This window comes from Watersipora subatra, chromosome 11 (genome assembly GCF_963576615.1).
Source record: "Watersipora subatra chromosome 11, tzWatSuba1.1, whole genome shotgun sequence".
Classification (NCBI taxonomy): Eukaryota; Metazoa; Bryozoa; class Gymnolaemata; order Cheilostomatida; family Watersiporidae; genus Watersipora; species Watersipora subatra.
Window position 1 is genome coordinate 4,440,528 of NC_088718.1, and position 72,089 is coordinate 4,512,616.

Here is a 72,089-nt window from a genome sequence, read left to right on the forward strand (position 1 = left end):
CTAGATAAAACATGCTTATCTGGTTTTCCTTTTATAATAAAATCAGCATTTTGAACATTTGAACATTTAAGTATCATATACATACTATTCAGCCTGTTAACTTATTACAGATAGCGGATAGACCTGAGGAGAGAGGCTTCTTTGCCTCTGGTAATTACATGGTGAGACGCCGTTATACAGATGAATGCTTCCAAATTCCTTATAGTGATAAAACAAGGTAATTAAACATTATTTTAATTGGTTCCAATGGATTGACACCGTAGTTTTTTCACTGTCTAACATTGAAATCATATATGAATAGAAAGATTAACACATTAACACAGTGATGTAATACAATGGAACCACTACTTATGAAAGACTCTGCTTGCGAAATTTTCAAGTTACGAAACATCTTTTCATAGCAAGATTTCTTCGACTTTCGAAAGGTTTGTAGATAACGAAAGACCAAAAAGTTTTTCATAGCTTGACCTGTTTACTTGGTTTGTTTGAAAAGCCAAATAAACAATAAATTTCATTGTTATTGTGTGTGTTCATTTTGAAGTTACTATGTATATTTTGTTAGTAAATGTGTTCATTTTGTACAGTGTTTTCGTGATGGCTGCGATTACCTGTTCATTTTGGAGCTTTTGAGAGCTTTTTATCACGTTTCCACACATGTTGCACCTACATCACAGCAGAGTAACATGGGGAACCTTTTGCAAAAACTAACTTTTTAAGTGTTTTGTACAGTTGAAATAAATCAAGAAACAAAATAAAACAACTGTGAAGGTGTTTAAATGTAGATGTGAAATAATTGGCAACTGATTGCTAAATAAGGTATGTTTTGCTATGATTACAATAAAGGATGATTTGGTGGTATACAATGATATAATTTTAATTCGTTGCAGTGTTGGCATCGAAAGGCGAGAACGCCGTATAGTGGTATAGAAACCCGCAGTAAATATTTAATGCAAACAAACCCTTGTAAAAATCATAAAAATTTTATATACTTATTGTACGTACTAAAAATTAGTAACAATTAGTTAACCTTAGTAACGATAGTTACCAACAGTAATTTTAGTGTATTTAGGGGTTATGATCTGCAATAAAATGTAACATTCCAATGTACTACGTGCAGTACGTACCGTGGGGAATTCTTACCTGTGAGACAGACGTATAACATAAATGTTGAATTTAGCTTGCTAAACATATACTCAAAGCTAAGTTTTAGTATGTATTTTACTAAACTTCAACAGTCTAAAATCTTGTCACGTATCTGTTTTTGGTTTCGTTTTTACTATAACTTACAACTAATAACTCTGAACTGAGATAGCGAGCATCGCATCTCTGTCAGGCGCTGTGGGAGGGATGTCAGTGATTAGCATATTGAAATTTTTATTATTTCTTCGTAATCGGTACACCCACTGCCAAGTTTTAATTTCGAGAGAATTTTTCATGATATTATACGGCGGAAGATACGTCAAAAAAATTTTGTCTTGTCTTTGGCGAGGACGAAAAACCTCATGTTCCATACAGTAAGGCAAAAAATCTTACAGCATGATAACTCAAGGGCACACTGTATTAACTAATTAATAATAAAAAGTGCACATTTAGCGTGTGCAATCGCAAAAAGAATATATAGTATAAAATAAGATGAAAACAGCTTAGCCTTGTGGTTACACGCGGTAGTTAGTATAGACTTACGATTTGATCGTGGCAAGCTCAACTTCAGTACGAAGGCGATTTTTCATTTCTAAAATTTTATTGCTATAGCAGGACAGACAAATGACAGACTGAAAAACACCGAGATTTCTATAAATAGATTATGTCCGAGTTTTGTGGGGGCTTGGAATGGATTAGGGCATTTATGTAGTAAAATGCTCTTTGCTGTTTCAGGAGTTGTCTAACTTTTGTTGCTAATCTAAACAATTTCCCCGACTTGGAAGTTTTTTGTCTTCAATGCTAAATGTTGTAAAGTACATGTATATACAGTATATTATAGTGAACAGTAATTAGCGCAATTTATATGGGCTATCTTGATGTGATTTTACTTGTATACAGTGTACGCTCCTACAGCATAAATACGCTATAGGATTGCCTACGATCCTGCAGCGTAATCCGTTCTGAGTGTGTTTACATTATACGAACGGTAAAATACATGTAAATTGCCTGATCCATTCCAAGATCTTTCCGAATCCACCCCTACGGCCCTTAAAAAATAAACTTAACTTTTAAATTTAATGACGACAGTAACTGTGGTATTAGTGGTTTGTGTCTACATCCTTTCTTTTTTTATCACTGTCACTTGATTTAGGGTTCATAATTACGGTAATTCTATGATAAGTTAAGCGGAGCCCACACCTTCAATGTTAATTTAAATTGATTTTTTTTCATTTTTGCTACACTTCAAGATCTATGCTGCTAAGAAAAAATTGTAAATGTCCAAAATACAACAATCAAACAGTCACAGCTCTCTAGTTAAGTGGACTCCACCGTTATTTTACATTAATGAAAAGATGAGACATGTTTGTCTTACATGTTTATAGTTTTGTGTCGTGATTGAGACAAGTGTTTTGGTTTAGTAGACTTCACCTTCACTGCACATGAATGGAAAGATGATTTGATTTTGATTTTTGATTTTTTTCATCAACAATGTAGTAATTAAACAAAAGAAAAAAAGCTGGAGGAGTGATGAAGCCCATAATACACATTAGCATAGCTATTCTTGGCGTCTGGCTTGTCATCATCGTGTAATCAAGATCAATTTTTATGAGTAATTAGGTTTTATTCACTTGTTAAAACTATCTTTTTGAAATGCACAACATCACGTACTTACAATAACTAGGAGTCGTCTTCTTATAAAAACTGCTAATCTCAAGGATTAATTTAAAGGTTGACTTGCAACAAAATTCATATTACAGTTATTTGGTACCAAAAGATTACTTACTCTACTGTGTTGTAGGTGCAAAATATGTGGAAATGTGATTACAAGCTCTCAAAAGCTAAAAAACGAACAGTTAATCGCTGCCATCACGAAACTGTCGTAGATTAGAATCTCTTTCCAAAACGGCTCAAATGAGACATAGTTGAACACGATGGCTTCTGTTTACACTTTCGTGCAACCTCATTCGTCGAAATATTTTCACAAATATACTTCACGCATTCAATAAAACCATGTTTATTGTCTTTACGCATCTATCTATTGCATCATCATTGTAATGCTGTCACTTTGAGCACTGACATCTCAAATCCTATCTTAAAAATTCGTTTAATTTTTTAACCTAACCTCGAAGGAGTGCATATCATCCTCTGATAAACATGACGAGCCTGTTAGTCACCTGTGATTGTCGAAAAATGCTGCAGAAATTATCCGCACTGTTTGGCAGGAAGTATGGGTCAAATGATCAGATTACGACTAGACGATTAGACTAGTGCTGCACGATAACACGATATAATTCGATATGACGATATATTTCAGTGGATGATTTTATATTTGGTCAGTTTTCGAGTCGATATTAATATCAAAGCCGATATTTTATCAAAATATCGACTGATTTTATTTTGCAAAAATGGAGTTGTCTATTCTCTTTATTGTAACGAGGTAACAACTCCTGTTTTTCAACCTATATTAGCCAATATCCTCTCATATCGTTCATGTTAAAGCCTAACACAATATATTGAAAGAAGACAACTCCAATGTTCGATATTTTTAGATATTCGATATATTTTGAGACCAAATAATCGAATGTACATGCAAAGATATCGTGCAGCACTAGATTAGACCAAGCCGAAACAAGATGTAAAGTCGTGAGCATCTATATTTGATACAGACCCTTCGGTAGAACCTGAAGTGTTTGTCATAAACTAGTGCTATGAGACGTTTTATATTGAGCCTTTTATTGGCCTTTAATTTCATGTGATAACATCGCATGTGAAAACAATAACCAAAATGTTTGAGAACATCGTCAAAATAAAGAGATTCCTTACTATGGCGTTTTCGTGATGGCTGCGGTTACCTGTTCATTTTTGAGCTTTTAAAAGCTTGTAATCACATTTCCACATATTTTGCACCTACCACACAGCAGAGTAAGACATAGTGAATCATTTGATACCAAATACCTGTGACGTGAATTTTGTTGCAAGCAAACTTTTAAAAGATGTAATTTATGTTTTTTTCTTGAAACTGGCCACCTTCTCTGTTTTTATAGTATTAGGGAGTTGTTTCCAAAATATCTCCTTTTGGTAATCCACAATGCGATGGCCTGCACGGGAAGAAGATTGTGGGAGATTTAGACAAAACTTTGTGAATGGTTCTTATCATGCGCTTTTGAAGATAAAAACCAAGAATGGGTGGGAGGCGCACTGCCCCATGTTTCAATGCAATATGAAAGTTTGGAATTAACCATAGAATTGTATAATAAAAGCAGAGGTTTGTGGGGTAAACATTCAGATGTGCGATAAAGTAAGATGAGATGATAAGACAAGTCTGTTTCACAAGTTTATAGTTTTGTGTTGCGATTGTAGCCAGTGTGGCACAAACATGTTGACTTGTTTGTTTCAGGATAGACAATATTCCACATCCTATTACAAAAACTGTTGAAGATTATATAAACTTTTGTAAAACCTCATCACCATTTCGAAGGATGGAAGAGGCAGAGCCTGATTTGACTAAACAGTGGATGGAGGGTGCTACATTCAGGTTACTATGGTTTTATATTCCGAATCGGCGTCCATTGAAAATTTTTTATTTAGTTTAATTTCGAGTGATCTTTCAATCAGCAAGCATAAAAAGCAACAATACGATTCTTTCCTGTTGTACTGCCATTCATGTCGAAGGTCAGATTGTTTGGCTGAAGAAACATGTTTGGGAACAAAAGGGAACATGTTTGGCTGGTCATACTGCACTCACAACTGTCCATTTCTGCATGATTAACATAAATCATTTTACAAGCCCGTGAACAATCATTACGTAGTTTTTATATTATTTTTTATGATTGTTTTATTTTTGGAGTGGTTTTAACTGATTCAAAAGCTTCATACATGAATTCAGCAAAGTTTGGGAACCTGGGGTTCTCAACCGTAGCTTGGTAGCTAAATTTGCCATTAGCTGTCAGGCTTCACAAATTGATTTCATAGAGGCTTACTCAAATGATCTACATATATGTAAAAGGAAATTTTCAAATTTTGGAAAGAGTGTGTGTTGTGATGTTATGGAGTTCCTTATTTTCCATATTCCATGCTTCATATGATTTATTTAGCATTATGACAGTTTATGAGAAGTCAGCTAGGTGCATGATAATGGTGGTTGGAAAAGGTCATAGTTCAAAGTCAAAGGATAACAGCTCCAAAATACGGGCTGTGTCTGTAAAAACATCCAAATGAAATTTTGTTTCTTATTAAGGCTATTAATCTTGGCAGTTTTATTAGTTGCGGTATAAGATCTGGCTGCATGTAAACTCGAAATTTATAGCCCTTTACACGAAATAAAATTTATTTTTTCACTGAGCTTTTACCGAAAGAAGTGTACATGACACCTTCAAGTGTTGACTCGCACAAAGGTCAAACATGTTTTCTTCTTTGTGCATATCTTTTGCTGTATATAATAAGTTAGGGAAATCCATTTTATATTAGTATACGCTGGATGGTGTTTTGTATAAATTTATACTCAGAATTGGATTGAAATGTAAAAGCATTACCAGAATAAACTGATTATGTGTCTCTTGAAAGCTCTACAGTGATGTTTTGATATCGTTGCAGATTGTTGAATGCACTGGAAACCACTGACATGTCCAGCGAATTTACCTTTTATCTTCAAGTGCACATGTTACTCGGCCATAAGCCACACCAACCCAAGTGAATGGAACATTCTTGCAAGAATTAAATTCATCTGCATGAACTATGCTAATGTTGACAATATATTTTATACAATATATTGTTTGTTTTTATATTCTGTCTAATCAGAGAATTGTGCAATCCATACATAAATCCATGACAACCCACAGTACTCATGTTTAGTGGATAATCTTCCCTTGAAAGAATTTTGTAACTGAACTAGTAATAGAAAGAGTGGTAATGAAATCATTGATTTTATGATAAATAGTGACATTTGTGTGCCATGTAGATCTGGGTATGTTTACACTTAATGTGCTAATGTTGAAAATGATTCTTTATGTAAAATATACCTTTTTATTCTTTGTATTTGGAGAAGTTTACAAGCTGTTCATATATCAGCCTGTGACAACACAACACAGGTACTCATATTTAGTAGATAATATTAACTATCCAGGAAACTAGATCATAAATTATTCAATAATAAAAGCTGAGATATTGGTTCAGTGGTTAGTGCGCTAGCATACAATCAGTAGGTCGGTGGTTCAAATCACAAGACCATTGGTGGTGCTAGGAAGGGCATCCAGTCACAAGTGCTTCAGTGTCAAATCTCATGTGCAAATGGGAGCAATATATTCCATTCCAGGATATGCCAGTTGCAGTGGTGTACCTTAAATGGGAAAGCCGAAAGAAGAAGAAACTGAGATATGGGAATCATTAATTCATAAACAGGTACAGTCATACTTCGACTTACAAGCTTAATGCGTTCCGAAACTGAGCTCGTATGTTAATTTACTCGCATGTTGGTGCAAATAATTTATATATAGAATTTATACATTATAATTTATAAATATATAATATTAAATATATTATATTAAATATTATAATATATATATATTATAATATAATATATTAAATATATTATATTAAATATTACAATTATATATATAGAATTTATATAACCATTAAATATATATTGATTGGTTTCCATACTCTAAAAAATGCGAATAAAACACTCAAAACAAGATATTGTAACAGAAAGAACATGTTGGTTATTGTCCTAATTTACCACATGCTTTCAAAAAGCAACAATTCAAAAATAATGCAAGGAAATGTGATTAATTGAAATGTAAAATTAAATACATACAATAGCAGCTACCGCTAGCATTTGCCAGGAAGGGAGATATAAGTTATCCTTCATTACAACAGTTGACTTTGATAAATTTGGATTTTATCAATGTCTTAAAAGACAAACTTAGAGGCAAACCTAAAAGCAAACTTTTATTTTTAACTTAACGTAATTAAAATTTCTTTGGCATTCGTGGTTTGAAGTTTCTCGCTGGTTAGCTAATTTTTCCTTTATTTCGCTTTCGCGACTAGCCGGCCATTTTAAGATAAACCTATCTAAGAACGTTTGCCTTTCTCGCTCTTTCAAAATGTTGCGATTAGGACGAACACAGGTGTCGTCACAAAAAATTAATGCACGACCACTAGCCAACTTGTCCGAATGTCTATTTTTATAGTTTTGATAGATCGCACCGGCCTTTTCGCATAGCATCGTTTGAGTTACGCTGTCACCGGCCAATTGTTTATCTTTTATCCAATGCCTGAGCAGTCTCTCCATCAGCGGTCGTGAAGATCGCTGCTGTTGTATAATCGGGTTGGTGGACCACTGGGCTACGCCAATGTCCGAGGTCATGGTAGTTACAGGTAGTTGCGAGAGGTTATGAGAAGTTACGAGTGGTCAAGGACGCGGTAGTCTCAAGGCAAGTATATAACCGTGGAGAAAATGAGACAGGGCCTTCTTTGCTTCAATCACACGTAAGTGTCATATTTATATAACATGGCGCAGTTGACGAAGCTCTGATTTTTTTTCTTTTGCGTTATCATTAGCGATAATTTTTCTGGTTAGGGGTTAAGTTTAAATGGTTGATTAGACCTTTTCACGGGCATGCAGGTGAGGTGATGTGAGGTAGGGTGGTGTTGGTGAGGTGTTGTAGCGGTGAAGCATCGGTGTTGGTGAGGTGTAAATATTTATTAAGTGTTCGGAGGTGAGAATTACATTAAATTTATACGAGTGGGGTAGAGTAAATTCGTGGCGAGAGATATATTGTGTTGGGATGGAGAGTGATTTTCCGAAACTGGTGTTCGGTGAGCACGGTGATGGCTTGTGGGAAAGATTTATAGAAGAAATGAATTTATGTCTTGAGAGTGCTGTTGAGAGGAGAAGTTACGAAAGTGAATGTGGCAATAGACGCCCTATTATGAGAGGTAGAGCTAACTTAGTGCCACTATTGAGAGCTATTGGGCACAGTGGTAGAGAGGTATTGAGGAGTGCAGGGTTTAACGTAGATAAGGTAAATTCTACTTATGAAGAGGCAGTGGAGGTTTTGCAGGGTTATTATGGTAGACAAGAGAGTATGTTCGTAAAGGGGCATAAGTTTCTTACGGCTAGGCAGGCACTTGGAGAAAGTGATAGAGAATATTTACAACGGGTAGAGAGTTTTAGCGGATATGAAGAGGTGGCTAATAATAATGATAGGGTAAGGTTTGCCCTTATAGTAGTGGTTAACGGGTTGAGAGATGGAGAAGTAATCAGAGATTTGATGAGGAACGCCAATCTTACTTGAGAGTCATTACATGAGGCATTGAGGGCTCGTGAAATGGCCAACAACTCGGATAGATTTTTGAGAACTGAGGGTAGAAGTACCGGTTTAAAAAGCGAGGTTAAGATGGAAGTAGCAAAGGTATCAGAGTTTGATAGCCAAGCGCAGTACCGGAGTAATGATAGAGATAGAAGCTATGATTTAGCGGGTAGATCTTCTCCTAGAGGTAGCTCGAAGAGTAGTAGAAGGTATTATAGTAGTGAGGAGCATGATACTAGGAGATATGGGACAAGAGGCCGGGAGTATAACAAGGACAGTGACACTAGGAAGTATAGAGACGATAGCAGGGAGAGGCATGTATCTAGATATAGAGCAAAATATTAATAGTAAAGAAGGTAGTGAAGATAGAGTATGCTACAATTGCAAACGTAGTGGCCATGAGATGAGGAGTTGTCCCTCCATTAAATGTTTTTCTTGAGGAAGGCGAGGAAATGTATCCCGTTATTGTAGGGATAAGGGAGGAGATGTAGGTTACGACAGACGGGGTAGCAGCAGGAAGTCAGGAGGTAGTCGTGATAGTAGCTATGAGCGATATGGTAGCAGGGATAGTAGTAGGGAGAGGTACAGGGGCCGAGAAAGCCGCCGTGAGATGAGAGACAAATTGAGTAGGTACAGGGACAACAGTATGGATAGGTTTGAGAGGGAGAAGTATAAGGAGAGGCGCGAGACGAGCCGGTATGATGAAGGGTACCGGGATAATAGTAAGGGCAGAAGTGTTAGATTCTCTGGTTATAGAAATAAATATGATGAAGATCAATGACTAGGCCAGGGAATTGTGCAGTATTTAGAAGTTAATGGAGTAACTGTAGAGTTTACGTTTTATACTGGGGCTGAGGTGTCTATAGTAACCGAGGCAACAGCCAATAAGTTGAACCTACGGTTAAAGAAACCGTCGACAGTTTTAGAAACTGCTGATGGTAGTGAGTTAAAAGTGGTTGGAAGTGTAATAGTTCATTTGGAAAGTAAAGACAGGCATATGGATGCTGAAGTTCATGTGGTGAAAGGATTGAGAACGAACTTCTTGGGCATAACTGAGTTGAAGCAGCTTAAATTATTTGCTGTTGTAAACGCGTTATGCGAAGGTAAGTTTGAGCCTGTTAAGGAGTGTAGAAGTATTAAGCCAGTTAAGCCCTTTTTTGTCGAGAACCATTATCGCTGGGTCAAGTTATGTTTCAGATAATGTCGAGTTGCAAAACCTGACAAATAAGTCTGACAGAGAGCACGATATTAAGAAAGGCCACACAGGTCAAGATTGGTGGACTTGTGAAACCAAGAGAGTAAAGAGTAGCGGATACGCAGAAATTGGTAGTCGAGGGGGGAGAGCCCAAAGCACTAGAGAGGTGCAAGTGTCTATGGGGTATGATGGAAAACACAGTCATGATGAGGTAAGTGATGGTGCTAAGAAAGTAGCTGAACCAGTATCTGTAATGGAAAAGGTCTGCTCTTTTTTAGCTGAGGTATCCAGCAATGGAATACTATACAGAGATGGTCATGAGAGAAAGGTAGCAGAGATTGAAAGAGAGGAAAAGGAGGTGCGGAGGAAGTCGAAGGAGAAATTGGCTAGGCTAAAAGCCATACGAGAGGCAGCAGTCATGGAGTTGGAAAATGTCAAGGCATTCAGAGTAGTTGTGCAGAAGTTAGCCGAGGTTCAGAGGAGAGTTGCTGGTAGCAGACCTGCACTGGTGGCAGGTGAGATCGAGCTAGATAGGTGTGGGCCTATGCCAACTCCCAGCTCTGTGGTGCCATCCCATGAGCAGCCGGTTACGGCCCAGGTGGAGACCTCCCACAGGAGGCCTGTCAAGCCTGCCTCTTATTGGGGAGAGCAAGGTAAAGACGGAAGGAACGGAATCTGAGGTTGAGGAGTCGTTACTGACCCAACCACCAGTTTCCGAGCCAGTTGAGAGTAGTGGTTGTAGTGGTGGAGGCAGTGTTGTTGGTGACAGAGGTCACGGTGATAGTGACAGAGGTCACCGCGGTAGTGACAGAGGTCATGGTGGTAGTGAAGGAGGTGGAGAGGATCAGGAGAGTGAAGAGAGTGGTGCCGCCAAGTACGACGGCAGCTCCGGGTTGCTCGAGAGCGATGGTACACCGGATGAGTTGATGGACCAGGAGTAAAAAGTAAGGTAAACTCCACCAGCAAGGTGAGTCACTGAATGAGTTCAAGTGTTTTTTCTGGAAGGTTAGTGGCCCATAAAGGAAAAAAGAAAAAGGGCATGTTGTATAATCGGGTAGGTGGGCCGCGGGGCTACGCTAATGTCCGAGGTCATGGTAGTTACAGGTAGTTGCGAGAGGTTACAAAAAGTTATGACTGGTCAAGGGCGTGGTAGTCTCAAGGCGAGTATATAACCGTGGGAGAATGAGACGGGGACTTCTTCGCTTCAATCACACGTAAGTGTCATATTTATATAACAGCTGCGCTGTTTAGAAACTATGGTTTGTCCTTTTGCGAACTAAATGCCCTGAATATAATCCTTTGATAATCCTGTTTGATAATTGTGGATGTATTTCTGTCATATTGCTGAGCTAGCTCAATCACGCATACATTTTTCGCATATTTTTCAATAATTTTCATTTTAATATCAACTGTTATCATTCGCTTTTTCTTTGCATTATCTTTCATTTTACTAGCAAACTTTTGGTCAACGCAGAGTACTTTTAATTTACATAATTCTGCACTGAAAACCCCACACAAAAACACGGTACAAAAGTATAACCTGAGCAGTTGAAAAATACAGAGTGATGCTGTTCTCATAAAACACCCCCGGCATACTTGGCAACTGACTCACGTGCTCGTATCTCAAACATGGCTCGTATGTTAATGTTAAAACTTGCTTAAAAGCTGGCTCGTATCTCAAGTTTCTCGTACGTTGGAGCACTCGTAAGTTGAAGTATTACTGTATAGAGGTTTTGTTGGCCAAGTCAAGGAGTTGCCAATCAATTTAAGTCTGCTTCACTGTTACGAGTTTTGTCTTTAGTACCACTTGTAATATGTAGAAACCTTCAAGGTTAGCCAAATTCTGCAGCTCCATTATTATTTCAAATTTAGCCCGAGGGAACTCCTAGCCATCCAACAAGTGATAAGCATAGGTTATTACTGGTACATCTCAAAATTGACAGGGTAAGTCATTGGGGCAGCAACTGTAATATGAACCTGCGTGTGCTGACTCATGCACCAGTCAGCCACATGGCTGTGCTAACAGGGCAATATTACAACTATATAGTATATTAATATTTAATCTATATAACTCTCAGAGTTTGTCTGTCCAGATATAGCGATAAAGTCTTAGCTACAAAAATCACCTTCGTACTAGATTTGATCTCGCGACATTCAAATCGCAAGTTTACTAACAAGCGCCTAACCACATGGCTAAGCCGTTCTTATAATTTCCATTGCTATATTATAATCTATTTAGAGCCTAGGGTGACGATGAAACCCAATATACCTATTTTTACATTTCAGGTCTGCCATGAATATGCCACCATTTCAATCTAACCTTAACGTACTATGCCAATATTTTTAGCTATCTCACCTTTCATTTCCATAGAATTACTTTATTGCTGATGTTTTTAATGATGGTCAAAGAGACCTGATTTTTGCAACAGAAACCCAAATAAACTTTTAAAACAATGCAAAACGTGGTATTTGGATGGGACTTTCAAGGCATTAAAAGATCTGTTTCACCAGTTTTTCATGATCCACAGACTTGCACAAAAAGGAGATGTGATGAAGTAAATTCCGTCACTGTTCACAGCTGTGTCGCGCAGAAAAACTGCAGACTACATTAGGGTACGTATAGTCTAAAATATCCAAGTTTGTATCGCTGCTAGCTAAACACCAAGTTTTATTTGCTAGGCACTCTTATTCTAAAAACCTTGAGCACATCCTTCAACATATCACAACTTAATATGTTTGTTTGACTATTCTTCTTAACCCAATAACAAAAAGAAACTATTCACAACAATCCAAAGCTCTAGAAGTTTTCCATTAATAAAAACAGTAGAAAAGTTGATTTTATCAAAATGAAAACCAAATGCGATCAATTAACGTATTTTCATATGGACAAAAGGATGCCAGCAGATGGTATGCATTGCATGACCATAAATTGTTCGAAAAACTTTCAAGTAGTGCTAGTATTAGCAGAGCGCTGGTAGAGCAGAGATTATTATTTAAATGTCAAATTAGGATTAGGTAGTATTAGGCAGTAGTGCTCAGAATAAAAAGGAGTTGAACGAAAGATGGCTTTTCCTTCTTCAACGTTACATGAGTTCTATCATTTATACAACGACAATTCTGTGCCGTCCTGAGGGAAGCGACCAAACAGATAGCTGCCATTACGGATAGTTTAGACTGGAGTCTTTAATGTGTACTACGCCCGTTGCTACAAAAGCGCCTTTTGCAGCGCCTTTTGTACCTGTGGTTGTAGTCTATAGATTTCGAGCTAGTTTGGTTAGCAAATGGGTCATGATCTCAGAAAGTGGGGTTAAGTAGGAAATTATTAAAATTTAGATTATTGCTCAACTAAACAGAGAAAAATCTACAAATTTCTTTGCAAAAGGTTTGTTCCTATGTTAATTATAACACATTTTATGGTCAAAAGTCTACATACATTTTTTTAAATGGCTGAAAAGCAAAACCGAAAAAATTGCGTTTAAAGTTTTCGGTGACTTAATTATTTGTTTACAGTTTAAATCACGATAACAACCACCACTAAATTTAACCCTAATTCCACAAATATATAGGTTCTAGGACAGAATTTTATGCTGAATCTAATTAGAAAGTTCTAATTCTTCTATGCCTATGAATAATATTAGCTACAAGTTGATAACCAAATTTATTGGTTACTAAAAATTTGATTTGTTATTGCACAATAATATGCTAACATGTAACATAAAAATGCCTTTCACTTTATGCTGTAGGTAATCCAATAGAACTTAATTTTAAATCTAAATGGTTTGAATGGAAATGTTTTCATTGAAAATGATTCATATTTAATAACAAGTTAAAATTAAAGGATAAAATGTGTTGGTAGTTGTGACTGCTTCACCGTTGCTTTTTCCTCTGATATGTAGATGGACACTCGACCATAATAATTGCATCAGAAGTGTTGGCAAGGCTTTTTGGTATTTCCGCAGTAGTACAATTATTATTGTTATTAATTATTACTAATTTATGGCAAAGCTCCTTGCAAAATTATCGTATATTGCTGTACAGATAATGCTGTCGATCAACTGGCAATCCAAATGGCATCAGCTGATCAGGCAGAAAGTTTTCGATTGGTTTTATACTGAAGGGCTGAATAGCACAGAGGGTTAAGTGGCTGAAATGTCTAATTGCTACATTTTCTGGTGATTTACTATCAAATACAAACTGATGTGCTGATTTGATTTCTGGAATTATTCTGTAGTAGTCAGGTATGAGCTCTAGTCATATGTAGGCACAAGGACTTTTCCATACTGTGAGTCAACAACTCCCAAATTAAGAGTAGAAGATCTATCAATACATTCTTTGAGTTCATTCAATGAAGAAACAAACTCATTCCGATATTTTCTTTTGAAAATTTCAAAAATGATATCATGCCCAAACTTTGTGTCTCTCACTATCATAAAATTTACCTCAACCATTTGATGAAAACCTTTAGCCTCTCTCCAAGCCAACTGCATTAGTATGTAATTATTTGTATATTATTTTGCGCATTCATCTGCATGTATGATCAGTGAATTTTTAAATTTGGCAGACTGGTTTGTCTCCAAGTAGTGATGCAGACACGATATCACACTGTCGCACCCTTTGCCTATGCTACGTTGTTAGTCTGACGCGATAAGGATTCATCTGTGACTCCAAATATTGTGCACTTTTTGGTGTCTTGTAGTATACAGGTCCTATCTGTAATGAGTTTGATGAAAAATGCGCCATACCAAATGAAATGTGCATGCATTTTTCTGATTTAAATATGGCTACTATATTTCTGTAATATAATCTAGCCTGTAGATGTACATCTACAGTGATTATATCAAACCTTTAACACCAAAAAATTAATATGAAAATAATTTATTATTAAATCTAACTAAACCAATCATTAAATTATTGAATAGAAAAATACTAAAGATTTTTGTATGAGGATAATTCAAGATTTTGGCTACATCAACCATTACCATATACTAGCAAACAGTCGTATACTTACTGGTAGATAATGTTGTTGTTCCGCTGACAAATTCAGCTAAAGTCTGACTTGGGTTTATAACAGTTTACTCCAGGGAACAGCAACTTCCAAAGTCGTTTAAAACTAGAGATGCTGACTTTCAAAGATTCGGCATTAGACCTTGCCTCACAATATTGGCTGTAGACGTATTATTTAGTCATGTGTGAAGCCAACACTATGTAGCTTCTCTGGATATTTCATTCAGTCTACTAGGTAAGCACTAAACTGTGCTGCTGAAGACAATTCTTTATGATTATTTGAAAGCATACGTACTATTCATATGTGAACTTCCTTGGAATAATTGACTAGACTGAATTGTAGTCATTTACAATTTTATCCAACGTGTTGACACATATAGTGCGCATGTATGCAAACATCAGTCTGCATACTGGCTTACCATGATGTTTATACTCAGGGCTATCTTTTTGTAGAAACAGTATGCTTACTAATAGACTTAATATGACCTATATACACTGTTTCTACAAATACATGTATATATATATACATATATATACATGTATGTATATATATATATATTTACATATATAACAAATTGTTTTCTCACCCCGGTTAACCCGTATGGGTGGTAGTTTCTGCTCTAACTCGGGTCTCCCACCAGAGACCTGGAGGTTTGAGCACTCGCCTCAAGATCTTAGCTGTCCCCTATAGCGCATTTTTCTGCAACTCACCTGAGTTGATTGCTGTTGGTATTTGGGCAAGCCACATTTTATGCGCCGGTGTTATTGCGCCCAGTGCCCCAATGACTACTGGGATTACAGTTGTTCTTACATCCCAGCATTCTTCAATCTCTTCTCCAAGAGGGAGATATTTCTCTACCTTTTCTTTTTCTTTGCTGGCTATGTTGTAGTTATTGGGCACTGCTATATCTATTATAGTAGCTCTCTTGTTCTTCTTGTCCGCCACCACTATATGGGTTTGGGTATATATATATATATATATATATAAATTGGAAAGTCAAATAGTTTACTTATCTTTCAGCTACTGTCAGTTTCCTGCTGGCGCATTCTTCAGGCTGTAAGCTTCAACGTTGAAGCTTACAGCCTGAAGAATGCGCCAGCAGGAAACTGACAGTAGCTGAAAGATAAGTAAACTATTTGACTTTCCAATTTATACTGCTCCATCCTATGTTGAGCACTCTGATTTTAGTTTCAAGTAGGATACATTTGAATATATATATATATATATATATATATATATATATATATATATATATATATATATATATACAGTGAAACATGGATAACTCGCCCTCGGATATAGCGAACACATGGTTAACTCGACTGGATTTGCTTGGTCCGTTCCCACGCAATGATAAATGGCTCTATATAACTCGAACTCAACACTGTTATAACGAACTGTTTTTTGCCCAACGGCTACCGAAACGGTTGCTATCGCTTTAGAAAATCACTTTATTCCAAGCCATAGAGGTAAACCTCAACTTTTCGTAATTCATAAGCGTCGTTACTACCTCCATCGGCAAAATATTTTTGTCAACGACTGTTCTAAAGGTTTGGTGAAATTTGATTTATACTGTTATACGATGAATAGCACGGGCTAGCCGGGTCACGGGCGCAAGGATTTTCGCCACGCACATACAAAACAAAAACAGCATGTTGTTTTTGTTTTGTATGTGCGTGGCGAAAATCCTTGAGTGCGTGACCCGGCTAGCCCGTGATGAATAGTTTTCCGACGTGGATTCCGTGTTGAATCAACGTCGGAATGTTGAATGTTTAAAACGTTTTAAAAATTGTGGTAATTAAACGTATACAGTACGTTGTCTTAGCTAAAAAACTATTCATCGTTTGACCTAAACACAGAATACGTGTGTACATTCAATAAGTATCCATTCAAAAAACGTTTGTGATATACAATGTACCGTAAAACCTCGTAAAACTTTTAATTGAACTGCCTCGGAGTGTTGCTCTTAACGAATGCCAGGTAAAGTAAGTTAATCTTTGCATAAACTTCAAGAAAAATCAGCAAAATTGATCGTGGGTAAAACGCTCAAAAGAAAAAGATGTCTTTTCTTTTGAGCATTTCAGCAACAATCAAGTTTTGCCAATGTCAATCTAAAAAACGTCCTGGCAATAACATCACCTCAAACAACAAACCAATCTCAAGTGATAGAAAAATCTCTATACTTTTTGATAAAAACGTTTTAAACTTTACATTAGAAGCATTTAATTTGAAACAAGCCATTTGTGCTTTTGATTTATATTATAGTTTGCATATGTTCATGTATCTACTAATAAATAAGTAAATACATGGACTTGTGACAGTGCTCTGATAACTTGAACACTCTGATAATTCGAACACTTTTGCTCGGTCCCTTGAAGTTCGAGTTATCCGAGTTTCACTGTATATATATATATATATATATATATATACATATATAGGTTACCTATATATATACCTATATATATATAGGTATATATATAGGTATATGTATATATATACATATGTTTATGTATATATACATAAACATATGTATATGTATATATACATATGAGGATATATATATATATATGTTTATATATATATAGGTATATGTATATATATAGACCTAATATGCTTACATCGACTAACTTAAAATGTTGCGTCAGTTTTTTAAAGTCATGAAATGCTGCTCTCCTCACTTCCAATCCCATCAAGCAAACAACAATCTACTACTACAGGCCTGCAAAGAAAAAAACCATGGTTATGCTTGATCTGGTGAAAAGAGTTTTGTAATTTCATCATTTCAGTATTGTACATTTGCTTTGTTTATGTCTGTGTTTAAATATTGTAGATTCGCTATATTTGCCTTAGTAATTACCGTAAATACCCGCGTATAGGACACACATTTTTTAAAGAAGTTGCCCTAAAAACCCAGGTGCGTCTCATCCATAGATACTTATATTATAAAAATTATGCATTTATCATAATATTAAAAATGTATTATAAAAATTTCAATATTACAGTATTTATTCTCATGGTCATCATTGGCAGATTATAAGCATGTTGACTTTCTTCATGTTGCTGTGCTTTGTGAAAGTACGCTCACCATTAATCATCCATTCGGCCCATATCTGTTTTAATACTGCTTCAAATGGCTTATTCACAACGGCATCCATCGGTTGCAGAATACTGGTCACGCTGCCGAGGATGAAGACGAGGTCTGTATTGTCCCGCTTTAATTTTGATTCAATATTGTTGGTTGTATGGCATCGGAAGGCGTCTAACATCAGCACCGATCGCTGTCACCAATCATTCCACATGACGAATGTCGAATGGTTTCACAAAAACTTATATGAAACACCACCATTTCCATAAAAATTAATAAAAGTTTAGGATTAAAATTAGGATGCGTCCTATACATAGTTACAGTTTTTCCATCGTTTTTGGGGTCAAATACCCACTGCGCCCTATACATGGTATCAGCTTATACGCAGGTATTTACTGTAGAATGTTACCTTTTTTTATTATTTTCTGTAACTTCATGCATATTTTGTTTGTATTTTCTAGATAATTATGCGTCTGTATCTGAAAACTGAGTTTTTGGTTTTACTGCTAAATATGCAAAATATTTGTAAACTGGATAAATCATATTTTTTGTAACGTGTAATACTTGTACACTATATCATAAATTTGATAGATGTACCACCAGCACTAAAAGTCCCATAGTCAAATAAGTAGAAGATGTTTCGATTTTTTCTATCATACTGTTAAAATTGTGAAATTAACATTTTAATTTATCAATTATTAAAATAATATCTTGGTTGCTATTTCTGCTGCAAATCTGTCAGCGTAGCCCAAGCAAAAAGTTGGGGATATCTACAACTTTTAAGCTCAAAGTAATTCTCAAAATGTTTGCAATTTATTTATTCGAAAAACTAATTTTACCAATTACATGTACATGTATTTGATAGACTATTTTGGTGTTATCCTTGTAAACATCTAGGAAAGGAACACTCTCAATATATGGGAGTCACCAACAAAGTAAAGAATGGAGAAGTGGAATTGTTGTGGTTAAGTAACCCTAGCTACTTGTTGAAGTGGATTTTTAGAGGGTGAAAGTTAGTGTCTCAGTAATATGTTATCAATTGGAAGTATAGCATTTTCGTCGAAACGGTTAATTAGCTATGACGTTATTGTCTAAACGCTCATAAACGTAAACTCAGACCCAGTGTCCTTTAGGGAGAGTTATTTTCGAGAGTTCCAAACAAACTCACTTACTAACTTGGCTATATAAAGTTCCTTTGAAAATTAAGGTATCGAATCAGAAATACGACTTATACACAGACGAAAACACCATTTTCTTAGCCTTTTTCTATACCACAAAGATCGTCAGGATTTTGTGATTTTTTTCATGTACAGTATAGCACGAGCATCTTATCCGTGGTTAGCATACCTGCCAACTCTCACGCATTGGGCATGAGACTCACGCAATCACCCCAAAGAAAAAATGAAAATGCGTGAGATTTTTGCCCAATTTCCACAATTTTATATATATTATCATTGATACATCAATTGCCCCAAAACCAAATCTCACGCATTGCCCCACTCTTGGGTTGGCAGGTCTGGTGGTTAGTTAGATTTACACCAGGCTAAAAGCGAACTACTGTTTATCTGACAGCGTGACATTAAAGGAATTATTTCAATCTTTGGGTCAACCCTTTTCCCCTTTATTTTTTATAATTTCAAATTTAATAGTAATTTAAACAGCTTATTCATCATAATGGTTAATTGTTGGGCTGTGGGATGCTCAGGCAGATCAGAGTTAAGTCTACAGGTGTTTCAGTTTTCAAGAGATCCTGAAAGAATTCACTGTCACTCCTACTCACGACGAGGGAAGAATCAATGTGCACATCCACTTCTCTTCAAGACTCAACTGGCGAATCAGAGATAATGTTTTACTCAGTGGCCAATGAAAACACTTGATACAAACAAATTTAAACGAGAAATCGTTGACTAGCTATGGAGACTCAAACAAAAACAAAACAAGAAAGTTATTCAACCCTTCACAAAAGCCACAGTACTTGAAGATTTGGGAAAAAACAGATTTGCTTGGGTAAAAGGGGCAATTGTGTGACAGTTGGCAGGCCTGTACGTATATGTATATCGGTTTTTAAACCATATTGATATACTTATTGTCATTGCAATTATTGCTGCTAGTTGTTAGAATACATTTTATAATTATAATAGATGCTGTTTATAAGTTTAGTTGTCTGTATAATACCACTATTGTTTTTTATCATGTTTTATTATTATTACCAAAGTTTTCTTATCTGTTGTTTTGCTTTGCATTTGTGTTATTATTGAGGTTGATAAAAATAGCATATAGTACGTTGCATTCATCAATAGATAACTGGTTAAAATTATTGGAAAAACTTGTATAGCCATCCAAGAATAGGTTGAATAGTAATAGTAGTAGCCCTGTTAGTAGGCTTAATAGTAGTAGTAGTAGTATTCATATTACTGTTTCCTTTACTGACCTCTCCTCTTTTTTGTTTACTTATAGAGACATTTTAAAAAAAATTGTTTCACACTGACTAAAACGGAAAAACTTCGACTGACAAGTGATGCCATTCCTACTCTGTTCGCTCACAGGCCACCACCCGTCTCTGAAAGAAAAACTGCTTTTAAAAATACTATAATCACAAGCTGCAGCTCTTCTGCATCTCCCAGCACAAGCCGAAATATGGGTGAGAAAACTTTTGTCATTAATTTTCTATAACCTATGTAGATTTCTCGTTTATTGCTTATGATATATCAAACTGTCCAACAGATTTTTGCAAAAGTAATTTTATGTTACAATCAGTTTCAGTTATTAATTTACATGTATCTTTTAACAGGTAACTGCAAAGAGATATGGGAACTAAATTGCTGTGTGATTGCTAATTGTAGTCTTCATACATGTTGCTTTCTTACACACTCTAACTTTCCTATCTGACACTCACTTCTATAACATGTTTCCTGTCAGCTCGTACAGCAATTATCTTATCAGTTGTTGTGGCCAGTAGAACTTAGGGGCTGAGGTATAAGTGATATGTATGATTTAAATACAGTGAAACTTGGCTGACTCGAGGAAGTGTTCGAGTTATCAGAGCGTTCAAGTTATGAGAACACTGTCACAAGTGCATGAATTTATCAGTACATATACAAACTATATATAAATCAAAAGCATTGATTGCTTGTTGCAAGTTAAGGGGCCTCTCATGTAATGTTTTAACAATTTTCATCAGAAAGTATAAATATTTTCCTATTACTTGAGATTTGTTTGTTTATTTTAGGTGATGTGACTGCCAGGACGTTTTCAGATTAAAATAGGCAAAACCTGATCGCGGTTGAAACGCTAAAAAAAAGACATATTTTTCTTTTGAGCGTTTTAACAAAAACCAGTTTTGTCAATTTTTCTTTAAGTTTATCGGAAGGTTACTTTGCTTCTCCTTGCTTACGGAGGGCTATCCCCAAGCGGATGTTTGGTAAAATTTGATTTTTTGCAAACCTTTAGAAAAGTCGTTAACGAAAATATTTTGCCGATAGTGTTAATAATGACGCCTAAGAACTGCTAAAAGTTGATGTTTATCTCTATGGCTTGAAATAAAGTAATATTCTAAAGCGATAACAACCGTCTCGGTAGCCGTTGGGCAAAAAACTGTTCGAGCTAACGAAGTTGAGGTCGAGTTTTCTAAAGCAATTTATCATTGTGTGGGAATGAACCAAACAAATCCGTTCGAGTTAGCCATGTGTTCGAGCTATCGGAGGGCGAGTTATCCGAGTTTCACAGGCAAACGTTTCTCACATTCTGTTCATATTGATTTGCAAGTTTATGCGCTGTTCAGAGAGTGAACAGTACTCCCCATTTGCTGATGCTTAAATCTTAAAAGTGACTATAATTGTCATTATTTTAATATGGTATATTTGGATTTTTAGAAATTGATTCACCAAATGTCTTAGAATCAGAACTAGCCACAAGTAAACTTACAACTTTGATCACATCCGAAATCGAGATCATAGAACAAATGTTACGGAAGAAGCTTAAGAAAGTATGTTATTAGTGAAAATTATCGAAAACTATAACTTAGTATAGATCATTTTTAAAATATAAGCTGATTTACGCTATTATGCATTGACGTAAGAGCAGTTCAGACCCATATTGGTATAGGACAGTTTTATGCGAGTAATTTTGAGGAAATTTAAGTTCTCTGAAGCCGTAACATATATATAGGCTATATGCTTGTTGAAAATTGTGATCGATTTCACATTGATAACATGCAGATCTATAATGTTGCTAGTGTTTATATTAATATCAACTTGCGTAGTCGAGTTTTCAATAGGGTCAGTAGTGGAAATCAAGAACATTCTCAACAATGTAGCCGTTTGTTCATTTTTTTGCAGGTTCAACAAGAATATAAGGCTACCTTAGAAAAACTCCAAACCCATGAAATGGCTTTTAAAAAGTTGTTTAATAGGGATCAACTCGTTGCTTTTCAGAAACATTCTACTAGAGGATTGCAGTGGCAACTCGATGCAATAAAGAAAGGGCTGAAGTTGCGGTTTGCTTGTTGGTCCACAGGTTACAACCATCTCCTGGATTCAGGAAAGCCTCTTCCGTCTGTTAGGACACTGCAAAGACGACTTCAAACTATCTGCTTTGAGCCAGGAGTTCTCACGACTGTTTTTCAATAAATGAAGGAAAAGGTGAGCTTGTGTAATAAAGAGTTATCTGGTGCCTAATTACATAGCGTGTTTATTTTTAATTTTATGTTTCTCAGATTTGTTTTGCTAATTGCTCTTTTTATATTCTGATGTCTTTGCGTATTATCCTGCATTTACGAGCTTCTTTGATTTAGGCTGCGAGTATGGCTGAGAGGGATTGACAGTATTGCCTTGTGTTGGATGAAATGGAGATTACTGAAGCCCTTGAGTATGATGCTAACAACCGCTCTGCAATAGGAGAAGTGACGTTACCTGGCCATAGTGGCCTTGCTAGTCATGGTTTAGTGGTTATGCTTAGAGGTTGGTGAGGTTTATTTCTTGTTTATTTCATTTTTCACTTTCCTCTTTGTGTCTGCAGTTTTAAAACTAATACTACTTCAAATTCAAGTGTTGACTGTATCTTAGCAGGAATTATTGAAAGATGGAAAGTAGTATAGTGAGAGCAGATCTACACACACTAGGCGGAGCTTAGGGAGCAGGAAGTGACATCACATCAGGATCTGTTTGATTGACAGTTGGGGGGCGGAGCTAGGCGGTGTTGAGTCATGGTGTGAGTCATGGCGAGCTGTGTGATTCGTGGTGCGAGTAATGGTGTGAGTTGGTTGGTGACGTCGCGGTGGTGGTGTCGGTGGCCGAGTGGTGAGTCGGGCCGCGAGACGATTCGCGGTTGTATTTGGGATTATCGGATTTCGTTGGTGTCCGGTAGAGGTCGCTCTTCCATGCCGTTTCGGGGATTGACGGAGAGCTCGGTGGCGACGGGTTGACGGACGGTGGCGGATGGATTTCGAGATCGTCGGAGCTTGTATGTATTTTCTTTTTTCCGATCCCGAATGAGAATGATGTGTCTGCGAACGAATATTCATTTTGATTGTAAACTTCATAAATTCTGAAATTATCCATCGCCTCTAAGTCTTCATCAGGATTAAAACTTTTCAGAATTGACGGAGCATGCAATCTGAAGGAATTCAGAGAGAAATTAAAACAAAGATTATAAACTCTGTATATCAAGACAGTAATGAGTTAAGGAAATGATATTATGATTAAATTTTATATAGTTTATTTGATGATATATCATAGGGATTTAAACTTACTATCAATGGATATGTTATTGAATAAAAGTTTTGTATATAAAAATGCTAAAACATAATATAAAAAAGACTATTGAATTTCATTCAATCCCAATTTTCTTCTTCTTCTTTCATTGTCGAATGAGAATGAACTGTCTACAATCAAAACATACATTATTTTTAGTGAGATATAGTAAAAGTAAGACATACAATCAGATTAGATCATTCATTCAAACTAAAAATCAAATATAATGTAATACTTACTGAAGAAGAAGAAGATCCATCCTTTTTCTGAATGGAATCTTCCTGTTGAGATACGGGAGCCTGCAATTGCAATGATTACAGTCAGGATGGTTTACTATAACCTTGCTGAGATAGTAGACTCTACATTCACAATGGACTCCAACTTAAATTGTAAATTTCAATTGCATTAGTCATCGAATCATAGAATGATATGCAAGATGTAATGCAGACAGAATAGGATATGCAATCAGCTAGAGTAGGACATACAGACAATAAGAAAAACAAATATGTTACATCACATAGTCAGACTAGGACACACAGACAGAGGAGGATATTCAGTTAAAATAATCTGTTTTAATCTGAGTAGGGATATAACATACACTTTGCTAAGATATTGGAGTTTGCAATTGCAATGAATACAATCAGCCTAGAACACATAGTTACTACTCAGAAGAGAAGATTCATTGTATCATTCCTACATAACATCTAGATTGAATTTGTAGTACTTACTGTAAACCGCAATCTTTCGTTGAGATCTTGATAGAACTTTTCACGTAAGAGAAATCGACAAGCTTTTCGCTTCCGATCGCTTATTTCCATTCCATGAGAGCAGTAACCCCATCGCTTCACACATTTATCTACACATTGTAATCGTTCTTGAAATTTCCTTTTTCTGTTGTCTCTGGTACTCATTGTGAAGTTATGAACTGAATTGAAAAGGCATATTCGCTCGAAGGTTTTATAACAAGTAGAAGTGTTGTCGTGGTTCAATAATTTTGTGATCTAATGATATATATAAACAGTTTTCGCGAAATTCAATTTCGCGAAAATTGACTATATAATATATATAATGTGTAATTTTGCGAAATTCACTTTCGCGAAATTCAATTTCGCGAAAGTTGACTATATAATATATATAATGTGTAATTTCGCGAAATTCACTTTCGCGAAAGTTGACTATATAATATATATAATGTGTAATTTCGCGAAATTCAATTTCGCGAAAGTTGACTATATAATATATATCATGTGTAATTTCGCGAAATTGAATTTCGCGAAATTCACTTTCGCGAAATTGAATTTCGCGAAAGTTGACTATATAATATATATAATGTGTAATTTCGCGAAAGTTGACTATATAATATATATATTGTGTAATTTCGCGAAATTCAATTTCGCGAAATTCACTTTCGCGAAATTCAATTTCGCGAAAATCTGTTTACTATTTTCGCTTCATTAATTCCTTTGGACACACCCATCATTCTTCAATTCACTATATAAGCGTTGCATAATCTGATGGAATATTCTGCCTCATTAACCATCTCTTGATGCCTACTTATATTTGAGAATTTGGGTCGATCGAGTGTTGATACCATAAGGCTTGTATGCTTCAGCTAGAATTCTGTTAGCCGGCTACTCGCGATTAAGTTCATTGAGTGTCGCTGTTTTCAGGGGCTGTTGTGTGGACAAGCGCCTTGGCATTCGACCTGAATGTTTTCCTAGGTTTACCTATGGAATTCTCCTGTTTGGTTTGGCTTAACCATTCCATAACAGTCTCTCGACCAGTAAATAGATGAAGATGATGAACTAGTAAAGGGGCATACATGGATTAATATGTGGATTATTTTGAGGATAGCTCCAACTCAGTGTGAGTATATCAATATATAAAACTTATATCAAAAAGTAAATAATATTCGGTTGTATTTGTTACCAACTTTATTTCGATATAAAGTATATATGTATATTCAATTGTAAAATATAGAAAAAAAAAATTTATGTCAGATCTTCTAGTAATTTAACAATTTGGGAAGTTCCTTGAATATGTACATTGTCAACACCTTCATTTTCTTCGTTATTAAGACTTTTACTAATTTTTTTTTCATTCCAATCATATCTATCTAGTATAGTTTTTCGAACTACATGATCTCGTGTATCTGTTTCAGAAATTTTTAGCATAACTGTTAGAAAATCTTCTATTGAACATCCTCTGCTCCAAAATATTGCAAAGAGAAGACAGTAATCTCCACATGTTGTTGAAAGAATTGTTTCCAATAAAACAACCTTTTTACCAATCAGGTGTAACCAATAAAAAAAAAAAATTTTTTTTTTGTTTTTTTTTGTTGAACATTTCCATCAATTCGCGGTAATATAAATACAGACAATCAGACGGTGTATCGACTCATCAATAGGGTTTCACTTTTTCTTTTAATTACAAATCCCACACATCAGCTAGGCCAATCAAATTTTGTTTCCAATGAAACAACCTTGTTGCCAATGATGTGCAACTAAATTTTTGGTTCAACAATTCCATTTCTAATTATTTTTTCAAAAACGGTAAAACCAGACCGTTATCGTCATGACAATAAGAAACACACCGAGTTTGTTCAACCAAAGAAAAGCGTCAGGAATTTTGTGAGAGTAAGAGTTGCTAAACAATTTTACACCTATCTTGTGGAGAATTTTGTTCTGAATAAGATACATTTAAAAGTAAAACGATATATGTTTTCATTTTTTGAGATATTGCTTAAATACTAACGGTATATCGGATTTTTTAGAAAATCCGTTTGAATTAACTTGGGCAGAATAATCGTTTGGTCAACAATTAACGTGGTAGCGAAAGAGTTAATATACAAGTGAGCAGTGATTATAAATGTATATATAATAATAAAATGTGAGTAAGATAAAAGCTACTGAAGATACAATAAACAAAGCTAGGATTGTGCTAGTCCATGTTGATATACAAGGGAGCAGTGATTATAAATATATATATATATATATATAATAAATCGTGAGTAAGATAAAAGCTACTGAAGATACAATAATCAAAGCAGGATTGTACTAGTCTATGTTGATGTCCAAGTGGGCAATGATTATAAATGTATATATAATAATAAAATGTGAGTAAGATAAAAGCTACTGAAGATACAATAAACAAAGCTAGGACTGTGCTAGTCCATGTTAATATACAAGTGAGCAGTGATTATAAATATATATATATAATAATAAAATGAGAGTAAGTAATGTGAGTATATATAATAATACATTTTATTATTATATATATTTATAATCACTGCTCACTTGTATATTAACATGGACTAGCACAGTCCTAGCTTTGTTTATTGTATCTTCAGTAGCTTTTATCTTACTCACATTTTATTATTATATATACATTTATAATCATTGCTCACTTGTACACCAACATAGACTAGTACAATCCTAGTTTTTTGTTTATTGTATCTTCAGTAGCTTTTATCTTACTCACATTTTATTATTATATATATTTATAATCACTGCTCCCTTGTATATCATCATGGACTAGTACAATCCTAGCTTTGTTTGTATCTTCAGTAGCTTTTATCTTACTCACATTTTATTATTATATATACATTTATAATCATTGCTCACTTGTATATCAGCATGGCCTAGCACAATCCTAACTTTGTTTATTGTATCTTCAGTAGCTTTTATCTTACTCACATTTTATTATATATACATTTATAATCATTGCTCACTTGTACATCAACAGGGTCTAGCACAATCCTAGCTTTGTTTATTGTATCTTCAGTATCTTTTATCTTACTCACGTTTTATTATTATATATTCATTTATATTCGCTGCTCACTTGTATATTAACATAGACTAGCACAATCCTAGCTCTGTTTATTGTATCTTCAGTAACTTTTATCTTACTCACATTTTATTATTATATATACATTTATAATCACTGCTCACTTGTATATTAACATGGACTAGCACAATCCGAGCTTTGTTTATTCTATCTTGAGTAGCTTTTATCTTACTCACATTTTATTATTATATATACATTTATAATCACTGCTCACTTGTACATTAACATGGACTAGCACAACCCTAGCTTTTATCTTACTCACATTTTATTATTATATATACATTTATAATCATTGCTCACTTGTATATCAACATGGCCTAGCACAATCCTAGTTTTGCTTATTGTATCTTTAGTAGTTTTTATCTTACTCACATTTTAATATTATATATACATTTATAATCACTGCTCACTTGTATATCAACATGGACTAGCACAATCCTAGCTTTGTTTATTGTATCTTCAGTAGCTTTTATCTCACTCACATTTTATTATTATATATACATTTATAATCATTGCTCACTTGTACATCAACATGGTCTAGCACAATCCTAGCTTTGTTTATTGTATCTTCAGTAGCTTTTATCTTACTCACGTTTTATTATTATATATTCATTTATATTCGCTGCTCACTTGTATATTAACATAGACTAGCTCAATCCTAGCTCTGTTTATTGTATCTTCAGTAACTTTTATCTTACTCACATTTTATTATTATATATACATTTATAATCACTGCTCACTTGTATATTAACATGGACTAGCACAACCCTAGCTTTTATCTTACTCACATTTTATTATTATATATACATTTATAATCACTGCTCACTTGTATATTAACATGGACTAGCACAATCCGAGCTTTGTTTATTCTATCTTGAGTAGCTTTTATCTTACTCACATTTTATTATTATATATACATTTATAATCAATGCTCACTTGTATATCAACATGGCCTAGCACAATCCTAGTTTTGCTTATTGTATCTTTAGTAGTTTTTATCTTACTCACATTTTAATATTATATATACATTTATAATCACTGCTCACTTGTATATTAACACGGCCTAGCACAATCCTAGCTTTGTTTATTGTATCTTCAGTAGCTTTTTATCTTACTCACGTTTTATTATTATATATTCATTTATATTCGCTGCTCACTTGTATATTAACATAGACTAGCTCAATCCTAGCTCTGTTTATTGTATCTTCAGTAACTTTTATCTTACTCACATTTTATTATTATATATACATTTATAATCACTGCTCACTTGTATATTAACATGGACTAGCACAATCCTAGCTTTGTTTATTCTATCTTCAGTAGCTTTTTATCTTACTCACATTTTATTATTATATATACATTTATAATCACTGCTCACTTGTACATTAACATGGACTAGCACAACCCTAGCTTTTATCTTACTCACATTTTATTATTATATACAATTATAATCACTGCTCACTTGTATATTAACATAGACTAGCACAATCCTAGCGTTGTTTATTGTATCTTCAGTAGCTTTTATCTTACTCACATTTCATTATTATATATACATTTATAAATCACGGCTCACTTGTACATCAACGCGAAAGTGAATTTCGCAAAATTGGAATTCGCGAAATTACACATTATATATTATATAGTCAAGTTTCGTGAAATCGAATTTCGCGAAGTGAATTTCGCGAAATTGGATTTCGCGAAAATTACATATTATACATTACATAGTCAACTTTCGCGAACTTGAATTTCGCGAAAGTACTACATTATATATATTATATAGTCAACTTTCGCGAAATTACACATTATATATATTATATAGTCAACGAAAGTTGACTATATAATATATATATTGTGGAATTTCGCGAAATTCAATTTCACGAAAGTTGACTATATAATATATATAATATGTAATTTCGCGAAATCCAATTTCGCGAAAGTTGACTATATAATATATATAATGTGTAATTTCGCGAAATTACACATTATATATATTATATAGTCAACTTTCGCGAAATTACACATTATATATATTATATAGTCAACGAAAGTTGACTATATAATATATATAATGTGTAATTTCGCGAAATTCAATTTCGCGAAAGTTGACTATATAATATATATAATGTGTAATTTCGCGAAATACAATTTCGCGAAATTGAATTTCGCGAAAGTGAATTTCGCGAAATTACACATTATATATATTATATAGTCAACTTTCGCGAAATTACACATTATATATATTATATAGTCAACTTTCGCGAAATTGTATTTCGCGAAAGTGAATTTCGCGAAAATGGATTTCGCGAAATTACATATTATATATATATTATATAGTCAACGAAAGTTGACTATATAATATATATAATGTGTAATTTCGCGAAATTCACTTTCGCGAAATTCACTTTCGCGAAATTCAATTTCGCGAAAGTTGACTATATAATATATATAATGTGTAATTTCGCGAAATCCAATTTCGCGAAATTGAATTTCGCGAAAGTGAATTTCGCGAAATTACACATTATATATGTTATATAGTCAACTTTCGCGAAATTACACATTATATATTATATAGTCAACTTTCGCGAAATTGAATTTCGCGAAAGTGAATTTCGCGAAAATGGATTTCGCGAAACTACATTTTATATATATTATATAGTCAACTTTCGCGAAATTGAATTTCGCGAAATCTGTTTAGCTGATTTTACAATTTCGTGATCATAAATTACACAAGTTTAATCAACCATAATATTGATTCTGCTTACTATATAAGCAACGAGAAAGAATAAGTTTTTCATCTCATTTTATTTATAATAGTTTACAATGTGTGCTCGAGACAAAAACGTGGATAGACTCCTAACTCAGACAAAATGCATCGACACGTGTGTTGAGATATGGGGCTACTGCCCTTGGGGTAGAGAGGTAGATCCTGAAAAACAGAAGGCTTTTCGATTCAAGATCAAGCTTCAAAAGAAAGTAAGTACTACATTATAATATTTTACTAAATTATATTTTTGATTAAAGGAAACTTGAGAATATAAACTACATATTAAATATATTTCGAATTATAGGGTTTGCTTAAATGAAACAATTAAATTATACAAAGTAATTTTGGAAATTATTGTAGAAATCATTGGTCATGCAGCAGCAAAGAGAGGAGTTCTTTCGTAACTTCGATGTTACATTGACTTTAAAAGTAAGTATTACATTATATTTATTTCGTCTAATATCGTTGTATAATGATAAAAACATGTAACTAAAGATCAAATACATTCAACAAAATTCACTCCAATTGGTATGTAGGAATGTTAAAATGAGTATCAATCTGTGAAAACAGTAATTAATATTTTGTATAACTCCACTTTAAAACAAAAGGAGTTGGAATTGAAATTCAAAGTAAGACCTGACTGTGTTTTAATTTGTCTGCATGTTCTACTCTGACTATAATCAATGCAATTGTAGGATCCTGGGCATCACCGAACTAAATATAGTCCTTTTCGGAGAAGGCTTTATGAATTTGAATCTTCAGTAAGTAGTACATTATATTTATTTCTTTATTTTAACTGAATATCCTCCTCTGTCTGTGTGTCCTAGTCTGACTATGTGATGTAACATATTTGTTTTTCTTATTGTCTGTATGTCCTACTCTAGCTGATTGCATATCCTATTCTGTCTGCATTACATCTTGCATATCATTCTATGATTCGATGACTAATGCAATTGAAATTTACAATTTAAGTTGGAGTCCATTGTGAATGTAGAGTCTACTATCTCAGCAAGGTTATAGTAATCCATCCTGACTGTAATCATTGCAATTGCAGGCTCCCGTATCTCAACAGGAAGATTCCATTCAGAAAAAGGATGGATCTTCTTCTTCTTCAGTAAGTATTACATTATATTTGATTTTTAGTTTGAATGAATGATCTAATCTGATTGTATGTCTTACTTTTACTATATCTCACTAAAAATAATGTATGTTTTGATTGTAGACAGTTCATTCTCATTCGACAATGAAAGAAGAAGAAGAAGAAAATTGGGATTGAATGAAATTCAATAGTCTTTTTTATATTATGTTTTAGCATTTTTATATACAAAACTTTTATTCAATAACATATCCATTGATAGTAAGTTTAAATCCCTATGATATATCATCAAATAAACTATATAAAATTTAATCATAATATCATTTCCTTAACTCATTACTGTCTTGATATACAGAGTTTATAATCTTTGTTTAATTTCTCTCTGAATTCCTTCAGATTGCATGCTCCGTCAATTCTGAAAAGTTTTAATCCTGATGAAGACTTAGAGTTCATGTAAATCTCACTTCGATCCAATATCATGAGAGCTGGTGTCAACCATTGAAATGATGAGGGAATGTTATACTTTTGAGGATCGATGATCGAACATAATACCACACGCTCTCCCTTACGTTCAACGAAGAATTGCAACGCAATCTCACAATTGTCATTTTCTTCAGACTTATTTGCTTGTATTACTTCTAACGAAGCTGGAATATCCAAAACTTTTAGATCAATCCATTTCCATGGTTCTTGCATTTCCTCGGTTTTAAAAACTGTTGCAATAGGTGACGTAATTTTCTCATCTCCTTCCATATAATTTTCCTTGGATTCGAATAACCGCTTTACTACCGAACTTTTTCTTGATGATCTTCGTAATGACGTAGTTCTGTTCAATCTAGACTTGGTTGGTCTTCTATACTCTCTTTGTTTCATATTCAATTGGGAAGTTCTTTCAGAAATAATGTCGATATTCATACTATTGGAAGTTGACTCCTCAGAAGCTCCAGTAACAATCAACACTAACTAATAATACTTCATCAATTTATACATTATCTTTAAAAAAGTAGTGGAACCATAACAGCGATGGATAATTTCAGAATTTATGAAGTTTACAATCAAAATGAATATTCGTTCGCAGACACATCATTCTCATTCGGGATCGGAAAAAAGAAAATACATACAAGCTCCGACGATCTCGAAATCCATCCGCCACCGTCCGTCAACCCGTCGCCACCGAGCTCTCCGTCAATCCCCGAAACGGCACGGAAGAGCGACCTCTACCGGACGCCAACGAAATCCGATAATCCCAAATACAACCGCGAATCGTCTCGCGGCCCGACTCACCACTCGGCCACCGACACCACCACCGCGACGTCACCAACCAACTCACACCATTACTCGCACCACGAATCACACAGCTCGCCATGACTCACACCATGACTCAACACCGCCTAGCTCCGCCCCCCAACTGTCAATCAAACAGATCCTGATGTGATGTCACTTCCTGCTCCCTAAGCTCCGCCTAGTGTGTGTAGATCTGCTCTCACTATACTACTATGGAAACAAAGTGTCGCATTCCATCTCACTCGTAAATCTATTTCATGTCATAACACATGCAAGCGGTATTGGTCTGAAGGTTGTTGCAGTTACTTCAGACATGGGGTCCAGCAACCAAGCGATGTGAAAGACATTTGGTATTGAAAGCAAAAGGGACTCACTAGTGAGCTGTATTCCACATCCTGTGTCTGGTGATAATGTACCTCATTTCTTAGCTGACATTCTTCACATTAGTAAAAATTTAAGAAATGCGTTTGCCACTCATAAAGTTTTTACAATAGCTGATGATATTTGTAGAAAACATAATCTTCATTCTAACTGCATAAAACTCTCCCATGTTTTGAATCTGCTTGAATTCCAGTCTGGCAAGGACTTGAAATTAGCTCCTAATCTGACTGATAAAACTGTCTCGTCTACAGGACACTTCAGCAAGATGAATGTGGCAAATGCCATGCATCTCTTTAGTAAGTCTGTTAGTGCAGCATTGAGGTACCTCGTTAGTAATGAAGGTAGATCTGAGGAATATTTAACAACAGCTTGGTTTATTGACACAGTCGATCATTGGTTTGATTTGATGTCCTCTCGACATTCTGTAATGCTTTATCTAAACACTAACTTGATGCTTACGCTGATGCTTGTTCATTTCTTGATGATTTCATACAAATAGTTCAGTCAATGCGGATAGGAGTCAAGTATACATGGAAGCCAGTCCAAGCTGGTATTCACCTATCTACACGATCCGTACTCAACATTTGTGATGACGTGCTTGACAACATGGAGTTCTTACTCACCTCCAGGTTGACACAAGACTATCGAAAACCTTTTCAGCTCGGTAAGATGTAGAAGTCCTGTGCCAACAGCTAGAGAATTTAAATATGCTCTTAAACTGATCGCTGTGGCACAGTATTTCAAATCGACCAAAGCTTCTAACTATGTAGAAGAAGAGCGGGAGTACTTCGGATATTTATTTCCATCTACCAAAGAAGTACCAACTGCAGAGCCCCTGCTCATAGATACACCTCTGGCTTCACTTGAGGAAATCAGCGCAGCAGAAGAAGAGTTATTATATTCTCTAGCTGGCTATTGTCTACAGAGTTTGCTAAAGTTGAAGCAAGTATGTGAAAGTTGTTGCACCAGCCTATCTAACACATCTGGTGTTCCGCACTGTAGGTCAGGTTTTCTGCAATTAAAAAAACATTAAAGAGGGTGCTTTGCGTGAAGTTTCTGGTGACACATTTGCTCTGTTCAAAAAGTGGGAGTAAGTCGTGAGAAGCTTCGAACCTCATTTTAAGAATAACCATATTGGTACTTCTAGCTTCTGGTACTTCTACTGATAGCTTCTAAATGCACGGAGAATGCTGATATGTCACGTGAATTGCTCACTTGTCATCCTATATTACAGGAACTATTGAGAAAGTTTGTAAATGTTAGGTTTCATATTTTATGTAAAAAACATACCTCCACCTCACAGTCAGTTCCGCTAGGTAGTAAAAGCATGGCCATGCGAAAGCTAGCTCAGAATATTCATCATTAAGTGTTGTTGAAATTTGATGCTTTCTTTATTCTTACTGTACTCATTCTTGTTGACTAGTATAATATCTATATATGTTATAAAAATGTGTAGGTCAGCCATTGCACACAAAATACCACGCTGCCGTAGCTTGCTGTAGTACCAGTACAGCTTAGCTTCTTTGACTTGTTTATTCCAAGTTAATAATTTTTATTGTAACATTGCTATGAAAGATTTTGTATGTAGTATAATATGCTCTTTTAGTATTCAGTCTTTATTATAAAAAGTTGTTAAATTTTTATGTTGTACTTCATACTTCTTGCACGTTAAGTTAAAATAATTGTTCGTAATAAATTTGCATTGTCCATTAATTTGCATAAAACAAGCCTGTTTATAATTTTTAAGAACAAAAAAATTGGCAAGTGATAGTATTATAAATATAATTCTCATTGTGAATACATTAAATTGTTTGTTTGGTGGCATAAAGTTGTGAAATTGCAAGTAGGGTAAACACAATTTAGCTAAGACATTCTAGCATAGATAATAGGAGTTATTTACTATGAAGTAGCGGAAGATTTGTAAATATGGAGTTGTCACCTTTACAACTGCTATGTGAGTTAGAGCAAAACCTGAGCTTTCTTGTATAGTATATTTGATAGTGCTCTAAGGTTACCCAAAGTAGTTTAATTAGCTGATTAACAAAGACAGGTAAGAGCAGCCAATTGTAATTCTATATAAAAGTAGGCGTGGCCGATGTTTGTTTGAAACGTTCAATGCGTTTGTATAGGCTGCATCGGTGGCGTAACTTTTCCTAAGCGACACATTCCTAACTAGGTATGACGTCATTGTCTAAAGTCTCATGAACGTCAACGCATACCTGATCCACTGAGATGGTGACTCGTTTACGAACGAGCCGGTTTGTAAGAGCAATACGTACTGCCATGGGTACCCGATACTTCGCGAGCAAATTGGGTGCTCAAAATTACGCTAAGTACCGACCTTCGTATCCTGACTCCGTTTTTGCATCATGCATCAACTTTTTAAAGAATGGTGTAAGTTTGATTGTGAATTTATCTTTATCAACCTTTGCCTAACGTCACCGTCTAGTGAGCAACAATAGACGTATCTGTACTTGCCATATTTAAACATACAACATACTTGCGGGGCACTGTTCGACTATTTTTTCATTACCTCTTTCTATATCAGACATGTTTCAAACATTCTAGCAGGTTTTTCTGAACAAATAGTTGGTGATATAATAAACAGTGACTTTGTCTTCTGAGATTTGTTTTGTGAGATGTTATTGGCATCTTTATTTAATATTAGTAAGGTTATATTATAGTGATAGTATAATATAATCGGGTCTAGTGTGATACGCGATAAATTGCGTGACGCTTTTAGTAAGGCTATAATATCGTGATAATATAATCGTGTCTACTGTGACACGTGATAAATTGCGTGCTGCGGCGTGATGGCTAAAAGCATGCCCGATCGTCATAAAATTGCTCTCAATGGCTTACCAGATGCATTTCAAGTAATATTTTAACAAACCAGTGATTTTCTTTCCAGTTTAAATTATTTTCAGTTTAATACAGGTCGCAGTTATTTTTTAAAGACGTGATTGCGTCAAATAGTTTTTTAGCTAGACTAGTTTCTTTGCGTTCTTTTTTGTACACTGCTTTTTAGTTAGTTTACTTGCAGTAGTACCTTGTGGAAAACATATTGTAAAATATGACTATTGATTACCACAATAAAGATTGCTCATATATAAATTTTAGTTTATTTTAAAAGAAAGTATCTTTTTTGTCTATCAATTGAGATTATGTTTGCTGTGTTAGGCGATCTCATTGTCAAGATATTTGAAGATTAAAATCGAAAAAATTGATCACGGTGAAAACGTGCCATTTACTTGCCCATAATGATGTAACCAGTGATACAACCTGTCTCTATCTCTCGTATTTACATCGGCTATTGCAATATTGTCATATCAACTTCCTCTAAATGCTTTGTAAACATCTGAGTACCGACTACCAATTTTACCGGTCTACAGTAATTATGTCAAGCGAATTAAGTAGAATAAGGTCTTTGTATCGGCGCAGTTCTGTCGCCACCCACACCAGAAACTAGTTACTAAGTAAAATAAGTAAGTTGCGTCTTTGAAAATAAAATGTTCGAATGTATGGCGAAACCAACTGCATCCCTAAAAAGTCATGTATAGTTAACGTTTTCGAGTCATTATTGGTATAAATTTGTAAAAAAAATTCACTGTTCACAATTAATTAGTGGGTTCAAGCACTAAACAAGTAGTCGAGCTATGCAAAACTACCTGTCAATACAGCTCTGATTACACTCATAAATCCATCTATCCTACAAGATTTTAGCACAGGTGGCAATGAGGCTATGATGTATTCAATGTTCGGCAACTCATGTTATATTCAACAATATTATTTTATTATATAACTAACTATTTTATTATTTAACTATCAAGCCAAAAAAATTTCATCTCGGCATAAGGCTTTTATTAAAAATATTCATCCAAATTGTGGCCACTCTCATAGTTATAGCTCATATAATAGGACAAACTAATCTACTGCAGCAAACTCAAACGAAACATATCATGGTTTGCGCAGCACACATTCATGTCTCTCTTTCCCATTTATGGCAGTTTCCATACTCACAGCTGCTCGGCTGGTGGCACTAGATAAACATCCTGTAATCAATAAAACAAACGTAAGAACTACATGTCATTCATGGATGTCGTTTTAATGCGTATCTACTGAAAGCTTTCAAATTGGGAATTAGATAGGTTGTGAGTGTAATTTTAAAAATGACTAAATGTTTAACAAAAACATAAGTGCGCCAAGCCAACAATTCGAAGCTTTGTTTCTGGGCGCTAAAGATGAGCATTGATCAATCGATTTCCCTCACTTCCTACAAGTGAGAAGTGAACATAAATTCCAATCATGAATCTAATTTACCAGCTAAAACTGCCAAGCCAATTTGAAGCATATATTATAGCTAGGGGAAACGATAAAAAAGTTATGAAACGATGATTGATGATAGCGAAAGTTTATAATTTTATTAATCAGTAAATGTATTCATGAGTACTTAAATTATTACCTTCAGTATATTTAACACTTGTTCATCAATCTAAGCCATTATATTGCTAGATGCTACAGATTAATTAAGAAGCCGTCCGTCAATTTAACAATCAACATCGTTTTATTTCGTAGCAAAAACTCACTGCGCATTTGTATCACGCAGGCGTGCACCGAAAGGTACATAATATTTTCAAACAGGGAAATATAATCTCAATATAAACAACAGTATATATATATATATATATATATATATATATATATATAGGAGGCTCAACGTTAAAGAGAAATTTACCTCCATTCTCCTATCTTCATCTGCAGCATAATGCTGCTGATGCCTGTCGGCTCGAACCGTACGCTGTCTGCCCCAAACTTTAACCACTTGACGCTCAAAAAACTAGAGTGACCTTCGCAGGAGCTGGAAGCATTGTTATAATTCTGTTCTTATCAATATCGATGTCTATGTACGCTCTAGTAATTGAGTAAAACCCTAACTTTGAGATCACAGACGTGTTCTGCGAGCAATAACATTTAATATGAAGTATATAAAAATTTTGTGCTGATGATTGGCTAAAGAAGAGATCATATATTTATCGCTGATGGACTCCGTTTTACACGTATCACTCGTTACGACACGAATGAAGCACCCGTCGAATCTGAGCGTTTTATTAGATGGCCCTATTCAATTGCCTATATCTCTGGACAGGGTTAGTCTACAAAGACAAAATTCAAATCAAATTGTAGCTGATGTTTTAGCCATTTATTGGTCTTAAGTTCATTTGATCAACTTTTTTGACGCAATCACATCACTAAATATGTGTGAATATGACTCCTGGCAATTTCTAATAGATTTTAAAGTGTTTTTAGCTAGTTTTAATACATTTTGGACCAATTTGGACTTTCACGCATTTTTCTAGTTTGTTGAGGTATTACTTGAAATGCATCTGGTAAGCCATTGGAAGCAATTTTATGGCGATCCAGCATGATTTTAGCCTTCACGCAGTGTCACGCAATTTTTTTTCTTACTGAATATCCCCCAAAACTCCATCTATGAGCGTTTTTAAATGGTTTTATGCTGTGTAAAAGTGGTTTTAATTATCACGCTAATTCATGCATCACGCGTTTTACTAAACTCGGATGTGATTGGCCAGTTTGAACAAGAACGGAATTTTGAGTCATTTCGCTTATAAAAGGCGACTGCTGCAATTTATTAGACAAGTCAGCTGGTTTTTTGTTCTTAAAAGGGAGCATAATATTGTTACTGTAATAAAATCGTTTATTCGTTGGAGAAATATCATTTCTGATCGTTATTAAAAGATGAGCAGCAAGGTCGGACAAAATTGCAACAAATTATATCATTTCTGATCGTTATTAAAAGACGAGCAGCAAGGTCGGACAAATTTGCACAAATAATTAGATAGTAAAATAGTTGATTTCAGCTTCTGTCTGGTGGGTTCGGCAGGCTGTATCGTCAGCAGCGTTGGGTTCAGCGCAGATACGCTAGAAATTAGGGCTGTTTCTACTCGTATGAGTTTTCTTCAGTAGGCTATTGATACAAGGCAATTCTACATCACTATGTGTTCTATTTCAGCTATTATAAAAACATTATTTCTAGTCCAACTACGATGAAAAGCCTATTGTTTGCCAACACCATTGTTGTAAACAATCAAAGTTATTCCATAATCAAAACAAGTTTAGTAACCATTATACACTCCTGCTGCTCTAGTTTCATATTGATGATTCATGTCTCAGCCCACCCATCACCTAAGCATTAAGTGTTTGTTTCATGTCCTTTATGGCAAGAGATATGTTATGCTTTGTCATCATATGCGCATTCATATTCAACTGTCCCCGCATGTGCTTTATTTCTTTAAGGATCTCTGCATGTAGTCCAGCATCTAGGTCATTGTATGTTGAGCTCCCCATGTGCATCATTGCATTGATGCATTTTCCCTAAAAGCTTTCCTGTAGCTTGCTAAGCAGTGTGTTATGTAATTGATGTCAATATTGAGTGCACATTATTTTTAACTTTAATGAAAAGACATCTCCAACAGCTGTTATGTATAAAATACTTATGAAGCTACCGATAATAAATGAATAATCAATGCGGTTAAACAATTACTCATGATGTTATAAGTTTATGTTGTTCAACTTTCATATATTAATTTGCTGTAGGCAACAAATGAGGCCAACAAATTTCCTTTTGCTGTTGATGTTGGCTGCGGTACTGGGCATCAATCTACAGTTCCACTAGCGAAATACTTTGACTCAGTGTTGGGGGTAGATATCAGTAAAGAACAGATAGCAGAGGCAAAGAAAAGCGAACATCCGGAGAATGTTAACTTTAAGTAAGTAGTTAACATATATATTTGGTTGAAAGTGGCTTGACAACTGGTATAATTCAACATGTTATATATACTTTTGCTAGATATGTCTGTAATGCCAAATTGGGATTCAAAGATGCACTATTTACTATCAGAACTCTTGACTTTGATGTAATAGTTTCCCTAAGTGGTACCGAAAGGATAAAATTGATACTTACCATTTATACTTACCCATACTTACCTTTACTTGCATGGTGCCTGTTTGACTTGGGTTTTAACCCCTGATTTACTACTTATGACTTTGGAAGACGAGGAAACTGTTTTTCTCATGTTATAATCGTTTATCAAAGATGCAAAACATTCTCTATAATAACCAGGAACTTCCAAGGTGTATACATGGAATGCTACATTGTGTCAAAATATTTCTTTTTTTACATTTTGTTAACATGCTTTCTATGCATGCAATTATTGATCACTTACTACTTAGGCAAGAGATTGTCACTCTCATGGATTTGCTTTAGGGAAAAACAGCCTTTGACATTTTTATTCTTGGATTTTTGCTAACAGGGTGTCAGCAGGGGAAGCACTTCCTGTCGAAAATGAGACTGTATCATTACTTCAAGTAGCAGCTGCAGCACACTGGATGGATTTAGCACAATTTTATAAAGAAGCTGACAGAGTTTTAACTCCTGGAGGGGTTGTCACGTTATATTGCTATGCAGGTCCAGCTCAAGCCTTGAACCATCCTAAATCTGCTGAAGTCAATCCTATACTCCATGAGGTATTGTTAACAACAACAATGACGGTTAAATTTATTCAAGGGACAGGTTTTATACCATTTTCCTCGCATTATAATTGCTTATATAATATAGTAGTATTCTTTTGCCTTGCTGTTTGACTATTAATTGGTTTTGTGAATGAAAACATCTTCTGTTTGAAAACAAACTTTGAAACTTAGTAGCTATTTTATTAAAGGTTGAACTTGTTTAAACCTGAGTCTTTAAAACTATTTCGAAAAATTAACTTAAAAAATAGCTCCTTCTATGAACTGGGAATAGCATTTAGAAGGACTGTATTTGATGGTCTATAACCCAGGTTACCCATGGTTGGGCACTGTTACGTATTGTTTTCGTACTGTTTCGTATTGTTTCGTATTGCGTCGTTTCCGCTAGAGCCGCACTAACCGCAGATTCCAGGTAATGCGCTCTAGCGGTAAAAGGAAATACTGCAAAATAGGTGCAGCCTCTAAATCAGCCGCATGGCTCATGAAACATCGGAAAAAGTAGCGGCTAATAGTCCAAAAGGTACGGTAGTTATCTGAAATCGCCTGACCAGCATTATTGACAATACTAGAGTTTAGTTTTGAGTTAGTGTGGGGGATTTCTCAGCATAAATTGTTTTATTGTATGCCTAATGACTTAAAAAAATAATTCGTAAGCAATCATGGCTCAGAGATTGGTAGATGGAGAAAACCGACGTTTTAATCCAGACTGGACTACAAAATTTTTTTTTCATGAAGTAAAAGGGAAACCTGTATGTTTGATATGCAATAATTCAGTTGCTATAAACAAGGTGGCAAATGTCAAAAGGCATTACACTCAAAACCATCCTGACTATGAAGAAGATTTCCTCCAGGTATAGCTAGGAGGCAGGAACAGCTTGATAGATTAACAAGGCAGGCTAATGGACAAATGGCTATGATGAGGGGAGCTACAAGCTTGCAACAAAGAGCTGCTACTGCTGATTACGAGGTTTGTTATAAAATTGCCAAGGCAATGGCTCCATACAGCCACAGTGAACTGTTCAAAGAATGCATGGTTTCAGCCGTTCAAGCGCTCTACCCTGAAAAGCTAGATATTCAGCAAACTTTTCAGTCAGTACTGCTATCTAGGAATACGTGTGCACAACGGATAGAAGCTACTGCCAATCATGTGACTGAAGGTGTCATATATAACTTGAACAGTTTTGAATAATTTTCAGTTGCAGTAGATGAAAGTACTGACATAAACGATGTTGGGCAGCTGAGTGTGTTTGTTCGGTATTATCTCAACAAGTTTAGTGAGGACCTTGCAGCAGTTATTCTACTGACAGAACGTACGACTGGAGAAAATATATATCAGGCATTCAAGGCTTACATGGAGTCACATAAAGTGTCAATGCATAAGATAATTTCTGTAGCAACAGATGGCGCCCCAGCTATGGTGGGTGTATATTCTGGTTTGTTAATCGCCTGAAAGATAACAATCCTCAGATGATTCCATTTCATTGTATCATACACGAAAGCGTTCTCTGTGCACAACTGAAAGATGATTATGGAAGTCTTATGCTGGACATAATGAAACTAATAAACTTTCTCAGATCAAAATCATCTCTACGACACCGCCAGCTTAGAAAATTTCTACCGGAGTCTGATTCTCAGTATGATGAATTGTTAGAACACAACAATGTTAGGTTAGTACCATGTTGCTATCTTTGAATTATATTTGACATACTTATTTTCATTATATTATGATGAGGTAAAAAAGCACAGCAATGTTGTGAATATTGTCAATTATTTTTAACATACAATGTACTTTAATGTACTTTTGCCGGTGGCTGAGTAAAGGTAGAGCTTTGCAAAAATATGGTTTGTAAGACAGCATATTGAGCAGTTTCTTAGTGAAATTGGAGGAGATGCAGCAGAACGATTTTAGAGATTCTCAGATCGGAGCATTCACTGAGAGACATGGCTTTTCTGACAGACATTTTGGCTCATCTGAATGACCTAAATTTGAAATTGCAGGGTGAAGGTCGTAATGTGGTAGAACACAGGCAGGCAGTAACATCTTTTAAACACAAACTCCACTGCTTCTAAGAGGACATAAACAGTGATATGAACCACTTTCCAATCATCAGGGAATTTGTGAATGGTTGTGATGATGTCGTGGACCTTACAGCAGCACGTGCTTTTCTCATTGATGTTTCTTCAGAGATGGAGTGTCACTTTGCTGCCTTCGATAGTATCAATGGCATTATTGAGCTGGTTGCGTGCCCATTCCAGGTACATCAGCTTTGGAAAGCCCAAGTTGAAAACGTTCCTCATGTTCAGACAGGTGAGGCAGAATTAGAGCTGTATGATTTAAAGGAAGATATACTGGCTAAAGCTCAATTTGCTGAGCAAACTATTGTAGGGTTCTGAACGCAACCTGCCGTACAGGAGAAGTATCTTATGCTATGCAATATGACAGTGCACTTACTTACTTTCTTTGGAACAACCTACTTGTGTGAATCAATGTTTTCAAAGCTGACATTTATAAAAAGTAGGTATCAGAGTGTACTGACAGAGGAACATACTCAACAGCTCTTAGCCGTAGCAGTAACCTAAGATAAACCAGACATTGCAGCAATAGCTGCAAAGCAAACTCGCTTCCATGTGTCTCATTAACATTACAGATACTTTTTCTGCACAGCATACATGTATTTTTTTGAAAATAAACTTACATATTTTGTTATGTTACACCTTGTTACTTTCATGTTTATGTTCATGTATATATGTTTATTTACACATTACTTAAAAATACACATACATTTACATATATACAGCTGTATTCATGCCTGGCCCTTCTGATAAGGCCTGGTTACTTGTTTGGCCCTCCAGCAAAAGTATTTGGGCACCCCTGGTCTATAAGATACACTTTTTTATCAAAAATGGCGTAACAAGTCTTCGTGTCTTATGTACATGATGAGGATTTTTCTTAAAATTCCACATGAAAATGTCACATAGATGTTTTATCCTAGCTTAATGTTCATTTATTTACCATTGATGATAATGTTGGCTAAATTTTACATGGAAATGTCACACAGATGTTTTAGCCGAGGCTAACCTTCATTTAGTTACATTATTTGTAAAGTTTATTAACTGGATTTCACCGTTGGGAATATGGATGCAAGAAACAAGAGGCAAAGTTACACTACTCGCTACACGCTTTACGTTATAAAATATGCTTAAAGTTGACTTGCAACAAAATTCACATTACAGTTATTTGGTATCAAAAGATTCACCATGTCTTACTCTGTTGTGTTGTCAGTGCCAAATATGTGGAAATGTGATTACAAGCTCTTAAAAGCTCAAAAATGAAAAGCCGCCATAGAGTGGAATCTCTTTATTTCGATGACGCAGCCACCAAATTTGGTTATTGTCTTGTCACGTATGTTCTCACGTGAATTAAAAGGCCAATACAAAGCTCAATATAAAACTTATCGTAGTACTAGTTTATGACAAACACTTGGGATTTTACCGAAGACCCCGTATCAACTATAGATGCTCGCTACTTTACAGTTTTGTTTTGGCCTGGTCTAATCGGCAAGTCGTAATCTGATCATGTGACCCAATACTTCGCAAATAATTTCTGCAGCACTTTTCGATTATCACAAGTGACCAACAGGCTCGTCATGATTATCAGACAATGATATGTACTCCTTCAAGCTAAGGCTGAAAAATTAGACGAATTTTTACGGTAAGTTATAAGATATCACTGCTAAAAGTGACAGCGTTACGATGACGATAAAATAGACGCGTAAGAACAATAGACATGGTTTTATTGAATGCGTGAAGTATATTTGTGAAAATATTTCGACAAATAAGGTTGCAAGAAAGTGTAAACAAAAACCATCTCTCACAACTATATACATCACATTTGAGCCGTTTTGGAAAGGGAATCCAAACTTCGGCAGTCTCGTGTGGGCTGTGGCTGCGATTTTCTGTTCGTTTTTGAGCTTTTAAGAGCTTGTAATCACCTTTCCACATATTTTGCACCTACAACACAACAGAGTAAGACATGGTGAATCTTCTCATATCAAATAACGGTAATGTGAATTTTGTTGCAGTCAACCTTTAAGGACACGGAAATAGAGCAGCAGGAAATTATTTTGAGCCTCTTACTAAAAAACTTGTATGATTTTGGCGGCTGCAAAAAAATAAACTACAAGAAGTGAAGAAGAGCATAACCTTCAATTTTTAGTTTTAAACTCGCCTGTCTAGATGAAGAAATAAAAAAATGGGTGGTAGATGAAAGGAACTCTGGCAGCTGTGTGTCTACAAAAATAATATGGAACGAAGCCAGGAAATTTGCTCATGAACACGGGATTGAGAAGTTTAAAAGCACAGAAGGGTGGTGTTACTACTTTATGAAAAGAAGATGTTTGTTAATGCAAACAAAAACATTGATTGGACGAAAAATGCCAGTCGATTATAATGACAAAATTGTCAATTTTCATAAATTTGTTATAGCTGCTTGAAACAAATATTCCTTAAAACTCAGCCAGTTTGGAAATATAGATGAAGTTCCACTAACAATTGATGTGTCATCACATTTAAACTGAGTGTGAAGAGAGCAAAGACTTGCAGCGAAAACGACAGGCAATAAAAAGACACATACGATTGCTCCTTCATGTTGCACAGTTGGAACTAAACTGCCTCCTTTTTATATTTTTAAAAGGAAAATTTTTCCTAAAGAAAAAATTCCAAAAGGTGTTCATTGTCGTCCTAAAAATGGATCGATGAAGATAACCTGAAAATATGGTTATGAAATGTATGGGTGAAGCATCCGGGTAGATTATTATGGATCATGCCACGAAAGGAAAGTTGTGAAAATATGGAATGATAAAGCAGTCACTCCTAGTGAGTTAACGGGTCAACTACAACCTTTAGATGTATTCCTTACTATGTCATTTAAGCAAAGCTTGAAGGAGCTTTGGAACGATCGGTTGACAATGCCAAATCACGATCTCACACCAACAGGAAGGATAAAAAAACTGACCATTGCAGAAGCTGGTGAAAGGGTGAAACAAGTTTGGGATAACGTCAGACCTGAAATTGCTGTAAAATCTTTTAGGAAATAGTCCCGGCAATGCTCTTGATGGAATAGAGGATGACGCATAGGGTTATTTCAAGATTATGATGATGAAGATGGCCAATTACAGTGTTCTGGTTACGACGAATTTTCTGGACATGAAAATGAGAAACATTTGTTGACCTAGTTTTCTGTTTCTAATCACTTATGATGTCTTATGTGTTGCTATTTTGTTTTCCGGAAAGTTTTTGTATATATTGTGTTTTCTCCTGCCAAAAGTAGTTTCCATAATCATCCGGAGTGAGTAGCTAAATTCTATGATTCTGTGATAACCTACTAAAATGTATATATAAAAAATTTCCCCCGAAGTCCTTCTGAAGTTGAAAGTGTGTCCTATGCAAAAATGTATTTTATTACATGTCTTATCAAATATGATATTTAAAAATAACGCAATAATTTAACAATATTGCAATAATTTAAAATAACTCTGAACATTTACTAGTTGGCTGCAATTTACAAAATTTCCAAAAATTGTCAAATTAAATCTTAACAATAGTCTAAGTTAAACTAAAGAGGTGCTAACTTTATACTGTTAAGAGGTGTTATAAAATACATTTATAGTGTTGTTGTGTATTATTGTTATCATTGTATTGATGAAATTGTCAAAGCCATGTAATCTTATTGGTTTGTGACCTGACAGGTTTTGTATTATGTTATTTATTGTTATTTGTTTTTATTAGCTAATTTTAACTTTTTTCTAGCTAATTCAGCCTAGAAGTTTTTTTGTTCGCGTTTGCTTGCATAAGGTTGTAGTTATAGTCTGTACTTGGTTGATTACCTAAGCATCTCAAGGTTAAAATATGCTTAGCCGGTTTTTTTTTAATATAAAAGCTGTATGAATCACTGTTTTGAACCTTCAAGTATCATATACTATTCAGCCTGCTAATTCTTTACAGATATTGGAGAGACCTGTGGAGAAAGGCTTTTGTGTCCCTGCCAATGACATGGTGAGACGCCGTTACACAGATGAATGCTTTCAAATTCCTTATAGTGATAAAACGAGGTGATTAAACATTATTTCAATTGGTTTTAATGGATTAACATTGTGATTTTTTCACTGTCTAACATTGAAATCATATATGAATAGAAAGATTCACACATTAACATAGTAATGTAATACAGTGGAACTATTACTTATAAAATACTCTGCAAAATTTTCAAGCTACGGAATGTCTTTTCGTAGAAAGATTTCTTCGGCTTTCGAAAGATGTTTGTAGATACAAAAGACCAAAAGGCCTTTCATTGCTTGACCTGTTTGCTTTCTTTGTATGAAAAGCAAAATGGTAAAAAAAATTGCAATATTATTGTGTGTATTCTTTAAATTTACCATGTATGCTTTGTTAGCAAATGCGCTCATTTTGTACACTACTTTTTCTCTTTTTTGCCAACTGTTGGCTGCCTCTTTCCACTGATGTATAGTTTGGAGTTATCATATATCACATCCAAAGTGGGAAAACTTTAATTTTTAGCAATTCAAGCTCTGTGTTTTCTATATGATAGTTTTTAGTTAGTAGGTATAAACCTTTATACTTGCGTGTTTAAAACATTTTGAGCAAAACAAAACCAAGAAAACAACACAACATTCACATCGTCTGACCGCCATCCTCCTACTTTCGCGGTCTTTGCTTTGCCTCGTACTGAAGGCCAAAGATATACAAACCAATGTACCGTTCATAGTTTTTATTCATTATTTCTCCGTTTTTTTCTTTTTCGATGTGTACTTTTTGCATTTACTATTTAGTAATATAATTCTAACGTCTGTTTATTACGTTTTAACTATTGAATGTTTATAACTAGATGGAATGCCCGTCATTGCACGGTTAATAAAAAAGAGCTTACAAACTGTGGCAGTTAATGTAGTTGCCATTGGTTAAAATGATAGCAACACAGCATCGTTATGTGTATTGAATTCATCATGCTAACTTTATCGTTTAATTCAATAGTGCAAATTTATTATACTGTTGAGCTTTGACTTATGGCAACTGATACATTGGGAGTTTTTATTAGATGAAAAAAAGAACCTTAGCAAATATTTATCTGGAAATAATTTCTAATATACAACGTCTGAAATGTTTTAAAACATTTACAATTTTGTAAGTAAAAGTAAAGAAGATAGTAGAAATTACAATAAAACCAATAAAAAATAATAATAATAATAAAAAATATATGTTAATTTAAGCTATAAGCTATATATGATTGTTAGTAAGAATTATTAAATGTAAGAAAGACTTGTTTATTTGAGAAACACTTGGAGCTGTTTATCTAAATCAGTCAATATGTCTTTCGACCATATCTTTTGTGTGCCATTTGACTTTCTTCATGATGAAATATAATTTTGTTATTTATAAACATGTATGTTAAAAACCACAAAATTAATTAGAACATTAACAAGAATAACATTTAACATTTAGTTAAACGAAACGGTTGTAATATTTTGTATTAATAAAAATTTCTGCACATAATTTACTATTACAGTTGTCTAACTTTCGTTGCTATTTGAACAATTTGCCCAGCTTAAAAGTTTGTTTTCTTGCAGGCTAAATATTTTAAAGTACATACAGAATATTATAGTGTACAGTGAATAGTGCAATTTATATGGGGAATCTTAATGTTATATTACCTGTACACAGTGGACACTCCTAGAGTGCAAGTAATCCGTTCCAAGTATGTTTACATTATACGAACAGTAAAATACATTTTAATTGCCTAATCCATTTCTAAATCTTTCCAAACCCACCCCTACGCCCCTTAAAAAAACTAAACTTAACTTTTAACTTTAATGACTACAGTAACTGTGGTATTATTCGTTTGTGTCTACAACTTTTCTTTTTTATGACTCACTTGGTTTAGGGTCCATGATTGCGGTAACTTTATAGTAAGTTGAGGGGAGCCCACACCTTCGATGTTAATTTGAATTGATTCTCTCATTTGTTTCAATACAGCGAAATCTATGCAGCAAAGAAAAAATTGTATGGCTAAAATATTAAGTCAAACAGTCACAGCTTTTTAGTTTAGAGGACTCCACCTTCATTGTACATTAATGGAAAGATAAGACAAGTTTGTCTTACAAGTTTATAGTTTTGTGTCGTGATTGTAGCCAGTGTGGTACAAACATGTTGACTTGTTTCAGGATAGACAACATTCCACATCCTATTACAAATACTGTTGAAGATTATGTAAAATTTTGTAAAACCTTGTCATCATTTCGAAAGATGGAAGAGGCAGAGCCTGATTTGACTAAACAGTGGTTAGAAGATGCTACATCCAGGTTATTATGGTTTTACATTCTAAGTCAGCATCCATTGAAAAATTTTAGTTAAATTGCTGGTGATTTTTCAGTCAGCATGTATGAAAAGAACAACAATGCGATTCTTTCATGTTATTTTGCTGCCATTTATGCCGAAGGTCACATTGTTTGACTGACGAAACATGTTTGGCTGGCCATACTGCATTCACAACTGTCCATTCCTGCATGATTAACAGAAATCATTTTACAACCCCATGAAGAATCATTACGTAATTTCTATATTATATTTTATGATTGTTTTATTTTTGGAGTGATTTTTAACTGATTCAAAAACGTCATTCATGAATTCAGCAAAGTTTGAGAACCGGGGGTTCTTAAACGTAGCTTGGTAGCTGAGTTTTCCATTAGCTGTCAGTCTTCACAAATTTATTTCATAGAGGCTTACTCAAATGCTCTTCAAGCAACAGTGAAATTCTATATTTAGGGAAGAATGAGTGTTGGGATGATATGAAGTTCCTTATTTTCCATCTTCCATACTTCATATGATTTATTTTGGGTTATGGCAGTTTATGAGAAGTTAGCTAGGTGCATAATAATTGCGGGTGGAAAAAGTCATAGTTGAAGGTCACAGAACACCAGCTCCAAAACACATGCTGTGTCTATAAATGTGGCAATAAATACATCCAAATGAAATTTTGTTTCTTGGCTTCTTTGGCTATTACTCATGGCAGTTTTACTAGTTGCGGTTAAAGGTTGACTTGCAATAAAATTCACATTACAGTTATTTGGTATCAAAAGATTCGTCATGTCTTACTCTGTTGTGTAGTAGGTGCCAAATATGTGGGAATGTGATTAAAAGCTCTTAAAAGCTCAAAAACGAACAGAAAATCGCAGCGACACGAGACCGCTTCAGTTTGGATTTGTTTTCCAAAACGGCTAAAATGTGACGTATATGTGCTAAAACGGCTAAAATGTGTGCGAGATAGTTTATGTTTACACTTTCATGCATCCTTATTTGTCGAAATATTTTCAAAAATATACTTCACGCTTTCAATAAAAACCATGTCTATTGTTCTTACGCGTCTATTTTATCGGCATCGTAATGCTGCAACTTTGAGGACGGGTATAACTGGAGTATCTCAGAACCTGATTGCAACCTCAGAACCTCTATGTATGCATGCATACATGAGGTTCTGAGGTTGCAATCAGGTTCTGAGATACTCCAGTTATACCCGTCCCAACTTTGAGCACTGATATCGTAAAACCTACCATAAAAATATGTTTAATTTTTTAATCTTAGCTTGAACGATTGCATATCATCCTCTGATAAAAATGATGAGCCTTTTGGTCCGCTATGATGGTCGAAAAATGCCGTAAAAATTGTTCACGCCATATGGCGGGAATTGTAAGTCACATGATCAGATAATGTTAGTTTCAGTTCAAGTTTGATCTATCACAAATAGCGGCCACGCTTTCTCGTATTAATTTTGTTAATTTCAATTCGTCATAATGTCTAACGCGCCACATCGTGTTTGTGCAGCTGCCAAGCTGAGAAGCACCTTTTTTCTTGGCCAAGAGCAGAGAAAAGACCAGACCTTCACCGGGCGTGGAGCAACTGGGTGAAGCTGGATGTGACAAACTTTATTTATTCGCCTGCTTACTCTTACCTTTGTTTTCGCCATTTCAAAGACGACATGTTTTTTAACCTGTTTGCATACTCCACGTGTCACCAAAGCACGTGAGTAATTTATTTTATGAACTACTTGTATTAGTAGTAGTAACTCGGGTTATTTTCTAGTATTCTCCTAATACTACTGTATTAATCTATATTTAATATTACAATATTAATGTCATTTAATTGTAATATGATATTATTAGTATTTTATCTTTTTAATTACGTGTATTATTCTTATTATAGTAACAAAACTAATTCATACTGCATATCTATCTGTAAAACGTAATATATTAATTTATAATTGATAAAAATAATGTTATAAGTTTCACGATTAATTTCGCCAAATTTCTTTACCCCACTCACTTATAGATATGTTATAAAATAGTTATTGCCATTTTCTGGTATCATCGTTAATAGCATATTAATATTATTAGATGATTATTATTAGTATTAGATGATGAAGAGTTTGTGCCAACCACTGAAGACTGGGAAGAGTTTTAGCGCTATGTTGGCCAGCGTCAAACGCTCTCTAATTACATGTAAGATAGAGCTCAACTTAACCAAACTTAACAAAATATAAAGAATATCCATAGAGTTATTACTCACATTTTTATGTTTACAATATCATGGATTCTGATAAGGTTTTGTAAAATCTGTGTCATGATTGCATGGCTATATATTTATTCTTTTTCTGATCAAGCAAATATGATATAATAACAGGAAATGATGTTGTACAAATCTTATTGCAAGTCAACTATTGTGTTGTGAGTTCAGACCCGAATCCTGCTTCAGAGGAGAAAATAATAATAAGTGTGACAGCACTTCAGCGACTATTTTACTGTCTCGCCTGCGCCCTCCCCTGCTCATTCACGATGGTGCGAGAAGGCGGATGGGTAGAGTTCAAGGTTACATGTGCCTCCTGTCACCAATCGTACACTTGGGAAACAACTGCCAGGGTGAACAGAGCTCACGTCATCAACCCCCTGCTGGCAGCTGCATCACTCTTTTCTGGCGGATGCCTTACGCAGAACCTCTGTACCTCTGTTTTCTGTCGCTCCTGAACATCGCCATACCAAGCCACAGCATTTGCCTCTACCAACAAAGAGAATACTTACATGGTGTGAGTGTTAATATTTACCCATAAACTTGGAAAATGTGAGTAAAAGCTTGGCACACTAATTGAATAACGACATTTAGAAACAATTTTTTTCTTGAAATGAAAATATGTCATCCTTCAAGCGAAATATATTATAATTTAAAATGCTGATTCTTCATCATAATATAGCACAAAAAGGGGGAAGAGGATTCTACATTCTTATACTAAGGATAATGATACAAATTAATCTTGTATAATGAAGTTTTACAATATTTTACAGTGTATTGCTGAGCAGTACACCCTGCATAACGAGGGATTGATGGCAGCAATCGATTGGGAGCTTGATTTGGCAGGTGATGGTAGATGCGACAGTCCGGGGCATTGCGCACTATACTGGGCCTACACTATGATGGATCAGAGCTGCGGTTTAATAGTCAGCAGCCATCTTGTCAAGGTAAAACTTTGACAGTTTTTATTTCACAGCCTGACAAAAACCCAAATTTTTTAGTAGTTATCAATACATAAACATGAAGTTGCTGATCTAGCTAAATAATTCATTCAAATAATGTGAAAGTGATTGTTGGTCATAACTTTCTTTACTTTGCAGTCAACAGAGACCACCAGCTCTAACGCCATGGCGCTGGAAGGCTTCAAGCGATGCCAGACCGATCTAATTTCCCACAGCCTGAGAGTGAGGTCCATTACAACGGATGTTGTTACAAAGGTTGTGTGCATACCGCAAGCTTGTGTTTTGGCTTATGCCGCAAATTGGTTGCAGTGAGCGACGGCCTCTACCTGCCTGCTTGGTGTCTAAGATTCGGGCTCTTTTCCCACTAACGAATGATGAAGAAGAGTTTGCAGACTTGCAAACAAGATTTGCGGCATAAGCCAAAACACAAGATTGCGGTATGCACACAACCTTTTCCGAGCATTTGGCGATAGCTCTCCAAATGGGAATAGATTATCTACCAGAACAATTATTGAAAAACAATAATTGCTGATCATCAAAATAATCTCGATCTTTATATAATAAAATCATAAAACTAATACACTCTCTGCTGTAGTAAGCGTACAAGCCAAATATAACAGTTCTTGTGCTCCACGAGTTCAGAATATGTGTGTTCAACCGATGCATTAAATGTGTAACACAAGAATTGTAGATAATGCTTGACGCATTAGCGTAGCTTTGGTGTCGTTGGCATTAAATGAAAATCCAACTCACTATGATATCGCAGGTAATTATTCCACCCCAACTCAAGAGGTGCAGGCGCCACAAGTTCGTCCACACCAGGATGCATACACAGGCATTCATGCTCCCCGCGGTCATGGAGACGATGCGCAAACTCAGCATCATGGCAGCGCAAACATTCAGGAAGAGATGGCATGTCTTGACAGCGCTTGCAGACACACCACTCTGTAGCCGGTGGTTTTAGCTCCTAAAGAAATGAACAAATATGTCTATGCAACCATAGCTAATACATCGGGTCGATGTTATCCAACAGTATATCAGTGCAGCACTAGATTTAAATATTAAAATTGTTAATGTTGTCATTCGAGAAAAATCTGTAATTATTTTTTCGCAATATTGAAGCGACAATTATCATCATTAAAATCATATATATATAATAATATTCGTTCTATCACTCTCAAGCTAAAACTATTACTACTAGCTAGCTTGGCACATAAGAGCTGGCTAGTAGCGGTGCTTACTTGCTGGGAGGTTTGATTCTGTTGAGGATCTTCTTCAGATAGAGCGTCAGGCTCGAAACGCCAGGGTCTTAACTCTTCAGAATTTGACATTTTTTATGATCGCAACTCAGACATGAATTGTCGAACGGAATGGCCAAGCTGAAACTGTAAAGTAGCGAGCATCTATATTTAATACGGGGTCTTAGGTAAAACCCGAAGTGTTTCTCATAAACTATTGCTACGATAAGTTTGATATTGAGCTTTTTATTGGCCTTTCAATTCACGCGAGAACATCACGTGACAAGACAATAACCAAACGGCGCGGATACGTCATCGAAATCAAGAGATTCCAATCTACGGCAGCTTTTCGTTTTTGAGCTTTTAAGAGCTTTTAATCACATTTCCACATATTTGGCACCTACCACACAGCAGAGTAAGACATGGCGAATCTTTTGATACCAAATAACTGTAATGTGAATTTTGTTGCAAGTCAACCTTTAAATATCTGATCTGGCTGCAGGTAAACTCAAAATTTACAGCCCTATACACGAAATAAAATTTGTTTTTGCACGGAGTTGCTACCGAGAGAAGTGTACATGACACCTTCAAGTGTTCACTGGCACAATGATGAAATTTTTTTTTTTTAGTACATATTTTTTGCTGAATATAGTAACTTAAGGAAATCCATTTGCTGGATGGTGTTTTGTATAAATTTATACGAATACTCAGAATTGGCTAGAAAAGTAAGAGCATTGTTGTCACAAACCAATAATATTCCTCTTTAAAGCTCTACAGTGGTATTTTCATATCGTTTCAGATTGTTGAATGCACTGGAAACCACTGACGTGTCAAGCCAATTTACTGCTTATCTTCAAGTGCACATGTTACTCGGCCGGAAGCCACACCAACCCAAGTGAATGGAACATTCTTACAAGAGATAAATTTATCTGCATGAACTTGCATAATATAGTAATGTTGACAATATGTTTTTATATTTTTGTCTAATCAGAGAATATTGCAATCCATACATAAATCCATGACAACTGTGATACTCATGTTTAGTAAATAATCTTCCATTGGAAGAAGTTTGTAAATGAACTAGTAATAGAAAGAGTGGTAATGGAATCGTCGATTTTATGATACATGGTGACATTTGTGTGCCATGTCAGCCTGTGACAACGCAACACAGGTACCCATATTTAGTAAATAGTGTTAACTATCCAAGAAACAAGATCATAAATTATTCAATAATAAAAGCTGAGATATTGGTTCATAATGTTCAATGGTGTATAATATTAGTGGCTAGCATACAATCAGTAGGTCATTGGTTGGAATCACTGGACTGTTGATGGTGCTAGGAAGGCCAGCCACAAGTGCTTCAGTGTCAAATCTCATGCGCAGATGGGAGCAATATATTCCATTCCAGGATATACCAGTTGCAGTGGTGTACCTTAAATGGGAAAGCCGAAAGAAGAAGAAACTGAGATATGGGAATCATTAATTCATGAACAAAGTATAGGGGTTTTGTTAGCAACGTCAAGGAGTTGCCAATCAATTTAAATCTGCTTCACTGTTACGAGTTTTGTCCTTGTTGCCACTTGTAGTATGTAGAAACCTTTAAGTTTAGCCAAATTCTGCAGCTCCAAAAATACTTCAAATTTAGCACGACAAAATTCTTGGTTATCCAACATGTGATAAGCATAGGTGATTACTGGTTGAATCACATCGCAAACTTGGCAATGTAAGTAATTGGAGTAGTAACAGTAATATGAACCTGCGTGTGCCGACTCATGCACCAGTCAGCCACCTGGCTGTGCTAGCAGGGCAATATTATAACTATATGGTACATTAATATTTAATCTATGTAAATCTCTGAGTTTGCCTGTTCAGCGATAAAGTCTTAGCTACAAAAATCACCTTCGTACTGGATTTGAACTCGCGACAATCAAATTGCAAGTTTACCAACATGAGTGTAGCCACAAGGCTAAGCCGTTCTTATCATTCCCATCGTTACATATCCTCCATATCCTTTTCGCGATTGCGCACGCCAATTGTCCCCGTGCAAAAAGAGATGTGATGAAGTCAATTCCTTAACTGTTCGCAGTTATGTCGTAGAAAAACTGCAGACTACATTAGGGTAGGTATAGTCTAAAATATCCCATGTTTGTATCGCTGCCAAGTAAACAATGAAATTTATTTGATAGGCACACTCTTTCTAAAAATCATGAGCACATCCTTCAACGCACCACAACTTGGTATGTTTGATTGACTTTTTAATTTAATAATAAAAAGAAATTATCCCCAACAACCCAATGCTCTTGAGATTTTCCATTAATAAAAACAGTAGAAAAGTTGATGTTATCGAAATGAAAACCAAATGCAATCAATTTACGTATTTTAATGTGAACAAAAGGTTGCCTGCCGATGGTACGCGTTGTATGACCATAAATTGTTTGAAAAACTTTCAAATAGTGTTAGTATTAGCAGAGCGCTGGTAGAGCAGAGATTATTATTTAAATGTCAAATTAGGATTAGGTAGTATTTGGAGTATAAAAAAATTGCTGACAAACAAAGCCGTAAACATTGCATTTGATGTTTGAGTGACTTAATTATTTGTTTACAGTTAGAATCGCTATAGCAACTACCGCTAAATTTAGCTCTAATTCTACAAATATATAGATTCTAGAAAAGAAATTTATGCTGAATCTAAATATTTACATGTGAATTAGAAAGTTCTAATTGTTATATGTCTATGAATAATATTAGCTACAAGTTGATAACCAAATTTATTGGTTACTAAAAATTCGATTTGTTATTGCATAAGAATATGGTAACATATAACATGAAAGTACTTTTCACATTATACTGCAGGTAATACAATAAAACTTAATGCTAAATCTAAATAGTTAAATAGAAATCTTTCCATCTGTAATGATTCATATTTAATATCAAGTTAAAATTAAAGGATAAAATGTGTTGGTAGTTGTGACTGCTTCACCGTTGCTTTTTCCTCTGATATGTAGATGGACACTCGACCATAATAATTGCATCAGAAGTGTTGGCAAGGCTTTTTGGTGTTTCCTCTGATATGTAGATGGACACTCGACCATAATAATTGCATCAGAAGTGTTGGCAAGGCTTTTTGGTATTTCCTCTGATATGTAGATGGACACTCGACCATAATAATTGCATCAGAAGTGTTGGCAAGGCTTTTTGGTATTTCCGCAGTAGTACAATTATTATTATTATTATTAATTATTACTAATTTATGGCAAAGCTCCTTGCAAAATTATCGTATATTGCTGTACAGATAATGCTGTCGATCGACTGGCAATCCAAGTGACATCAGCTGATCAGGCAGAAAGTTTTCGATTGGTTTTTTACTGAAGGGCTGAATAGCACAGAGGGTTGAGTGGCTGAAATGTCTAATTGCTACATTTTCTGGTGATTTACTATCAAATACAAACTGATGTGCTGATTTGATTTCTGGAATTATTCTGTAGTAGTCAGGTATGAGCTCTAGTCATATGTAGGCACAAGGACTTTTCCATACTGTGAGTCAACAACTCCCAAATTAAGAGTAGAAGATCTCTCAATACATTCTTTGAGTTCATTCAATGAAGAAACAAACTCATTCCGGTATTTTCTTTTGAAAATTTCAAAAATGATATCATGCCCAAACTTTGTGTCTCTTACTATCATAAAATTTACCTCAACCATTTGATGAAAACCTTTAGCCACTCTCCAAGCCAACTGCATTAGTATGTAATTATTTGTATATTATTTTGCGCATTCATCTGCATGTATGATCAGTGAATTTTTAAATTTGGCAGACTGGTTTGTCTCCAAGTAGTGATGCAGACACGATATCACACTGTCGCACCCTTTGCCTATGCTACGTTGTTAGTCTGACGCGATAAGGATTCATCTGTGACTCCAAATATTGTGCACTTTTTGGTGTCTTGTAGTATACAGGTCCTATCTGTAATGAGTTTGATGAAAAATGCGCCATACCAAATGAAATGTGCATGCATTTTTCTGATTTAAATATGGCTACTATATTTCTGTAATATAATCTAGCCTGTAGATGTACATCTACAGTGATTATATCAAACCTTTAACACCAAAAAATTAATATGAAAATAATTTATTATTAAATCTAACTAAACCAATCATTAAATTATTGAATAGAAAAATACTAAAGATTTTTGTATGAGGATAATTCAAGATTTTGGCTACATCAACCATTACCATATACTAGCAAACAGTCGTATACTTACCGGTAGATAATGTTGTTGTTCCGCTGACAAGCTGTTCAGCTTAAGTCTGACTTGGGTTTATAGCAGAATCCTCCAGGGAACAGCAACTTCCAAAGTCGTTTAAAACTAGAGATGCTGACTTTCAAAGATTCGGCATTAGACCTTGCCTCACAATATTGGCTGTAGACGTATTATTTAGTCATGTGTGAAGCCAACACTATGTAGCTTCTTTGGATATTCCATTCAGTCTACCAGGTAAGCACTAAACTGTGCTGCTGAAGACAATTCTTTATGATCATTTGAAAGCATACGTACTATTCATATGTGAACTTCCTTGGAATAATTGACTAGACTGAATTGTAGTCATTTACAATTTTATCCAACGTGTTGACACATATAGTGCGCATGTATGCAAACATCAGTCTGCATACTGGCTTACCATGATGTTTATACTCAGGGCTATCTTTTTGTAGAAACAGTATGCTTACTAATAGACTTAATATGACCTATATACACTGTTTCTACAAATACATGTATATATATATACATATATATACATGTATGTATATATATATATTTACATATATAACAAATTGTTTTCTCACCCCGGTTAACCCGTATGGGTGGTAGTTTCTGCTCTAACTCGGGTCTCCCACCAGAGACCTGGAGGTTTGAGCACTCGCCTCAAAATCTTAGCTGTCCCCAATAGCGCATTTTTCTGCAACTCACCTGAGTTGATTGCTGTTGGTATTTGGGCAAGCCACATTTTATGCACCGGTGTTATTGCGCCCAGTGCCCCAATGATTACTGGGATTACAGTTGTTCTTACATCCCAGCATTCTTCAATCTCTTCTCCAAGAGGGAGATATTTCTCTACCTTTTCTTTTTCTTTGCTGGCTATGTTGTAGTCATTGGGTACTGCTATATCTATTATAGTAGCTCTCTTGTTCTTCTTGTCCGCCACCACTATATGGGTTTGGGTATATATATATATATATATATATATATATATATATAGGTTACCTATATATACCTATATATATAGGTATATGTATATATATACAGTTGCGTCAGTTTTTTAAAGTCATGAAATGCTGCTCTCCTCACTTCCAATCCCATCAAGCAAACAACAATCTACTACTACAGGCCTGCAAAGAAAAAAACCATGGTTATGCTTGATCTGGTGAAAAGAGTTTTGTAATTTCATCATTTCAGTATTGTACATTTGCTTTGTTTATGTCTGTGTTTAAATATTGTAGATTCGCTATATTTGCCTTAGTAATTACCGTAAATACCCGCGTATAGGACACACATTTTTTAAAGAAGTTGCCCTAAAAACCCAGGTGCGTCTCATCCATAGATACTTATATTATAAAAATTATGCATTTATCATAATATTAAAAATGTATTATAAAAATTTCAATATTACAGTATTTATTCTCATGGTCATCATTGGCAGATTATAAGCATGTTGACTTTCTTCATGTTGCTGTGCTTTGTGAAAGTACGCTCACCATTAATCATCCATTCGGCCCATATCTGTTTTAATACTGCTTCAAATGGCTTATTCACAACGGCATCCATCGGTTGCAGAATACTGGTCACGCTGCCGAGGATGAAGACGAGGTCTGTATTGTCCCGCTTCAATTTTGATTCAATATTGTTGGTTGTATGGCATCGGAAGGCGTCTAACATCAGCACCGATCGCTGTCACCAATCATTCCACATGACGAATGTCGAATGGTTTCACAAAAATTTATATGAAACACCACCATTTTCATAAAAATTAATAAAAGTTTAGGATTAAAATTAGGATGCGTCCTATACATAGTTACAGTTTTTCCATCGTTTTTGGGGTCAAATACCCACTGCGCCCTATACATGGTATCAGCTTATACGCAGGTATTTACTGTAGAATGTTACCTTTTTTTATTATTTTCTGTAACTTCATGCATATTTTGTTTGTATTTTCTAGATAATTATGCGTCTGTATCTGAAAACTGAGTTTTTGGTTTTACTGCTAAATATGCAAAATATTTGTAAACTGGATAAATCATATTTTTTGTAACGTGTAATACTTGTACACTATATCATAAATTTGATAGATGTACCACCAGCACTAAAAGTCCCATAGTCAAATAAGTAGAAGATGTTTCGATTTTTTCTATCATACTGTTAAAATTGTGAAATTAACATTTTAATTTATCAATTATTAAAATAATATCTTGGTTGCTATTTCTGCTGCAAATCTGTCAGCGTAGCCCAAGCAAAAAGTTGGGGATATCTACAACTTTTAAGCTCAAAGTAATTCTCAAAATGTTTGCAATTTATTTATTCGAAAAACTAATTTTACCAATTACATGTACATGTATTTGATAGACTATTTTGGTGTTATCCTTGTAAACATCTAGGAAAGGAACACTCTCAATATATGGGAGTCACCAACAAAGTAAAGAATGGAGAAGTGGAATTGTTGTGGTTAAGTAACCCTAGCTACTTGTTGAAGTGGATTTTTAGAGGGTGAAAGTTAGTGTCTCAGTAATATGTTATCAATTGGAAGTATAGCATTTTCGTCGAAACGGTTAATTAGCTATGACGTTATTATCTAAACGCTCATAAACGTAAACTCAGACCCAGTGTCCTTTAGGGAGAGTTATTTTCGAGAGTTCCAAACAAACTCACTTACTAACTTGGCTATATAAAGTTCCTTTGAAAATTAAGGTATCGAATCAGAAATACGACTTATACACAGACGAAAACACCATTTTCTTAGCCTTTTTCTATACCACAAAGATCGTCAGGATTTTGTGATTTTTTTCATGTACAGTATAGCACGAGCATCTTATCCGTGGTTAGCATACCTGCTAACTCTCACGCATTGGGCATGAGACTCACGCAATCACCCCAAAGAAAAAATGAAAATGCGTGAGATTTTTGCCCAATTTCCACAATTTTATATATATTATCATTGATACATCAATTGCCCCAAAACCAAATCTCACGCATTGCCCCACTCTTGGGTTGGCAGGTCTGGTGGTTAGTTAGATTTACACCAGGCTAAAAGCGAACTTCCGCTTATCTGACAGCGTGACATTAAAGGAATTATTTCAATCTTTGGGTCAACACTTTTTCCCTTTATTTTTATAATTTCAAATTTAATAGTAATTTAAACAGCATCTTCATCATAATGGTTAATTGTTGGGCTGTGGGATGCTCAGGCAGATCAGAGTTAAGTCTACAGGTGTTTCAGTTTTCAAGAGATCCTGAAAGAATTCACTGTCACTCCTACTCACGACGAGGGAAGAATCAATGTGCACATCCACTTCTCTTCAAGACTCAACTGGCGAATCAGAGATAATGTTTTACTCAGTGGCCAATGAAAACACTTGATACAAACAAATTTAAACGAGAAATCGTTGACTAGCTATGGAGACTCAAACAAAAACAAAACAAGAAAGTTATTCAACCCTTCACAAAAGCCACACTACTTGAAGATTTGGGAAAAACAGATTTGCTTGGGTAAAATGGGCAATTGTGTGACAGTTGGCAGGCCTGTACGTATATGTATATCGGTTTTTAAACCATATTGATATACTTATTGTCATTGCAATTATTGCTGTTAGTTGTTAGAATACATTTTACAATTATAATAGATGCTATTTATAAGTTTAGTTGTCTGTATAGTACCACTATTGTTTTATTATTACCAAAGTTTTCTTATCCGTTGTATCGCTTTGCATTTGTGTTATTATTGAAGTTGATAAAAATAGCATATAGTACGTTGCATTCATCAATAGATAACTGGTTAAAATTATTGGAAAAACTTGTATAGCCGTCCAAGAATAGTTTGAAATAGTAATAGTAGTAGCCCTGTTAGTAGGCTTAATAGTAGTAGTAATATTCATATTACTGTTTCCTTTACCGACCTCTCCTCTTTTTTGTTTACTTATAGAGACATTTAAAAAAAACTTGTTTCACACTGACTAAAACGGAAAAACGTCGACTGACAAGTGATGCCATTCTTACTCTGTTCACTCACAGACCACCACCTGTCTCTGAAAGAAAAACTGCTTTTAAAAATACTATAATCACAAGCTGCAGCTCTTCTGCATCTCCCAGCACAAGCCGAAATATGGGTGAAAAAACTTTTGTCATTAACTTTCTATAACCTATGTAGGTTTTTCGTTTATTGCTTATGATATATCAAACTGTGCAACAGATTTTTGCAAAAGTAATTCTATGTTACAATCAGTTTCAGTTATTAATTTACATGTATCTTTTAACAGGTAACTACAAAGAGATATCGGAACTAAATTGCTGTGTGATTAACAATTGTATTCTTCATACATGTAGCTTTCTTACACACTCTAACTTTCCTATCTGACACTCACTTCTATAACATGTTTCCTGTCAGCTCGTACAGCAATTAGTTTATCAGTTGTTGTGGCCAGTAGAACTTAGGGGCTGAGGTATAAGTGATATGTATGATTTAAATACAGTGAAACTGGGCTAACTCGACCTTCACGGGACTGAGAGGAAGTGTTCGAGTTATGAGAGCGTTCAAGTTATGAGAACACTGTCACAAGTGCATGTATTTATCAGTACATATACAAACTATATATAAATCAAAAGCATTGACTTCTTGTTGCAAGTTAAGGGGCCTCTCATGTAATGTGTTAACAATTTTCATCAGAAAGTATAAATATTTTCCTATTACTTGAGATTTGTTTGTTTGTTTTAAATGATGTGACTGCCAGGACGTTTTCAGATTAAAATAGGTAAAACCTGATCGCAGTTGAAACGCTGGGAAAAAAAGACATTTTTCTTTTGAGCGTTTTAACAAAAACCAGTTTTGCCGATTTTCCTTTAAGTTTATCTGAAGATTACCTCACTTCTTGCTTGCAAAGGGCTATCCCCAAGCGGATGTTTGGTAAAATTTGATTTTTTGCAAACCTTTAGAAAAGTCGTTAACGAAAATATTTTGCCGATAGTGATAATAATGACGCCTAAGAACTACTAAAAGTTGATGTTTATCTCTATGGCTTGGAATAAAGTGATATTCTAAAGTGATAACAACCGTCTCGGTAGCCGTTGGGCAAAAAACTGTTCGAGTTAACGAAGTTGAGGTCGAGTTATCTAAAGCAATTTATCATTGCGTGGGAACGGACCAATCAAATCCGTTCGAGTTAACCAAGTGTTCGAGCTATCCAAGGGCGAGTTATCCGAGTTTCACTGCATCTGTCTAACATACACATATTTACTAATGAATTCAATCCCTCATCGCCAATGATAATAAATTGTTTGCTGCTCATTTTCAATTTACACAGGCAAACGTTTCTCACATTCTATTCATATTGATTTGCAAGTTTATGCGCTGTTCAGAGAGTAACAGTGCTCCCCATTTGCTGATGCTTAAATCTTAAAAGTGACTATAATTGTCATTATTTTAATATGGTATATTTGGATTTTTAGAAATTGATTCACCAAATGTCTTAGAATCAGAACTAGCCACAAGTAAGCTTACAACTTTGATCACATCGGAAATCGAGATCATAGAACAAATGTTACAGAAGAAGCTTAAGAAAGTATGTTATTAGTGAAAATTATCGAAAACTATAACTTAGTATAGATCATTTTAAAAATATAAGCTGATTTACGCTATTATGCATTGAGGTAAAAGCAGTTCAGACCCATATTGGTATAGGACAGTTTTATGCGAGTAATTTTGAGGAAATTTAAGTTCTCTGAAACCGTAACATATATATAGGCAATATGCTTGATGAGAATTGTGATCGATTTCACATTGGTAACATGCAGATCTATAATGTTGCTAGTGTTTATATTAATATCAACTTGCGTAATCGATTTTTCAATAGGGTCAGTAGTGGAAATCAAGAAAATTTTCAACAATGTAGCCACTTGTTTATTTTTTGCAGGTTCAACAAGAATATAGGGCTACCTTAGAAAAACTCCAAACCCATGAAATGGCCCTCAAAAAGTTGTTTAATAGGGGTCAACTTGTTGCTTTTCAGAGACATTCCCCTAGAGGATTGCAATGGCAACTTGATACAATAAAGAAAGGGCTGAAGTTGCGGTTTGCTTGTGGGTCCACAGGTTACAACCATCTGCTGGATTCAGGAAAGCCTCTTCCGTCTGTTAGGAGGCTGCAAAGACGACTTCAAACTATCTGCTTTGAGCCAGGAGTTCTCACGACTGTTTTTCATTTACATGAAGAAAAAGGTGAGCTTGTGTAATAAAGAGTTATCTGGTGCCTAATTACATAGTGTGTTTATTTTTAATTTTATGTTTCTCAGATTTGTTTTGCTAATTGCTCTTTTTATATTCTGATGTCTTTGCGGATTATACTGCATTTACAAGCTTCTTTGATTTAGGCTGCGAGTATGGATGAGAGGTATCGACAGTGTTGCCTTGTGTTGGATAAAATGGAGATTACTGAAGTCTTTGAGTATGATGCTAACAACCGCTCTGTAATAGGAGAAGTGACGTTACCTGGCTATAGTGGCCTTGCTAGTCATGGTTTAGTTGTTATGCTTGGAGGTTGATGAGGTTTATTTCTTGTTTATTTCATTTTTCATTTTACTCTTTGTGTCTGCAGTTTTAAAACTAATACTACTTCAAATCCAAGTGTTGGCTGTATCTTTACAGGAATTACTGAAATATGGAAACATTTTGTCGCATTCCATCTCACTGGTAAATCTATTTCCGGGGACAGTCTAGCTTCTCTTATTATTGATGTAATAACACATGCAAGCGGTATTGGTCTGAAAGTTGTTGCAGTTACTTCAGACATGGGGTCCAGCAACCAAGCGATGTGCAAGACATTTGGTATTGAAAGCAAAAGGGACTCACTAGTGAGCTGTATTCCACATCCTGTATCTGGTGATAATGTACCTCATTTCTTAGCTGACATTCTTCACATTAGTAAAAATTTAAGAAATGCGTTTGCCACTCATTAAGTTTTTACAATAGCTGACGATATTTGTAGAAAACATAATCTTCATTGTAACTGCATTAAACTCGCCCATGTTTTGGATCTTCTTGAATTCCAGTCTGGTAAAGACTTAAAATCAGCACCCAATCTGTCTGATAAAACTGTCTCGTCTACAGGACACTTCAGCAAGATGAATGTGGCGAATGCCATGCATCTCTTTAGTAAGTCTGTTAGTGCTGCTCTGAGGTACCTCGTTAGCAAGGAAGGTAGATCTGAGGAATATTTAACAACAGCTTGGTTTATTGACACAGTCGATCATTGGTTTGATTTGATGTCCTCTCGACATTCTGTAATGCTTTATCTAAGCACTAACTTGATGCTTACGCTGATGCTCGTGCATTTCTTGATGATTTCATACAAATAGTTCAGTCAATGCGGATAGGAGTCAAGTATACATGGAAGCCAGTCCAAGCTGGTATTCACCTATCTACACGATCCGTACTCAACATTTGTGATGACGTGCTTGACAACATGGAGTTCTTACTCACCTCCAGGTTGACACAAGACTATCGAAAACCTTTTCAGCTCGGTAAGATGTAGAAGTCCTGTGCCAACAGCTAGAGAATTTAAATATGCTCTTAAACTGATCGCTGTGGCACAGTATTTCAAATCGACCAAAGCTTCTAACTATGTAGAAGAAGAGCGGGAGTACTTCGGATATTTATTTCCATCTACCAAAGAAGTACCAACTGCAGAGCCCCTGCTCATAGATACACCTCTGGCTTCACTTGAGGAAATCAGCGCAGCAGAAGAAGAGTTATTATATTCTCTAGCTGGCTATTGTCTACAGAGTTTGCTAAAGTTGAAGCAAGTATGTGAAAGTTGTTGCACCAGCCTATCTAACACATCTGGTGTTCCGCACTGTAGGTCAGGTTTTCTGCAATTAAAAAACTCTAAAGAGGGTGCTTTGCGTGAAGTTTCTGGTGACACATTTGCTCTGTTCAAAAAGTGGGAGTAAGTCGTGAGAAGCTTCGAACCTCATTTTAAGAATAACCATATTGGTACTTCTAGCTTCTGGTACTTCTACTGATGGCTTCTAAATGCACGGAGAATGTTGATATGTCACGTGAATTGCTCACTTGTCCTCCTATATTACAGGAAGTAGTGAGAAAATTTGTGAATGATAGACTTAATATTTTATGTAAAAAACATACCTCCACCTCACAGTTATGTAGTAAAAGCATGGCCGTGCGAACACTAGTTCAGAATATTAATCATTAAGTGTTGTTGAAATTTGATGCTTTCTTTATTCTTACTGTACTCATTCTTGTTGGCTAGTATAATATGTACATATGTTATAAACACGTGTAGGTCAGCCATTGCACACAAAATACCACGCTGGCGTAGCTTGCTATAGTACAGCTTGCTAGTACAGCTTAGCTTCTTTGACTTGTTTATTCAAAGTTAATAATTTTTATTGTAACATTGCTATGAAAGGTTTTCTAAGTAGTATAATATGCTCTTTTAGTATTCAGTTTTTATTATGGAAAGTTGTTAAATTTTTATGTTGTACTTCATACTTCTTGCATGTTTAGTTAGAATCATCGTTCGTAATAAATTTGCGTTGTCCATTAATTTGCATAAAACAAGCCTGTTTATAATTTTTAAAAACAAAAAAATTGGCAAGTGATAGTATTATAAATATAATTCTCATTGTGAATACATTAAATTGTTTGTTTGGAGGCTTAAAGTTGTGAAATTGCAAGTAAACACAATTTAGCTAAGACATTCTAGCATAGATAATAGGAGTTATTTACTATGAAGTAGCAGAAAAATTGTAAATATGGAGTCCGTCACCTTTACAACTGCTATGTGAGTTAGAGCAAAACCTGAGCTTTCTTGTATAGTATATTTGATAGTGCTCTAAGGTTACCCAAAGTAGTTTTATTAGCTGATTAACAAAGACAGGTAAGAGCAGTGTCGTATAGGGAGAGTTACGCTATCAACAGAGCTTATACAAACGCATCGAAAGTTCCAAACAAACATCGGCCACGCCTACTTTTATATAGAGTTACAATTGGCTGCTTTTACCTGTCTTTGTTTATCAGTTAATAAAACTACTTTGGGTAACCTTAGAGCACTATCAAGTATACCACAAGAAAGCTGAAGTTTTGCTCTAACTCACATAGCAGTTGTAAAGGTGACAACTCCATGTTTACAGGTTTTCTGCTACTTCATAGTAAATAACTTCTATTATCTGCACTAGAATGTCTTAGCTAATTGTGTTTACTTGCAATTTCACAACTTTAAGCCTCCAAACAAACAATTTAATGTATTCACAATGATAATTATATTTATAATACTATCACTTGCCAATTTTTTTGTTCATAAAAATTATAAACCGGCTTGTTTTATGCAAATTAATGGACAACTGCAAATTTATTACGGACAATGAATTTAACTAAATGTGCAAGAAGTATGAAGTACAACATAAAAATTGAACAACTTTCCATAATAAAAACTGAATACTAAAAGAGCATATTATATTACACAGAAAATCTTTCATAGTAATGTTACAATAAAAATTATTAACTTCAAATAAACAAGTCAAAGAAGCTAAGCTGTACTAGTACTATAGTAAGGTACGCCAACGTAGTATTTTGTGTGCAATGGCTGACTTACACATGTTTATAACATATATACATATTATACTAGTCAACAAGAATGAGTACAGTAAAAATACAAAAAGCATCAAATTTCAACAACACTTAATGAATATTCTGAGCTAATGTTTGTATGGCCATGCTTTTGCTACCAAACTGCACTGACTGTGAGGTGGAGGTATGTTTTTACATAAAATATGAAGTCTAACATTCACAAACTTTCTCACTAGTTTCTGCATAATAGGATGACAAGTGGGCACTGCTCACGTGGCATATCAATATTCAATATCAATGGCATATCAATATCAATTTTCCACATCACTTGGTTGCTTGACCCCATGTCGGAAGTAACAGCAACAACTTTCAGACCTATACCGTTTGCATGTGTTATGACATCAATAATAAGAGAAGCTAGACTGTCCCCGGAAATAGATTTACCAGTGAGATGGAATGCGACAATTTGTTTCCATCTTTCAGTAATTCCTGCAAAGATACAGCCAACACTTGAACTCGAAGTACATGTAATATTAGTGGTAAAACTGCAGACACAAAGAGGAAAGTAATAAATGAATTAAACAAGAAATTAACCTCATCAACCTCCAAGAATAACCACTAAACCATGATTAGCAAGGCCACTATGGCCAGGTAACGTCACTTCTTTTATTACGGAGCTGTTGCTAGCATCATACTCAAGGGCTTCAGTAATTTCCATCTCATCCAACACAAGGCAACACTGTCGACCCCTCTCATCCATACTCGCCGCCTAAATCAAAGAAGCTTGTAAATGCAGTATAATCCGCAAAGACATCAGAATATAAAAAGAGCGATTAGCAAAACAAATGAGAAACATAACATTGAAAATAAACATAAGGTAACTCTTTATTACACAAGCTCACCTTTTCCTTCATGTACTGAAAAACAGTCGTGAGAACTCCTGGCTCAAAGCAGATAGTTTGAAGTCGTCTTTGCAGTGTCCTAACAGACGGAAGAGGCATTCCTGAATCCAGTAGATGATTGTAACCTGCGGACTCACAAGTAAACCGCAACTTCAGCTCTTTCTTTATTGTATCGAGTCGCCATTGCAATCCTCTAGTTGAATGTCTCTGAAAAGCAACAAGTTGATCCCTATTAAACAACTTTTTGAGAGCCATTTCATGGGTATGGAGTTTTTCTAAGGTAGCCCTATATTCTTGTTGGACCTGCAAAAATTAAACAAGTGGCTACATTGTTGAAAATGTTCTTGATTACCACTACTGACCCTATTGAGTAATTGACTATGCAAGTTGATATTAAAATAGTCAATAGCAACATTATAGATCTGCATGTTATCAAAATGAAATCGATCACAATTCTCAACAAGCATATACACGCATATACATGTTAGGGTTTCAGAGAACTTAAATTTCCTCAAAATTACTCGCATAAAACTGTTCTATACCAATATGAGACTGAACTGCTCTTACCTCGATGCATAATAGCGTAAATCAGCTTATATTTTTAAAATAATCTATATTAAATGATAGTTTTCGATAATCTTCACTAATAACCTACTTTCTTAAGCTTCTTCCGTAACATTCGTTCTATGCTCTCGATTTCGGATGTGATCCAAGTTGTAGGCTTACTTGTCGCTAGTTCTGATTATAAGACATTCGGAGAATCAATTTCTAAAAATCCAAATATACCATATTAAAATAATGACAATTATAGTCACTTTTAAGATTTAAGCATCAGCAAATGGAGAGCACTGTTACTTTCTGGACAGCGCATAAACTTGCAAATCAATATGAATAGAATGTGAGAAATGTTTGCCTGTGTGAATTGAAAATGTGCAGCAAGCAATTTATCATCATTGGCGATAAGAGATTGAATTCATTAGTAAATACATATATGTTAGACAGATATTTAAATCATACATATCACTTATACCTGCGCCCCTAAATTCTACTGGCCACAACAACTGATAAGATAATTGCTGTACCGCTAATAGGGAAAATGTTATAGAAGTGAGTGTCAGCTAGGAAAGTTAGAGTGTGTAAGAAAGCTATATGTATAAAGAATACAATTGTTAATCACACAGCAATTTAGTTCCCATACCTCTGTGTTGGATTGAGCTACCAACACGTAGCGGCGTACAAAACGTCTTACACTACAACAAATCACTAACCTCGGGTAGCACTGCGTTGGGCCGAGTTACCAACACGCAGCAGCATATGGAATGTCTTATGCTACAGGTAACAAGTCACCAACTCGGGCAACCTTACGTTAGATTGCGTCACCAACACACAGCGGCGTACGAGACGTCTTACGCTATAGGCAACGCAATTGCTCGTCTCTAGACAGGGGTCGACCCCTGGTCGACAGGTCGACAGTCTACAGCAAGGTCGACAGGGTCGACAGCCAGTAGAGGTCGACAGGTCGACTTGTCCTGATATACCGAGCAGCGCTTAGAGGCAAAATGCCGAGATACTTGCGATAAATCAAGTAATTCTCCTTATCAGAAAAACTGAAGAGAGAGATGGTTCATGGAACAACATGTAATTCAGAACGAAATAATAAGGCTGATGCCTTCCTTTATATACTATAAGATATGCAAATTAGTGGAACATAAGGCCAGCCCACGAGGGCGTAGCTACTCGGAAAAAGATAAAAATAAAATAGGGCACAACTCCCTATAAAAAGAACGTTATTTACGTGGTGGCAAATCCACCACACTCGTCGCCCCTATAGACGGGTACGGCTATGAAATAATAACAATGAACATAAAGAATATGCATATGAGTATATAAACCAATACAAGGGGAGTAGATACAGTAATGTTTATTGTCTGTGGGTCTTGGGTGAAAGGTGGTTGGCCAACTCCTCTAACCGACGGGCGGCTCTCCGGAGGTCAGTGGTTTCTGCTCGAAGTGCGTCGGCGGGGGAGCGGGGTCAACTCCTTTACAGTTTCTTGCGTGACTTCCATATTAGTTGTGTGATGTGGCGAGGTTGCGATGTGACTACAGAAAGAGACTACTGCTTGGCATCTCGGCATTTTATTGGCCCAATATCCTTGCCGTAAGGAGGAGACTCCTGATTGGATCCCTCCAACAGTAAAATCTTCGAGATAGGCAGGGAGTTTCCTGATTCGCTGAGGCCTCGTGGTATTTCCGGTCCCAGTGGTACTAGCCTGGACTCCTTCATTCCCCGTAGCTCTTGTTTCTGCGGTCACCAATTCGCAGCCAGTGTCGAGGCCAGCCCTCGAGTCAGAGTTGTGTTCACTCGGAGAGACCAAAAAATCTTCGTTGTGGAGCCGAGGTGGTTCCAATCTTCCTGGCGATTGCGGTATTGGTAAATCTATTAATCGACTAGGCAGAAGTGATTCGGAAATAACAGCATCTGGATTACCGTCTTTCTGTGATACTCGTTTCCGGGGATAACCTCTCATGTTGGGACGTCTGGCAGGTTCGACCTCAGTTGGGGCTCGACCTTGTTGCACAGGGCTAGGGCGACAGAGCCTCAATCTTCCTTCGGCCTGAGTGGATCGCTGTCCATATCTTTCTACTTCGTACGTATGATTTTCGTGACTCCTTAGTACACGATAGGGCCCCACATACTTGGCCGCTAATTTCGGATTTTCGCCTTTTCTTCTCCGCTTGCTTAGCAACCCTCTTAGCAACTCTTGCTCTCTGCCCAGTAAATGTGCTCGTAGGGAGTCACCCAATACTCGGTTGTTTCTTTCAACCACACCATTTCCTTCGGGGTGGTACGGAGTGGTCCTAGATTTATCGACTCCCCACAAGTCACATAGCTCTTGAAGCAGAGGACTCGAATTGGCTCCCCTGGTCGGTGTGGATAATTTCGGGCAGACCGAAGTAACTGAATACTCTTTCATCCAAGACTTGGGCCACCGTTGGAGCTGTAGCGTCAGGGATAGCTAAGGCATCCGACCACCGAGTGAAATGGTCAGTGAGTACCAACACCCAGCTATTTCCTCGAGGTGTCTGAGGTAGGGGTCCCACTAAATCTACTGCTAGACGTTGCCATGGCCTCCCAGCGTACAACCGTTGTCGATTTCCGGAGGTCCGGGCCTTTCCCGTCTTAGCCCGCTGGCAAACTTCACAGGAGAGAACTGCCCTCCTGATATCTCCAGTCATGCCCGGCCAGTACCAATCCAACTGGAAGCGCTTCAGGATCCTTTCCACACCGCAGTGAGTTTGTTCGTGGGCCTTCCACAGGATCTCCTGTCGCAGAGTCTGGGGGCACACCACCACCACCACCCTTTCTCGCCCATTCTGAATGAAATGAAGGGTCAATACACCTGATTCGTCAATCTGGAGCTGATGGAACATCCGGGCCAACCGCTGCAACTCGGAGCTGCCTACTTGCAATACTGCCTCTTCGACTCTTTTCCGGTTCCTGACGGCCTGGTAAATTATCCCTAGGTCGGTAGCGGGTCTCTGTTGCAATGCTCGTACTTCACCTAGTGAGGTTTGTACTACTGTCAACAATTCTGGAACCTTTGGGGCATCTGGCGGTGAGAAATCTAAACTCGTGGCCCTAGAGTCTGATCGTACTGTAACTTGGTCAGTCTCCACAACGAGTCCTGGCTCACCTGCCACCTTGATGGCCCATAACCGAGGGTCTTGAGACTTTCTGAGGGGGTTGTCCAACACTCTGGGTGACCCCGCACCGCATGGCAGCCGTACTGGAACTAGGCTGGCTGGTGTGGGAGTCGAGAGGCTGGGCCCTGATGTATGTCTGCTGCTGGGTAGTCGAGGCCATTCGTCTTCGTCCAACTGGTGGGCGCTAGGACTGGGTCCTCCTGTACCTCTTGGTGGCTGTACTGGAACTTGGTCCACTGGTACAGTAGCTTCCCAATTAGTCCCTGGGGGTACTAGAGAGTCACACACTTGTGACCTAGTTGGCCCTCGATCCCGCTTCTCAGTGGCAGCACACTGCCGGCAGTCGATGCACTGTTGTCGACTCAACCCATCGGCGTTACCGTGCTTAACGCC

General features: G+C 35.7%; 3 protein-coding genes and 1 long non-coding RNA gene across 5 annotated transcripts in view; all 4 read left to right on the forward strand.

The window, feature by feature from the left end:
• Nucleotides 1-6,492, forward strand: part of LOC137408302 (putative methyltransferase DDB_G0268948) — a 15,801-nt gene extending 9,309 nt beyond the window's left edge. Inside the window, exons 4-6 of the mRNA XM_068094778.1 lie at nt 111-217; nt 4,541-4,678; nt 5,737-6,492. Of these exons, the coding sequence (XP_067950879.1) occupies nt 111-217; nt 4,541-4,678; nt 5,737-5,836 (345 nt within the window). The 3' untranslated portion in view covers nt 5,837-6,492. The remainder of the gene's footprint in view (nt 1-110; nt 218-4,540; nt 4,679-5,736) is intronic.
• A 1,979-nt stretch (nt 6,493-8,471) lies between these two features.
• On the forward strand, nt 8,472-10,589 carry LOC137407746 (pre-mRNA-splicing factor 38B-like). Its single transcript, XM_068094128.1, has 4 exons — nt 8,472-8,662; nt 8,925-9,175; nt 9,651-10,163; nt 10,264-10,589. The coding sequence occupies exons 1-4, from the start codon at nt 8,472-8,474 to the stop codon at nt 10,587-10,589; spliced, it is 1,281 nt and encodes a 426-aa protein (XP_067950229.1).
• Nucleotides 10,590-30,447: 19,858 nt separating this feature from the next.
• On the forward strand, nt 30,448-31,212 carry LOC137408170 (uncharacterized). The gene is made up of 3 exons (XR_010980045.1): nt 30,448-30,527; nt 30,794-30,859; nt 31,153-31,212. It is a non-coding gene; the product is annotated as an uncharacterized lncRNA (long non-coding RNA).
• Nucleotides 31,213-35,120: 3,908 nt separating this feature from the next.
• LOC137408304 (putative methyltransferase DDB_G0268948) lies at nt 35,121-54,509 on the forward strand. Of its 2 annotated transcripts, none has more exons than XM_068094781.1 (6): nt 35,121-35,253; nt 39,475-39,647; nt 40,191-40,404; nt 46,411-46,517; nt 48,645-48,782; nt 54,039-54,509. In XM_068094781.1, exons 1-6 carry the CDS (start codon nt 35,143-35,145, stop codon nt 54,136-54,138), a joined length of 843 nt encoding a protein of 280 aa, XP_067950882.1. In that variant the 5' UTR covers nt 35,121-35,142; the 3' UTR covers nt 54,139-54,509. The 2 variants fall into 2 exon arrangements, with proteins under 2 accessions (XP_067950882.1, XP_067950883.1); XM_068094782.1 differs by lacking the exon at nt 35,121-35,253 and adding an exon at nt 35,671-35,735.
• The last annotated feature ends 17,580 nt before the right edge of the window (nt 54,510-72,089 follow it).

What these genes read in the sequence shown, in the direction of transcription:
- LOC137407746 (XM_068094128.1), top strand. Translation starts at nt 8,472, where the DNA reads ATGGCCAACAACTCGGATAGATTTTTGAGAACTGAGGGTAGAAGTACC. An exon ending in AGCTCGAAGAGTAGTAGAAG is followed by an intron (nt 8,663 to 8,924) that starts GTATTATAGTAG and finishes CCGTTATTGTAG; the next exon opens with GGATAAGGGAGGAGATGTAG. An exon ending in CAGACCTGCACTGGTGGCAG is followed by an intron (nt 10,164 to 10,263) that starts GTGAGATCGAGC and finishes GACCTCCCACAG; the next exon opens with GAGGCCTGTCAAGCCTGCCT.
- LOC137408304 (XM_068094781.1), top strand. Translation starts at nt 35,143, where the DNA reads ATGGGTACCCGATACTTCGCGAGCAAATTGGGTGCTCAAAATTACGCT. An exon ending in TCAACTTTTTAAAGAATGGT is followed by an intron (nt 35,254 to 39,474) that starts GTAAGTTTGATT and finishes AATTTGCTGTAG; the next exon opens with GCAACAAATGAGGCCAACAA. An exon ending in CCTTATAGTGATAAAACGAG is followed by an intron (nt 46,518 to 48,644) that starts GTGATTAAACAT and finishes GACTTGTTTCAG; the next exon opens with GATAGACAACATTCCACATC.